Here is a 56,912-nt window from a genome sequence, read left to right as displayed (position 1 = left end):
CAGCACTTAACCTATGTGCTCTTGTTCACTCAGTAGTGTGACAGTGCAGATTTGTTTGTGTCAGATGGGAAGTGGGTGCTGAATGAATTGTCTGTTAGTAAGAGAGGAAACAGATAAATGGCTGGGAGATTTGGCAGTTGTAAAGACTATGTTTAATTTGTCCTTCTGTCATTTGGACTTCTGTTAATCAATGAGCCCCTTCTCAGATGGCCATTGCAAAAAGCTGGTTCTTCAATGGATTTATCTAACTTTACCACGTGATAGCAGCTTTAACTTTCGTGTTCCGGGGATATTAAGCTCAGGTTGCTAGAAAGTGGTAGAGTGACGTCAATTCTTTGAGGAAGATGCTTTCGCATTCCAAGTGAACATCTCAGTGACTAACATAACAAGAGCACCAACCTAGTTTTTACAACCGCCAAATGGTTTAAGTGGGGCATGTAACTACCTAACACTCAGTTCTGTGAACTGTAATAAATGCTGAAATCCGTTCCTTCCTACGTTGCCACTTTCACATCTTCACGTCCTCCTTCGTTCACTGGTGACGGAAAATGCGCACCAAATGAAGCCCGACAGCCGCTGTGCAACAGAAAATGTAAACACTAGCACGTGCTTCCGGGTTGAATTTATTTGCTTTCTCTTTGCATTTTGTAGTGTTAAAATTACTACACACAAAGCTAAGCTAGGTCGAACTTTAAAATTAAGCCAACAAATGAAAATAAAGCGCACACAAGCAGGTTACCATGAACAAATCGCAACTGTGTTTCAGCAGGATGTACACATGACGCGCACGCGCAGTTCGTCGTCTTCATTGCGTTGACGTTGTTTCACGGAAATATGTAGGTATCCTTGAAGGGTTTTAAATTTCAAAAATGCGTGATTCAAGTTGTCATTGATGCGAATTTCTGTAACACTCTGTATTCATAACACGTCTTTAATTCGGTACTAAGAAATTGTTGGTATCTTACGATACAGCGGAATTATTGGCACAAATTGCCGACAAAATCCCGCAGCATGCTGCTGTGTTGAGAGTTGTCTGTTTTTGGAAACGAAAGTTCGCAACCCCGAAACACATGTACGACGATTACTTCTAATGAATCCTTAACGTTTTATTTCCACAACACCAAGGAAACGAGATGAAAAATGCTACAACTAAGTACAGTGAACAAAAGTGATGATTTTATCTTCCTTATGACCTAATTTCTAATGATCTACGATAAAAACAGGGGTGTTTTTACCCTGAGGTTAGCTCCGGTTTGGAGTTCATTCTGATATAAACTTAAAGTGTGGTGACCCTAATTGTGAAAAATTAGAGCTATGGCACGAGGCCTACATGTAGAGAAGTAAAATCTGAATTATTAGATTCAGGCTATGTGTATTCAGAACTGCTGGCAACAGGCACTTCAATCTCATAAGGCTGCAGCAAGCAGATGGTGAGGTAAAAGATAACATGGGATTCCAGACGTGTGGTAGCAGGCCTCAACTTTTAAGACCTGCTGTCTCCCATAGTGCATACACTGTGAAGACTTTGCTCACAAAGTGCCTTCACAACAGCTCATGGCAAACTCCTCAAACTGCATGCTCCGTGCGGTGTGAGGGGTTTGTTTTCTGAGAAAAAGGCGTCAAATAACATGGGAGTGAAAACTATGATCCAAGGGGGTGAAAACAGAAAATGCATTGCTTATCTGATTGGGTGCCAGAACATCTACGATTCTTAATTTTTGAAATCCTCATTACATGACCCATATTAACTAATTGTCAAATACAACTGGGGTGAAGCCCAGACTTATTTATGTGTTTTTGGGATAGTTGCTTAACACCACATTCAAGAATGTTTGGCAAGTTACTGACAAAGTTTCTGATTCACCACAATTAATGTGGTTTAAATATTGCGCACAACACATGCTGTAATTCTTCACCCTTTTCACATATTTGCAAGCTGTTTAATCAAGTATATTCTGAAGCCATTATTTTTTGTAGACTGATAAATTTACACATTTTGTGACACCCTGAAAATTGGCTAATCCAAAAAATGTAGTTTAGTCTCTGAAATGAATTTTAAAATGTGCATAGATGGCATTGAAAGTTGCTCTTTCATATAAACTAAAAAGGTTGAGGAATTAGAGTATTCTTATTAAACCATAATAATTCATTCTTCTTACCACGTGACGTGCTGTGATGAGCATATTCAACCTTTTACAGAGCTCTTAAGCAACCTTCCACATGAAAACTTAAAAGGGATACAAGTTGTAAAAATTCTGATTGCGCCCCGCATAAAGTTTTACATCCTATAAATCTTGTCAGCACTGGTTACATAAATGCATTCTAGTTGCCTAGCAGTTTGTTTTTATTTTGGTGTAGGCTTAAAAAGACAGATGTAGCCCGTTTGTGTATAATAAAGCTAAGAATGTTGATCATTGAAACTGCTGGAAGTAGCCAATTATTGTGACATACTGCTAGCTTTTTTGCATTGTAATTTTTTTTTCAGTTGTAGTATTATTTTTGCTCCTGTGAACTTCAGATATTGTTAAACATTATCTGTTTAAAACTGTCTTTTTTTAAAATATCTTGTACAGGTTTATGTATTCAGTAACAGTGCTGATGGACATATATAAATGACATTAATAAGGAGGCGAAAAGCAGTTTAATTCAGCAATGAATAATTTCCAATTTTGTGTTTGGTTACTTTCAGAAAGTTGTTGGTGTTGAGGCATGATGTCGTGAACTGTGGAACTATAAAGTGGATAAAGTGGAAACTTTGATAGTAGATATCATGTGGACAGGGATTGGTCTAGCCATATTGGCAGTGACCATATGTTTTTCAGGGAGGTAAGACGTGCATTCATAGTTAGTCCATTGTTATGGTGAATGTTACATTGCCATGGATGTTACGTTGCCATGGACATTACGTTGCCGTGGACATTATGTTACCATGCATGTTACCTTTGCGACTGCTTTGTAAAACAAGACCCAATCAAATAAATTTATTCATAAATAAACTATAACAGGCTGTATTAATGTTGGCTAACATGTGTACAATATTGTACTGTCTCACTGGAGCACCATGCCTATGACACTGGACACAAGACAGGACACCAAGCACGACACCAAATATGACATCAGACCTGATGTCCCACCCATTCAGGGTCTGCTCGTGAACTGATATTGGGCACATCAGTACCTACATGTAACTAGCCTATTTTCTGTTGAGCACTAAATTAGGAAGTGCATGTACATGCATAGGGATGTACTAATACCAAAATTCCCAGTCTGCCAGTTTGAATTCTTCTAAAATTCAGGACAGATAATTGCAATGTTAAAAGTAGAATATTACATTTCTTTACCAGCCTTTTGGAAAAGTATGAGTATGTTGTTCATTAGATGGTCTAACCATGTGAGGAAAAAGCAGGTCAGTATTCCTGCTAGAATTACATATACAGGGTGGAGGAAAAGTCTGGATCCATAGGCAGTTGTGCTTTACGCTTACAAACCAAGGACATGACAAGCACTAAAAGATAGCATCACACAAGAAATTGCAACCATAAGAGTGAATAACTCTGTGCTTCGAAATGTGCAAGGATCATGTGTGTCCCGAGTAAGAAAAAGTTTGGGGGAAGGAAGGTGGAAGTCAGTTCGAACACTTATTGTAAACTGTAAATTGTTGTATAGTAAATTTGCCTATGGGTCCAGACTTTTGCTCCACCCTGTATATTGGCTAAAATGAGCACACCAGGTATCCCAAATTTTACAAGAAATGGAGCAGTCTGACTCTTAACTTTGAAGTAAAGACCTTAAAAAGTGACAGAAGGATTATTTTTTATTTTGGAGATTTTTTTTCTAACTGTGTAAAATGGCTTTAAAACTTCTGATTCTACAGTGGTCCACAGTGACCCAGAGAGTATTGTCAGTGACCCAGAGGGTATCCACAGGGTGACCCAGTGGGTATCGTAACGTCCATATGTTTTACTTGAAATTGTTTAGATCTATGTATGTATGGGTTTTGAAAAATGGAATCTAGTAGACTGTGTGTTGTGTGTAAGTGGCAAAAGCCTGATGTCACTGCTCCGGGTATGGTCTATACAGGCAACGTAGTATCCACAAACATGATGTCACTGCTCCAGGTATGGTCTATACAGGCAGCTGTAGGATCCAGAAACCTGATGTCACTGGTCCAGGTATGGTCTATACAGGCAACTGTAGGATCGAAAAACCTGATGTCACTGCTCCGGGTATGGTCTATACAGGCAACTGTAGGATCGAAAAACCTGATGTCACTGCTCAAGGTATGGTCTATGCAGGCAACTGTAGGATCCAAAAACCTGATGTCACTGGTCCAGGTATGGTCTATACAGGCAACTGTAGGATCCAGAAACCTGATGTCACTGGTCCAGGTTTGGTCTATACAGGCAACTGTAGGATCCAAAAACCTGATGTCACTGCTCAAGGTATGGTCTATACAGGCATCTGTAGGATCCAGAAACCTGATGTCACTGGTTCAGGTATGGTCTAGAAAGGTAACTGTAGGATCCAGAAACCTGAGGTCACTGGTTCAGGTAGGATCCAGAAACCTTAGATCACTGCTCCAGATATGGTCTAGAAAGGCAGCTGTAGGATCCAGAAACCTGATATCACTGCTCCAGGTATGGTCTAGAAATTCAACTGTAGGATCCAAATATCTGATGTCACTGGTCCAGGTATGGTCTAGAAAGGCAGCTGTAGGATCCAGAAACCTGATATCACTGCTCCAGGTATGGTCTAGAAAGGCAACTGTAGGATCCATAAACCTGTTGGCACTGGTTCAGGTATGGTCTAGAAACGCAACTGTAGGATCCAAAAACCTGTTGTCACTGGTTCAGGTATGGTCTAGAAAGGCAACTGTAGGATCCAAAAATCTAATATCACTGGTTCCAGTATAGTCTAGAAAGGCATCTGTAGGATCCATAAACCTGAGATCACTGCTCCAGGTATAGTCTAGAAAGGCAACTGTAGGATCCAAAAACCTGTTGTCACTACTCCAGATATTGTATAGAAAGGCAACTGGAGGATTCTAAAACCTTATGTCACTTTTTCCAGTATAGTCTAGTAAGGCAACTGTAGGATCCAAAGACCTGATGTCACTGGTTCCAATATAGTCTAGAATGGGAACTCTAGAATCCAAAGTTTCAAATGCATTTTAAAAAAAAATCAAAAAAATCTTTAAAAGTAAATCAGACTGTTTTGATAAATAGTGTTTTAATCATCTTGCATCTGATATATTTACATAACCTTATTGTTTCCTTTGCCCCTTACAATTTACAAGAAGGATTGAGTGATATGGATCAAAATATTGTTATCCATTAATTGGTCTCCTAAACAAGCCACAGTGGCTTTTCAGATGGTATTAAATGTATTCGTTGCATTGAAACTCTACATTACAAGATGTGTTCCCATTCGCAGTAACTTGTAGCAAATACAGGGAGAAAACTCAAAATGCCTGGAAGTAGAAAGTGTTCATTTAAATTGTTGCTGTTTTATTAGCTGTAGAAACAGCTTGAGCCTACAGCTGTAAAGGGTGCTGCTCACAAAAGTCTCCTCCTGCCTTCAGTCTCCTGTACCTCTGCTGAAGGAGCTTACGAATCTGATAGAGATGGCTACATAATTCAGAATGACCAATGGAAATGTCTCTGTCATTAAGAGGTGTTATTCTTGCATATCAGGAACTTAATTCAATACATGCCTAATTTTAGCAGATTCGTTGATGGGGATCAAGTTTTGGGAGATTTTTGTGGGCCATCATCGATCCCAGATATTGCTGAAGTAGTTTTTATTTCACAAGAGCTGCAAGACTCGGAATTCAACTTCTTTGACTCTTTGTGAGTTAATGGTGAAGGTGCACATCCACTTTGAACAATGAAAATGTGTTCTTGTTTGCAAACGTATCTTGGTTATGCAAGCGTGGTTTACGCCACTTTTCACTTGTATGAGAAACCCAGGTCTCTTTCAAAAGAACATGGAATCTGTAGATTTGAACGGTCTGTGGTGGAAAGAGTATGTTCGTGACTGGGCATCAGTTTTGCTGTGTTAATGCAAATGTGGCTAAATGAAATGCAGTGTGAATGGTACATTGTAACAAGGCTGTGAAGGCATGTTTTGAAAGTGTTCTAGAACTGTTCAGAAGTAAAAGTTTTTGCCATGTTTCATGTTTCACCTGATGTTATGTTACAAAGTATTTAGTACTAAAGACTTTTTATCGACCATTAAGTGTTGATCTAAATCGTAAATCTTTTGAACCATGTTGTAAGTTTTGATCTGTAAGCCATCTTTCATATAATTCCAAAATTCATCCCTATGCTTCACAAAGATGGGAGGCTTCCTTGGCCTAGTGGTTGGTATGCTAGCCCTGCAGGTTTAAATAAGATCATTCCACCTGTGTGATCACTGGGAGTTCCAAGTCCAGCTCATCCTGACTACCTCACCAGTCAGGTGTGCGAAGGTCTTCCAGCAAGCTGTGGATGGTCAGGCTTAGCCTGGCTGTTGTATTCTTCAGTATGGCATACCAATCAAATAAATAAATAAATAAATATGTTCAAACTGAAGTACATGCGTGTTGGTGATTAATTTCTTCTGTTGTTATAGAAGAGATATGTTTCAGACTTAATTCTGCCTGTTTCAGCTTTTCTCAGGATATTGATGACATCATCCAGTTTGATGACGATGAAGATAGGGATACTCAGAACCCTTTAGATGAGCAAGATGATAATGTTATTCACCTTGGAGAACTCCAAAAAGTGGTGAGATACAGAAAATGAGTTTTGCCACGTACCTGCAGAGGAGTTTCCTGGTTTCCAGTTTATGTATATTCCCAACTTAATCTGAAGACATATATTTCTATGTAAAATATATCTGTTTTACATGCAAATATATGACAGTGGCTAGAGCATCCACCTTGAAGTCAGGAGACCTGGGATCAAATCCGGGTCAAGTCATACCAAAGACTTTAGAAATAATACTTGTTGATGCCTCGCTTGGTGCTGAGCATTTAGAGGTCGGAGCAAGGAAGCATGACCAGTTGGCCCGGGGTCAGTACAATGTGACTGGGTGGGGTTTCATGTCTGGTGTCGTGTAAAAACGTGTAAATATGCATCCATATCCGTATAAGTTTTCCTGAACTTAAAGTTTAAAAGGCAGACCCATTTGTTTTTTTTGATGCTGCTTAACTGAGATATCACGAAGTATGAAAAATTGTGCACATTATGGCTATTTCCATGGGCCCATGCTATTTCTATAACACAAGAACGAACCTATTTCCTCTGACGTCACTTGGGGTTTATTTTGCCTTTTAGCCTTATGAGTGTTGGATGTGAGTGTGGGGTATGAGTGATGCGATATTGAGTTTCCTGTTTCTCTAATCTGGTGTATTCCATGGCCTCATAAGAAGTCTGGATTAAAGATGATTTTCAGAGTTACCAGAACTAAATACATGTAGATGTGGTTGTTTAGGCATTTTTCCTCCAAAATAACTTACATTATATAATATATTATTTGTTGTCTTTTCTTTTTCATATTGGTTTTTCATTTTTGCCAGAATATGTCTTCCCACATTATACATGTTTATGAGACACTTTTCTTTTCCTTGTGCATGTACGAGTTTAAAAATTTGAGTGAGCATTGAGAGTTTTTTTTTACATTTGACAGAAATGGAAAGAGTCACTAAGGAAGTATGATCAAAACAAAGATGGTAAACTGTCTGGAGATGAACTCCTGGTGGCCTATCCTGAGATACAGTCTCTAATGGAAAGCGATGTAAGTCACCAATCATGTCAGTGTGATGACAGGTTCAATCCCAGCTTCCGGCCGTACGTGGGAAGGTCTGGCAGCAACCTGCGGAATGTTGTGGGTTTCCCCCGGGCTCTGCCCGCTTTCCACCTACCATTATGCTGGCGGCCGTCGAATAAGTGAAATATTCTTGAGTACGGCGTAAAACACCAATCAAACAAACAAAGAAATCAAACCCAGCTCTGGCTGCTGCTTCTGGACTTTTGAGTCAGGAGATTTAGTTAATCGTCAAGGTGCAGTTGTTCCCTGAAAGCTAGAATTTTTGTCAAGTATGTTTTTCTGGAGGGGAAATTTAAGCAATCAGTAAATGTTTTTCAGTGAGAAAGAAAAAAAATACTTCTTAAAGACAGAGAAGTTAACAAGGAAGAGTAAGGAAAGTAAATGAAGATAAATTGAGTTTCCGATTTCACACTGTTAAAAAGAAATTGTTAATAAATGAGCCTCTACCTGCATCTGAGCAAACATAGCAAATATCCAATAATTGTGCTCGTGCTTTTTTTGTGTTTTTTTTTGATACCAAAGAACCAAACAGGTGAAATTTGACTTAATACCAGGGCCCTGTTGTTCAAAACTGGTTTAATACTTAATGTCAGATTTAACTTAAAGCCAAGTGTTCAGTTTTATACTTTATAGTCTTTAAAAAAAAATTGCGTACAGGTTTGTTAAATTTGAACTAAAACTGCTGCTCTTATACTTTGACTTTAAAGAACTGCATTGTCTGCTGAGTTTGGCTAGAATTTTATATGCCTTAATACCAGAATTAACCAATACACTTTCGAACAACTGGGCCCAGGTGTTGGCAGTGACACAAACGATAAGAGTTTATGTGTTACCATTCAAAGAGTCGTATAACTTTTTCGTACTTTAGAACCATAGTACATGTAGGAGTCTTACATTTATGGAAAAGGAAAATGTAGTAGTTGAACTGTAACATCATATATTATTATGAAACATGTCCTATGTATGTGAAATTTTTTGGAGTAGGGCGTAAAACACCAGTCAAATAACTACATAAATGTAATAAAACATCCAATAACATCAGTGAAATAATTAGAGAGGCTATACCTGAGATTTTTGTCAAAAATCTGTATTCTCTATTAACACAAATCACATTTTGTGTAATAACTAACAATAGCACAACATATTTGCCGGTCAGTAAATATCAGACTTGTATCTATGCTATTTATAGAGTAAAACTGATCCTGAAGTTCGAAAAAGTTATAACGCGATTCGCTTTTTGGAGGAGCTGAAGTACCAACTGTGAACAGTAACAGTGCACAGACAACACTGTTATAATGGGTTATTCTAAAACAAAAGCTTCTCCCGCCATAATGCTGGCCGCAGTGGAAGAAGTGAAATATTCTAGAGTACAGCGTAAAACTCCAATCAAATAAATAAATAAATGAATAAAATAGTTTCAAAATCCAAATGGATTTGCGCTGATCGCTTTGTTGCCCAAAATCTGCGGTATAGCCTGTTTAAGTAAATTCTTTTTATGTCCTTAGCATCGTGATCAGTGCAATATTCGTTTTGTTTCAGGACAACGATCCGTTGTGGTGGTTTACCCCAAATACCGGCATGGTGGTTGCCGTGGTGATCGGTATTGTCACTCTTGGCTGTGCTCTCTTCAAAATGAGACACTGGATGTCTTCACAAGATGAGGAAAGATGTAAGTATGTTGAATAAGTTGAAGTCAAAGCTCAACTGAGGTACATCGATTTTTCTACTGAGATACATCGATTTGCCTACTGAGATACATCGATTTGCATACTGATTTCATTTCAGTCAATCGCCGAGAATGTTGCTTGCGTCTTTCCAACATTATTGAAAACTGTTCGCTTTGTTCGTATCTATTCTAATCTTGTACGTAATATACTGTGCTAATTCTTGGGTTTGTGTTGAACGTTGATTTGGGAATTGGCTTTATTCTCCAGGAACGTCCGTTTTAATTGACGGCTGGTATACGAATGTTTGGTTTGACGGCTGGTATACGAATGTCTGGTTTGACGACTGGTATACGAATGTCTGGTTTGACGGCTAGTATACGAATGTCTGGTTTGACGGCAGGTATACGAAGGTCTGGTTTAACGGCTGGTATACGAATGTTTGGTTTGACGGCTAGTGTACGAATGTCTGGTTTGACGGCTAGTATACGAATGTCTGGTTTGACGGCTAGTATACGAATGTCTGCTTTGACGGCTAGTATACGAATGTCTGGTTTGACGCCTAGAATCAGATTGTTGAAATTTTGAATGATTTATTGAAGAGGGAGTTTTGAAGTTTCCCCTTCATTCTGCCCGGTTTTCGTCCCCTTCATTTTGTCCAGTTTCCTTCCCGGTAAAGATGTTTGTTATATAATTGAAAAATTGTTAAGTATATGCATGGCATTGAACATTATGTATGATAAATTAAGACTATTGACCAGCTGGCCAACAAACTGCGGATAGTTGTTGGTTTTCCTCGGGCACTGTTCCGTTTCCTCCCACCATAATGCTGGCCGCTGTTGGATAAGTGAAGCATTCTTCATTACGGCGTAAACTGCCAGTCAGGTAAATTTTATCTCTTGTCTCATAATCCATAGTACCTTGGTGAGAAGTCAGTAGTGAACGGCACTCTTGGGTTTGGTTGGCAAAGTCTTATGTTTGTTGAAGACAACATGTCCTCCACCAATATGGCCGATGTGGCGTTAAGCCATAATCACTCATTCCACCAACATGGGGTTGGTAAGTAACTTGTTAAAGGTTGTTGGCTTCAGCTGGGCACCACAGTTTCCTTGACATCCGTAAAACTTATTGTAGCTCATATCCCATAAGTGAATTTTTTTTAGTATGGCGTTGAACAACAATCGAATTAGTAAATAAATGATTAATAAAACCAATCCTCCTTCCATTCTTCAGCTACGCAGCACGAGATGAACAGGCAAGAGTGGTTAAACAGGCTTGAAGGTAACCGAAGAAATCCTCAGCGAAGAAGTGATGGGGGAGACGGAAGCGGGGACCAAGACTTAGGTGAAAGTAGTGACGAAAACGAAAGGCAGCATCGTATGGAAATGTCATGTTCAAGCTCTCCTAAAGATTCCTCATTGACAGAGGAGTTCTCTGATTCGGCCACGGGAATGCCGGAGGACGAAAACTCCAGCAAACTCCAGAAGCGGAAACCGGAAGTGACGCGCGATATTGTCACTTCCAAAATGGCGCGTTATCAGCAGTTGTCGGCCGTGCGGCGTCACCCAGGTAACCAGTCCCCGAAAGCTGAGACTCGCGTTTTTCAGCAGCTTTTACCAGATGAGGACGACGTCGACGAAATGTCAGGCGACGAAATTGTGGGGAAAACTCGCAAACGACGCCAAAAAGACACCGGTTTGCCTGCAGATTTGCAAGAAAAGGTTGCTCGTGATGGTGATGATGCTACGAGTGAATGTGAACGTGGAAATAAATTTGAAGAGGAAGTTTCTACGGATAAAATAGACAAAAGTTCGACAGAAAAGAATGACGAGATTCCTGCGGGAATGAAGGACAGAGTTTCCTTAGAGGTGAAGAAAACGGGGGATTGTAAGGATATGAACGAAAGTATTCGAACTGAGGAAAAAGAAGACAGCGACTTTGAAGAACTTTATTTGGTTTCGTCACCGTTAAAGGAAAAATCAGGCGGTGTTTCAACAGAGGTATTGGACGATTCTTCTGAACCAAAGACAGTTTCGTCTGAGTCCAGTGGCTTTTTGTCAGAGTCGAAGGATTTTTCTGGTAAATCTAAGACTGAGTCTCAGTGATCGTGACTGGACATTTGTTTGTTGCAACATTGTGTTCATCAAGCTTTGAGGAAAAAATCATGAAAACAGAAAAAAAGTGAAAATCTGACAGAAAACGTAAAAAAATTATTACAAAATTGTGACATTTTAGTGTAATTTATGTAGTGTTTAGAGTTGTGTCGAATCTAAGTGAAGAACCATTCGTTTTCATTTTCTGTAAAATGTTCATAATTTTATTTCGCATGTCTCATTTGAAATTTTTGACTAATAAACACAATGTTTGTACTCTTCAAAAGTCTGAATCGATCACTCAGCTCTGATATTTTAGTTATGGATGTGAAATTTTAATTTAGATCTCTATAGTCTTCCATGTTGGTCAGAATTATGCGAATACGCTCTGGAATTGAAGAGGTTTGTCAAGTACCTGGCCAAGGGCGTTGGTTTGCTCGCTCCATCTGGTTTGCTCCACACAAGAAACTTTCGTAAACATGAATGAAATAAATGTGCAAATTATAATCACAAGATAAGATACTTGGAACCACTTGTCAGTGGTACACATGTGTCTTTAGGAAAGAAGTTTTTCAGGTATATAGTATATCGGATGAAGGTTTACTCTGGGCAATGCGACCCGCTGCACCCATGCATAAGGGGGGAAAAATCATCCTGACTGAATACCTTGTTAAAATGCAGTTCTGTTAAGTCTTACGCTCCGTGATGTAGTCTTTCATGTTCAAGAGGAGACAGGAGTTTGAAATGACAACCTTAAGATTGAAACTTGAAGCAGCTGTGTCAGATGCGAAGAGCGTTGTAATAGGAGAGCTTCATAAACCTGTGCAGGTACCCAACCAAATCTTACAGTATGTCCAGCGTCAGATGTGCTTAAAGCAGATTGATACAGAAAACCCTACAGAGTTTGGTTACTACACAGTTGGAAAAAGCCAGGTGATAAGGAGGCAACGCTAAACGGTTTGAAGACCAATGGAAAGGGCTTTGTTGCGATCAAGCATTAAAATGTAAACACAAAAGCGTTTGTTTCCTATACAATTTGAAAAAAGACTTTGTCTCAATCGAGCAGCAAAAGAGACAACGCCAATAGGGTTTGAAGAACATACAATTTGAAAAAGGTTTTTCGCTGTCAAGCATTAAATCTGGCAATACTAACAGGTTTGATGACGATACAATTTGAAAATTGTTTGTCGCGGTGAAGCATTAAATTGGGCAATACTGAAGGGTTTGATGGCGATACAATTTGAAAAAGGCGTTGTCTCGGCTATACATGAATGCAGAGAAATCGTATGCAGTTTGAAAAACGCTTCAAAACAGTGAACACTAAAAGTGTTTTATGACTATACAATTTGAAAAAAAAAACCTTGTCGTGGCCAAACATTATTTAATCAGACAACGCTAAAGCGATTGATTAGCATAACATTTAAAAAAAAGGCCTTGTCGCGGTCAAACATTAAAGCAGGCAACACTGAAAGGGTTTCTTGACGATGGAATTTGAAGAAAGCCTTGTGGTCGCCAAGTGTTAAAACTGGCAACGGGAAAAGGGCTCATTGAAATTGCAATCTGAAGAAAGCCTTGTCGCGGCCAATCATTATAACAGACACTAGGGTTTGTTAACAGTACATTGTGAAGAAGGCCTTTTCGCAGCCAGGTTTTAAAGCAGGCAACGCTGTAGGGTTTGTTGACAGTGCAATTTGAAAAAGGCCAAGCATTTATGTAGATAAGACCAAATGTTTATTTGATTGCATAATATTTCAGCCTGAGTGTAATCACATAGTACGATGCATGAAAGCTTGTCGTGTATTAGAATATTCGGAAACCTCCGTGGCCGTGGCAGTGGTTAGCACGGCAACGCTGCGGAATGACCGAGGAGCCTCTTACTAATGCAATCGCTGTGAGTTCAAGTCGAGCTCATGCTTCCTCTTGCTAGGGAGGTCTTCCAGCAATCTGCGGATGGTCGTGGGTTTCCCCAGTGCTCCGCCCAGTTTCCTCCCACCCTAATGATGACCGCCATCATGTATGTGAAATATTCTTGAGTACGGCGTAAAACACCAGTCAAATAAATAAATAAAATACTGTGCTGACATACTAGTATGTGAAGGAGCCTGGTACAGCAGCACCCGATGGTATTTATTTATTTATTTGATTGGTGTTTTACGCCGTCCTCAAGCATATTTCACTTATACGACGGCGGCCAGCATTATGGTGGGTGGAAACCGGGAAACCCACGACCATCCGCAGGTTGCTGCCAGACCTTCCCACTTACGGCCGGAGAGGAAGCCAGCATGAGCTGGACTTGAACTCACAGCGACGGCATTGGTGAGAGGCTCCTGGGTCATTACGCTGCGCTAGCGCGCTAACCGACTGAGCCACGGAGGCCCCCACCCGATGGTAGATCAAGAGTTAATATTTGCTCGTCTGGCCGATGTTGACAGCAGTTGACATTGTGTGTGGTCGAGAAGGCATGGCAGCAGGTATGTTAGGATATTAGCGATACCCAGTCTGCGTCTCTCACAACAGAACTGTGTTTAGGACTGTACTCAGTCGTTGGAGGGTGTTGAGACCTGAGATAATGACATTTCAAACTTCAGTTAACCCGATAGTGCCAGCAGTGTTAGGGGATGGGATCAGTACGTTGGCTGTTGTAATCTCGAATGAAGAAACGTTTGACAAGCATCAAAATATACATTTCTTCGTAGAGGTATCAGCATCTCTTTCTGTACTGAAACAGAGATGCAGCAGCTAGATGTTCAAAGGGCTGTGATGCAGAGAAGACTAGACAGAATTTGCAGTTACATTTACATATAAATACCTTGAATCTAGGCGACAAAACAAACATTCGTATACAAGCCGTCGGCCAAGAATGAACGTCCCAGTGCAATAATCCCTAGGCCAATGTACCCAAAACGACTTTTGCTCAACACAAACCACCAAAGAACTAAGAAAGTATATGAAGTATGAAATCGGAGTCATGCAAAGAAAACAGTGTACAGTTTTCAACGATGATGGAACGACGTAATAAATGCTCGAGGCAGATGAAGTTCATTGCGACATTCCTTGATAAGCGGGAATAGGTTTTAACAACACGTTCGAGGCTGGAGACACAATACAAAAATGTAGAAAGTTGCGAAAGGGTCATTTGTGGTTTCAATCTATGTGACTTTTGTATGTAACTTTTATGTTTTCTTTTTACTCAACAGACTTTGTGTTAAAACTATCAGATTATTTTATTGTGTATAAGTGTACATATCGTATATTAGTATTATGCTACAAAAACCGAATATATTCTAGCATCACTCAAGCAACAGACTTTCTGTTGAAATTAAGAGATTCTCTTATTGAGTGTACGCGCACATATACCGTCTTATAACACGGTACTATGCTATTAAAACCGAATCTACTCCATTACCACTCATGCAACTGAACAGACTTTCTGTTAGAACCAACAAGTTATTTTACTGAGTGTACGCGTACATATACAGCCCAGTAATACAATATTATGCTTTAATAACAGACTATTCTAGCATCGCTCATGCATCAGACTTTCTGTTACCGGACCGGATAGCACAGTTGGTAGAGCGTCCGCTTCGGGATCCAGGATCAATCCTTGATCGAGTAACACCTAAGACTTTAAAAGAGGAAGTTGTAACTTCCTCACTTGGCGTTCAGCATGAAGGGGATAGTGCGGGAAGCAGCACTAGATAAAAGAGCGGTGGAAACCCGTCCTGCTGCAAGGAGGCACATTACACGTACATGCACCCTAAGGATTCCTTCATTGTCATATGACTGAAAAATTGTGGAGTACGACGTTAAACCCCAAGCACTCACTCACTCACTCACTCAGACTTTCTGTTAAAATTAAGGTATTAATTTTTTGAGTGTATACGTGCATTTTTTTTTTGTACACGCTGGCGGCTTCCTTGTGGTGTATTGCGACACAAACATTCCTGTCGCTCGTCAGACCATCTCCGGGTCATTCTAGGGACGTGTACACGTAGGCTATATGTATCTTCACCACACGATTCCCGTCATTCGGGAATTAATTAATTCATTAATTGATAAGCGATTCTTAGAGTTTACTGTAGTTTTAATCACAGAATATTGTCCCAGCGGAGCTTGTCTAACGATACAAACGGTAAGTTCTCATTTCAGTACTTTTTGTTGCTTCAAGGGGTTTATAAGAGTAATGCATTGGGATGCTGAGATAGTCGGAAGCATCGTAGCGTTGTTGTCGTAACGAACAGTTTGACGTACATGTTTACAGCTAGGTATTTACGGCTTATGATCCGTCACGCTAGAACAAACACACATTTCATGTGTGTGAAATGTAGTTTATGTGCTCTGGGCCATAGAGTTACCGTACCCGCACCTCCAACTTCTTATTCGATGTACATTCAATCTCAGGAGACGGGTAACCAGAGCGCAAGAAACCAGCCCCGTCTACAATAACAATTGAATGGTAGTTGTCCCCCAATGATGTGTGTATTTTGGATAAGATATTTTACATGCAGTTTAATTTTCCTTTGTATGTATTTATTTCGTTTTGATTATGACGTCAGAATCGAAGTAAATAAATAAATAAACTTCTCGAGAGTGTTGGTAATTGTAAACTACTTGATCAAGCTGCGTAAGTCCGTCTGATTGTTACTACATATACAAACTGAAAATCTTCTCCAGGTGTTCGTTGCATGGTCTTCAGCGACCTGCGGAAGGTCGTGGGTTTCCCCTGGGATTTGTAGGCTTTCCTCCCGGCATAATGCTGGCTGTCGTGATATAAGTGAAATATCCCCGAGTACAGGATTAACATGAATCAAATAAAAAAATAAATAAATACAAAATAAAAAGAATGAGCCCAAGGAGAAAGCCTTGGGGATACGCCTGCACATGCTTAACGTTGGGCGGCAGCACCTCATGCGGCGTTATACACAGCAAATTACTATTAAAGACTTTGCGGTATTTATTTATTTATTTATTTGATTGGTGTTTTACGCCGTGCTCAACAGTATTCCTTGCGGTATTTACCTTTCCAATCTTACAAGCTGTATAACATAATGAAACACGAACTGTATAGAGAGTACACACACAATCCACAACAGCCACGGCAGTGTGATAATTGGCAAATGGTCACACGTGATCATATGCGATAATTGGCAAATGGTCACGCCTGATAATGTGTGATAATTGACAAATGGTCACACGTGATAACGTGTGATTATTGGCAAATGGTCACACGTGATAATGTGTGATAGTTGACAAATGGTCACACGTGATAATGTGTGATAATTGGCAATTGTCACACGTAAACCATGAAATACGGCCTCTTGTCAATTTACCTCAGTTACGGTTTTATTAACCCAACTCTTAATTTGGGAAAAATATGCTAGACAACTGAAACACCGTTTATATATCCGTATACATTTATATTTGGTACTATCATTATCATTTTATTTATCGTAGAATATTTAGTAGGAGTACAATTATCATATTCTCAACTCTTCTCTCCTCAGGGGACCAGGATAAAATGACTACTTCTGGGGCGGGAATTAAGCCATCTGTTGTCATAGAAACGCTGTCTCATATATTGGAATGTTCTGTCGTAAGTATCGTCGTCATATAACTGAAAAATTGCTCAGTACGACGTTAAACTCTAAGCACTGACTCACTCTATCGTAAGTATAATTAATCCATTGTATGAAGGGGCTAATGAGATTATGTAAGTCTGATGGAAAATAGATCGATTGTCTGCTATCCCTAAAAGAGTGAAAACCATATGAGCGTTATGCTTGGTACAATAGAAGGAGGCTTATCTTGCTATTCCGTTGAAATTTTCCATTTTGTTTGGGTTGGGTTTTAAATAAATGGGCCTTCTGTATATGGGGTAGTAAAATAAATATACGATCTAAGATTTTGGCCATGATTAAGTGGCACATTTTACCTGAGTCTCTATCTTAGAAAGGTGTTATAAAATGTGTTTAAAAATTAGCCCCTATCTTAGAAAGATGTTTTAAAGTGTGTTTAAAACGTGGTCTTAATCTTAGAAAGGTGTTATAAAATGTGTTTAAAAAGTAGTCTCTATCTTAGAAAGATGTTTTAAAGTGTGTTTAAAACGTAGTCTTAATCTTAGAAAGATGGTTTAAAGTGTGTTTAAAACGTAGTCTCTATCTTAGAAAGATGTTATAAAGTGTGTTTAAATAGTAGTCTCTATCTTAGAAAGATGTTTTAAAATGTGTTTAAAAAGTAGTCTCTATTTTAGAAAGATGTTTTAAAATGTGTTTAAAAAGTAGTCTCTATTTTAGAAAGATGTTTTTAAGTGTGTTTAAAAAGTAGTCTCTATCTTAGAAAGGTGTTTTAAAGTGTGTTTAAAAAGTAGTCTCTATCTTAGGAAGATGTTTTAAAGTGTGTTTAAAAAGTAGTCTCTATCTTAGAAAGGTGTTTTAAAATGTGTTTAAAAAGTAGTCTCTATATTAGAAAGATGTTTTAAAATGTGTTTAAAAAGTAGTCTCTGTTTTAGGAAGATGTTTTAAAATGTGTTTAAAAAGTAGTCTCTATATTAGAAAGGTGTTTTAAAGTGTGTTTAAAAAGTAGTCTCTATCTTAGAAAGGTGTTTTAAAGTGTGTTTAAAAAGTAGTCTCTATCTTAGAAAGGTGTTTTGAAGTGTGTTTAAAAAGTAGTCTCTATTTTAGAAAGGTGTTTTAAAGTGTGTTTAAAAAGTAGTCTCTATATTAGAAAGGTGTTTTAAAGTGTGTTTAAAAAGTAGTCTCTAGTTTAGAAAGGTGTTATAACGTGTGTTTAAAAAGTAGTCTATCTTAGAAAGATGTTTTAAAGTGTGTTTAAAAAGTAGTCTCTATATTAGAAAGGTGTTTTAAAGTGTTCTTAGAAAGTAGTCCCTATCATAGAAAGGTGTTTTAAAGTGTGTTTAAAATGTTGGATGATATCGTACTGGAAGATGCAAGATTGGGCATCAGAAGTAATAGGGGAATCTCCGTGGCCGTGGGTTTCCTCCCAGGACTCTGCCCTGTTTACTCACACCATAATGTTGGCTTACGTCGTATAAGTCAGATATTCTTGAGTACGGCGTAAAACACCAATCAAATAAATAACCTAAAGTAACATTTTTAAGGCAATTTACCATAGATAAAAATATGTATTACTTCGAATTTTTTTACATTTTATATATGACTTCATAAGATATATTTGCATTAAAAATCTTTCGATTAAATTTTATGACGTGTTTCTATGCATGTGTATTTAAACTATCTATTTTATTGACACAGTATGTAGTATACTCCGCGTCATAATACATGAATTACATTGCAGTTTTATATATTGCAGATAGTTTCAGAAGTGTCAAGGCCAACATACACATCTGTGAACAGAACATTGAAAATACCAGGCGATACCCTTCCAGTCACCAAGGACGATATCGTTCACCGTGTTCCTGAGACCCTCAAGACCATGGTAGTTCGCCAGCTTGACAAGGTCGCATTTGCAACGGTATGCTTTCAGCGAAGCGAAGAAAAATGGCATCAGCACAAGGATGGTTTTTTGAGAGAATTATGTGCTTTCGCCTCAAGCTACTTTATTGACCTCATTGTAGTGGAGATCGTTAAAGGTGGGTCAGTTTTTGCCTTAATATTTAATAATTGAGTGATTTATTTAGTTGATGGGGAGTCTCCGTGGCTGAGGTGGTTAGCGTGCTGCCGCGGCGCAATGATCCAAGAGCCTCTCACCTCTGCATGAGTTCTACCCAGCTCATGCTGGCTTTCCCTCCGGCAGTATTCGTAGGAATGTCTGCAGTAACCTGCGGATCGTCGTGGGTTTGCCCGGGCTCTGTCCGGTTTCCTCCCACCGTAATGCTGGTCGCCGTCGTATAAGTGAAATATTCTTGAATAGGGCATAAAACACGAATCAAATAAATAAATACATAAATAAATAAACAAATATTTTGTTGGTCTTATGTACGCTACGGTCCCGGGCCCGTGTTATCAATCAAACTTAGTCATAATTTTCAAGTGCTTAAAAAGCCAAATTGAGAAAGGGAAACTACTCAAATTGTGGTAAGTACATTATTCTGCAGTGACGAATCAGTGCACAAATTTTAATCTTTCTAGAGCAAAGCATTTTATTTGTGGTTGTGTTTGAATTTTAGACTTAATGTTTTTAGACGTTTGACAAATACAGGCCCAAATCCAAAGTGGAGGATAAGTTTGAAATCAAGCCAGGATTCAATGGTTTTTGTTTAACACAGGTGACTATTTTAGAAAAAGAATGCAAATCCGTGCAGATTGGACAAAATATCAAGTTGAATATTTAGTTTTTGTTTCATTCAATTTTTTTTCATTCAAGTCCGCTCGCTGGTGGGACACACAAGCAAAATAAAATTGATGTCGCCTCCCCTCGTGGCTACCTGGGTTCCATCTCAATCGTTGCAGATTTGTACTTGTATAGTTTTACAAAGATCATTAGAAATCTAAGACAGAATTGTTATTTACCATTTAATTTTCATGGAAATGTTGAAACTCAAGATACACAAATAAATTGGTATTTCAGATTTTTCAGTTTTCCACTATTTATGAAACTAGTGTTTATGATTTTGTAGTTTTCAATACCATTTGAGAAATTCTAACTCTAACTGTTAATTATGCAAATCAGAAGAGGATTCTGGGTTTGATGAAGACCTTTGGAGTGGTTACTTTGGTGGGTCGTCAAACGTAAGTATAACTTAAGTGCATGTACTTATCATTTATGATTTAAGAGTTATGACTTACAGCTCAAAAGTTATGACTTACAGCTCAAGAGTTATGACTTGCAACGTAAGAGTTATGACTTACAACTTAAGATTTATCCCCTACAACTAAAGATTTATCACTTACAGATATACGACTTACAATTTAAGTTTTATGACTTAACAACTAAATACGTTTTTTTGTGATTTTCAGGTTTTTCAAGTCTTTCTCATCATGTATTAAACATTTCATCAGCAGTGAAAACTGCCACAGATACTCCACATTTTCCGTAAATTAGATGGTTTTTAACATATATTTTTATCCATACTTCGACATTGATAAAAGATTTGTTATGCATACCAGCAATTAAAATTAGAGTGGCCTTATGACTTTGTGACTTTTGACGTATTTGAGATATATGGGTAGTCCAATAGGTAGTTTTTCTGATGACCTGCACACCTTGCTCCTAGTAAGCCTTGTGTATGTGACCGTCATATACGTGGAATATGCGCGGCCTTCGTGGCATAGTGTAGCACAATGACCCAGGAGCCTGTCACTTCACACCCAGCTCTTCCTGGCTGCCTGTCCGGTCGTGCGTGGGAAGGCTTATCAGCAACATGCGGATGGTCGTGCTTTTCCGAAGGGCTGTGCCTAGTTTTCCTTCCACCATAATGCGGGCCGCCGTTGTATAAGTGAAATATTCTTGAGTGCGGCGTAAAACACCGATCAAATAAATGAATAAATAAATATTTGTATGTGTACCTCTTGTTTGTATTTCAGGAGACTGCCAAAGTGCTGTCATGTATTGCGGGGCGGGCAACAAACGGAGTCTTCATCTCAGAGAATTTGTTAACTCGTCTTTTGCAACACAACAACAACAACAAGTTGCTGAGAAGTCTTCTGCAAGCTGCGGGAAGACAACTGAAAGCTGTGTCACGGTAAGTGGTGAGGATTTGCTCTTATGATTTTAAACTTAATATTTAAAAGCCATTTAGTGCTGGTTCCAAAGATGTTGTTTTTTTTACATTTTATAAACAGTGAAAAAAAAAGAAAAATTACAAATTAAGATTTACGGTTGACTTTGTGCACCATATTGATTAAGCTAACGCACACTGGCGTCACAGATTCTTTTTACCTGCGTTTAGCAATTTCTGTTCTGTTGAGGTCTTGCAACAGCCCCCCCCCCCATGTGGCTTGGATTTGGCCAATGGTATCATTGAAAAAAGATTGAGTATGGTATCAGATTTTGATCAGTTAATTATACGAACATTTAAACACCGAGCAAGGAAACGCCAAAACAAATTAAACTTTTCTGATTTCAGAGTGGATGATGTCATTGCGCAAGAAGGGGTTACTTTGCAAGCCTTGGAAATTCTTGTGGAAAATGTTAGTTTAAACTTTGTTTGTTAACCAGTCAGATTTCAACGATTATGATGTGCTAGAGATCTGGGCCCAGTTGATCACACGTGTATAAAAGTTAAGCCAGGCTTAAATATTAATACCAGTCTGATCCTATAAAAAGTATTAAAAATGACACTTTAGTCTCAACTAACGTTAATACTGGGCTTAATACACTTTTGAACAAATTTGCCCAGGAATGTTGTCAAATCTGCTACACATCATCAGTAAGAAGGTAAGTGATCACCTGCAAATATTATGCTAAGCACTGTTTGCGTAGCCGAAATCTCTTAGCGCGCTCGTAGGCGGCTTCTTAAAAGTAAAGAAAATGTAAACATGGAGTAAGCTTGAGTAGAAGGCAGGGTTTGTAGTTGGATTTAAAAGCCTTGGAAAGTGTGGTGGACATAACAAAAAAATCACATAGAGATCAGACGAAACAGTGCGAAAGGTTAGTTGTAAATGTGAATAGTTGTAAATAGTTTTTTCAATTTGTAATTCTTTAGAGAGAAAAAAACACTTAACAATCACTTTTGTACGGTGGGTATTTGGTATCACATCTTGGTATATATTGACTTTGTGTAATAATGTTAAAATGAGGATGTAACACATGATTAATAAATATATTTGCACTAGAATTTGGTCTTTTCAGCTAGAAATGGTTCAATTTGATTTTCATATTTATGTTTTTGTATATTCATAAATATTATCATAATTCAGATTAAAGGCATGTGTTTTGACATCAACAACAAATTTACATTCAAGTAAGTTGATTGTACATGTGTCAGACCCTTACTACAAACGTTATTATGTAAAGACCGTGTTCACCAAGAGGTGGCCCTAAATACCCACCATACAAAAATATTTTCAAATTCCATTTTCGCTTGAAAGAAAAAAAACAAAAAAAAAAATTATGAAAGACCATATTTGCAAATAAGTTTTCATGCCCTCTCGTGTGATTTTGGCAACATTTTTATGTTTTCTTTTCCTTTAAATTTCTAGTCCTTTTAGACGTGGAAAAGCCTTCAGATGGAATGAATGAATGATTATGGCTCAACGTCACATCGGCAATATTTCAGCGCTATTGTGGCGAGCCTTGAACTTGAGACCCATTGTGGCACACATATACTGTGGGCTAGCCGATTCATAAACAGATGTAGTCTCGTATTTATCAAGCAACCTGAGAAATGAGTCATAAATTGCAAGTGATTATCCAAATTCAGATCAAGGAAGACCTGAAATTGTGGTTGGTAAATTGTTCCTCAAAGAATTAGTGTACAAAGTGTAAACTTCCTAGAGCAACACGTTTTAATTGTAGCTGTGTTGGAATTTTTGACTTACGTCTTAAGATGATTGAGCTACGATGACGTCAACACTCTATTGGAGATTTCTGTTTGGAAATTGCTTGATTAACTTCTTTGTTTTTTGTGAATATTTAGCTCATGAGGTCGTTTTATAGTGTTGAATAATTTAATGTGTATAGTGCTTTAAGTGTACATTTGAACAAATCTGGAAGTATGAAATCTATATCTGAAAATACATTTAATTTTCACTTTATTTTCATTAAATGAAGTGAAATGTGTAGTGTTCAAAGGTGGGCTTTTATGACCACATACTGACACTCAAGGTGTGTCTTTAAAACCAGCCGGGGACCTACATGATCTGGTGGTTAGTGTGCCAGCGAGGAACAAAGAACCAGAAGCCTCCCACTAATGAGGTCGCTTTGAGTTCAAGTCCCGCTCATACTGGCTTCCCATGGCCATCTGCTGGTTGAGGGGCAAACCTTCCCACATTCGGCCGTGGATTTCCTCCCAGCGTAATGCTGGCTGCCGTCATATAATTGAAATATTCTGGAGTATATACGGCGCAAAACACCAATCAGTAAATAAATATATCAATTTTATACAATTTTTTGTATAATGTAAGATTCAACACCAATCAAATAAATAAAAGAAACAAAATTGAACTTGTACAATTTTCAGATTAGGAATTTTTAAAGTGTCTGGTGGAGAAAACGTGAAAATCACATAGACTTGAAACAAAAGAGTGCGAAAAGTTAGTTGTAAATGTGGTCTTAGTTGTAAATGTGGGGAGGGGGAGGGGGGGGGGGGCTCCCTCTGTGGCTAAGTTGGTTATCGTGCTAGCGCAGCGCCATGACCCAGGAGTCTCTCACCAATGCGGTCGCTGTGAGTTCAAGTCCAGCTCATGCTGGCTTCCTCTCCGGCCGTACGTGGGAAGGTCTTCCAGCAACTTGCGGAAGGTCGTCGGTTTCCTGAGGGCTGTGCCCGGTTTTCACCCACCATAATGCTGGCCGCCGTCGTATAAGTGAAATATTCTTGAGTACGGCGTAAAACACCAATCAAATAAATAAATAAATAAATTTTTTGATTTTTTTGGCTTTGCGACAATTGACCCGGAACGTCCATCTAGGTTGATAGATGGTATACAAATGTCTGTTTCGACCCATACATCCGTGAATCTCACCATACAGTTCAAACATTTGTCGGTATTTATTAGGTGAAAAGAGCTAAAATAAATTAGTGAAGCCATTTTCATATACTGGTTTATAAATGGTCTTTCTAACTAATGCTTATTTCATATTACTGTTTCTCTTATCTCTGAGGGTTGGAAACTTATAAACTCTGCCCTGACAAAGAAAAAAAAATTGTTTTTTTCAGCCTGCGTGCGGTCATGCTCTCAAATCAGTTCTGGAAGAGGAAGTGAAGGAGGCTGCTGACACATTGGTGAGATATTTTGTGCTTGTCGTTCTCCTTGCAGCGTATGCACCGCTGTCTAAGTTTGCTTTACCTGACGACCACCAAGCACTAGCATTTTTTTGTTTTAGCATTTGGCCTCGGGATCACGAAGGTATCTTAGACTTAAGTCAAAATTCCAATCATTAGACTTGGCAAGCTCCTTTCTGTCCTTTCTTTTAGGTGAAATTTGTTTTACAATAACTTATCCAGAATTTATTCAGAGGTGAAGCAATATTTTGATCTTGTTAGATAAAAAATAACAATTTGAAAGTGATTTGAAATTTTGACTCAAGTCTAACATCGCTTCCTGATCCCGGGGCTTGGTCTGGTGCTGTTTTTGATTTGTAACAGTTTGTTCAGTGTTCAGGTTCAGTCATATTGTCAGGGTACATCCTCTCCGGCCGTACGTGGGAAGATCTTCCAGCAACCTGCGGATGGTCGTGGGTTTCCCCCGGGGTCTGCCCGGTTTCCACCCACCATAATGCTGGCCGCCTTCGTATAAGTGAAATATTCTTGAGTACGGCGTTAAACACCAATCAGATAAGTAAATAAATAGATAAATAAATAAATAATTGGGACGTCGTAAAACGCCCTTCCCGCCTGTATCAAGACGGTTCAGTGGCGTGAACTCTTGTGTTCTTTCTTTTATTTTCTCACGTTAATTTATGTATGTGTGCACATAAAACAGATATGAAGTACACCAGCACTGCAACGGCACAAAAGAAAATGTCGTGTTCTACTGCGATTAGGGATCTTCTGTGTAGCTCGTCGTCAAGTCTCCCATTAAAGATGTAAAGCATAAAGAGTAAGACCAGAGCAGCGACGTAAGTTTGATAGCTGGCAAATGGTCATACGTAACCGGCCTCAATTTAACCTCATACGTAACCGGTGTCAATTTACCTCATGCAGTTAGGGTTTCTTCTAACTGTTCATGTAAATGCATAAATAACAACAATTTACCCCCCACCCCCACCCCCCAGCACCGTGAATTAAGCAGAATAAGGTAAAATATGCAGTGATGTTAATTGCAATTTATTAGACGTCTCTGGTCTAGAATTAATTGCCTGCAGGCCTAGAAGTGGGTTGGCACACTATCTTAAACAATGCCTCACTCGCTTCTTGTCTTATTCTCTTATTTTCAGGGAAACTTCTTTGAGAACAAGTCAATCTTTGGGTCGTTGTTATCAATAACGACTGCCGGAGCAAGCCTCCGAGACCCTAATCTAAAGAACTCGCCGGCTGCTATCCCGTTCCTACAGATCCGAGGCTTCCCAAGGGTGACAGAATCAGATGTGAAGCAGTTAGAGGTCAGTATAATAACAGTTCTCTATTTCAGACTAAGTAATCTACATTACAAATTAACGGAAAGAGAAAAAGAATTAAAGATGCACAATGTAACAGGTATAATTATACAGTCCGGTATTACTTCTGAAGATAAGACTTCTTTTGCCAGTAGGCAAAGAGGCCGTAATGAATAAGTCAGATGTTTGCAATGTACATAAAACCATATTGTTAAAATGTTCAAGACTACTTTTATCTCATCGAAGGGGCGTATATGCCACAGTAGTAGCCCTACAGCTACGTCTGTAATAGAATGTTCCCGGCTTCCGACCACTATAATACTGTCGTCGTCATATGACTGAAAAATTGTTGAGTACGACGTTAAACCCCAAGCACTCACTCACTATAATACTGGCTACCGCCATACATGTGTAATTGAAATTTTCTTTAGTAAGAAAATGAACTCCAGTAAAATAAATATATAAATAAATCTGTACTAGAAAAAGATTATTGTACATAACATTTATCTCAACCTAAGAATTCTGACCCATCTGCCAAATGCGTACTACAGAGAGATTTAGAGACGTCGACTGTATATATTGGACCGTATATTCAATGAATTTTTCACGCGACCCAACACTGTTGTCGAAGGGTAACGTCGTGGCTTTGACCAGGGTTGTGCGGGAGGAAATTTGTACCACATACAGTTCAAACGTATGAAAAAAGAAAAAAAACTATATGACGTCATCAGCATGAAGGCGCGCAATCTGTATATTCCGTACGTTTGGTGCGTGTGCGCTTTATATGTTTATAGAAAAGGAAAAAGAAATTCTTCAAGTGACGTGACTGAAGGGGTGTGTCCCTACACGTGGGCGGCAATTTGCGACTTGAAAATATCAATAAACAAAGTTTCGGACGAAAACGTAGAGAAGTTTATATAACTTGTCAGCGATTTTATGATAGAAGCCCCCTGAACACTTTATTTATTTAGTTGACTGATGTTTAACGCCGTACTCAAGAATATTCCTTCTTGAGTGCGGTTCCCTGATCACCAGGAAACCCGGCACATGAATAACATGAGGTAAAGTCTTACTAACATCAAGGAAATGGAATCCGTGGAAGTAAATACGGCTAGTATTTTATTTTTTACATTACTTTACTTTGTAACATGATGCATGGGCCTGTATAGAATAGCGGGTATAGCGTGCTGGCACAGCACATTGACCCAGGATCTCACCAATGCGATTGCAGCGAATTCCAGCTCATTCTGGCTTCCTCTCTAATTGGATGTGGTAAGGTCTGCCAGCAACCTGTGGATGGTCTAGAGTTTCCCTCGGGCTCTGTCAGGTTTCAACATACCTTAGCGCTGACCGCCGTCGTGAAATTGAAATATGATTGAGTACGGTTTGTAAATTTTGCTGTGCAGTTTACTGCAAAAAGCTGGGTGTCATGTCTGGTGTCTTTGGCATAGTTTACCAGTGAACTATAGCCAGAACAGTACCTACATATTCTTGTAAATGTATCAACATTATAACAGAGTTTCAGGCAGTAAGGGTGAATATCGTTCATGAAAGGAAACTTTTGAAAATTTTCGAAATTGAAATTATTTTTCAATTGCCGTCACAGCAGATAGCCATGATTGCTTCAGCTTGATAAGATGTCTGAGTATACTAAACATATACATGTATATTGTTCAAAATCTGAAGATAAACTTGAGAAAAGATTTTTCAGTATTTTGAACTCGAATAAGAAATCTTTGTAATTAGTTGCTCCACAAGATTCGTAGTTTGCCATGTTCAGATCACCCAGATAATGCACAGCAGACAGGAGTCCACTGTTTGAGAACCAGGTGCCGCAGGCTGCGATTTGGACCTTTGGTGTAGTTTGTATTCGAGCCTGCAGTTGAGTTTTCGGGTGAATTTCAGTGTTTTTCTTCTGATATATAGGGGCTTTGTACATTTAAATAGATTACAGGAGGTTATAGTATGATAATATCCTAATTCAGTTTTGCTTCTCCTTCTGCCCCTCCCCTCCTCCCCCCTCCCCCCTTCACAAAAGAAACACTGCATTGATTTCACGAAAAGCGTACTGAAAGTAGATATTCAGCAATAAATATATTTGTATACATAGATGTAATAAATACGTAATATGGATTAGATTTAACATTTCAAATATTAATAATCTTACTTCTTTCAATTTTTCTTTGCGCAATCTTCAAGTCTGTTATCCAAGAGGCTTTTCACCGATGCCAAAATATCATCTTCAAAGCTGTCAAGAAAGTGCTGACTGCAAAAGTTTCTCGAGAAACTGGACTGTCCTGGTTAGCAGCTGTGATCATATTTAATGATATGCGAACCAGCTGGTCACCAGACCCCGATGCTCAAAATGGGATTTGCTGCTCTGACGGTGGGTAAACCGATCAAATGGTATCAATTTGATTTCAGAATTAGATGATTTGATTGGGCGAATATTTTAAGTGTCTCTAAATTTCGTATTGCTAGTTCGACTGGAAATGCATGAAGAAACCTAATATTCATCGCCTGAAAGTTTTTTTCTCATTTTTTTCATATCTGTTTTCCTTTTGCTTATATCCGTGGCCTAATCTTCGTTTTTTAGTTCCTTTTCAAAGCTTCTTTAAGTCTGTTAAGTATTGAAACAAAAGGGAAGTGTGACAGAAAGCTTGTGTCTGATTATAACAGTGACTAATATTTTATCCGGTAGGTTATATGCTGAACTTCTGCTCAGTCTTGATTGAGTTGTTCTTGCCGGCCATATACTCGAGTGATCTCCTGGCGAAAGTTGATATGACCTACCCGGCCAGTGAAGCGTGTCGCCTGAATTTGGACTTTGAAACATGTCTGGCTGGAGGACAGATTGGTAAGAAGCAGCATGAAATTCATGCCAGGTGACATCACGCATTAGAGCGGATTTTGCATATTCTTAGATAAACGTGTCAGTCCTAGTTCATTTAAATTAAACGTTGAGATCTATTTTCAACAATTTTTTATTACAAGAAATTGTTGAAAATAGATCCCAACGTTTAATGTAGTTGAACTAGTGTCAGTCCTAGCATTTCGAAGAAAATTCACATTGAGAAGGGGGATTTTGTATTATGTGAACTGTGTCTTTAAGAAGCCCAGCACAATGTTGAAATTCACAGTAGTTTTAGAAATTTTGCTGAAACCAAATATGCATAATGTTTCAAGTAAATAAACCTTCCTGTACTTTGTTAGAAAACCGGTCTTGTATTTCTTCAATCTTCTCACGTGTTTACCTTTTCATGCTTTATACGTATTTTGAGATCATTTCTCCACACAAACTGAGAAATGTTTTCTGGGAAGCCCTGATGCAGGAAAAATCACCAAACATAAAGACTTCACCACAGAGTTGTAAAAGTTTTTTGAACTTTCGTCCTTTAGGTGTGGCTAGCAGGTCTGGAAAATGTACATGTACATAGTACATGTATATAAATTTGAAACCAAATTGAAAAGTTTTCTAATCATTTGGGAAACAATTGTAGTATGTTGTCTCGTCTGAGACTACATCAACATGTACAGTCTTTTGAAAAGGTTGTTGTTGGAAATTAGTTTTGCGATTATGGATTAATTTACTTCTTTGACTTGTGTTTTACGTCATACGCAAAAATATTTCACTTATATGATGATGGTTAGCACTATGAGGGTAGTGAACCGGGCAGAGCACGGGGAAACCCTTGACCATCCACAGATTGCTGCCATACTTTAACTGACGGGAGGGGAAGCCAGTCTGAGCATGCACAGCATCCGCATGGTGGCCCTGGGTCATTGCTCTTGCGCTGGCACCCTATCTCTCGGGCCAAGGAGGCCCTCGGCTTCGATTATTGACTTGGAAAACCCTTCATGGTGTAGGGTAGGATATACATGTATACAGACCTATGTTCTAATTTGAAACACATCGATCAGAAATATGTAAAATGTTTTGTAGATAATATCTTAATTTTCTGATTGTTGTGTGAATTATGTTTTCAGTGCCACAAGGCTGCATTGAAAAGGAGATTGGGCTGTTACCCTTGACGCTTCAAGGTCGTTTCAACTTTCTAACAGAATGTTACCATTTGACACAGCGTGCTCTGAGCATTGGAGTTATCACCACTATATCACACTACAACAAACTACACAGGTATTTGGAGTTATCACCATTATATCGCACTACAACAAACTGCACAGGTATTTGGAGTTATCACCATTATATCACACTACAACAAACTACACAGGTATTTGGAGTTATCACCATTATATCACACTACAACAAACTACACAGGTATTTGGAGTTATCACCACTATATCACACTACAACAAACTACACAGGTATTTGGAGTTGTCACCAGTATATTGCACTACAACAAACTACACAGGTATTTGGAGTTATCACCAGTATATCACACTACAACAAACTACACAGGTATTTGGAGTTATCACCACTATATCACACTACAACAAACTACACAGGTATTTGGAGTTCTCACCACTATATCACACTACAACAAACTACACAGGTATTTGGAGTTATCACCACTGTATATCGCACTAAAACACACTACACAGGTATTTGGATTTATTACCAGTATATTGCACTGCAACACACTGCACAGGTATTTGGAGTTATCACCAGTATATCACACTACAACAAACTACACAGGTATTTGGAGTTATCACCACTATATCACACTACATCAAACTACACAGGTATTTGGAGTTATCACCACTATATCACACTACAACAAACTACACAGGTATTTGGAGTTATCACCACTATATCACACTACAACAAACTACACAGGTATTTGGAGTTATCACCACTGTATATCGCACTAAAACACACTACACAGGTATTTGGATTTATTACCAGTATATTGCACTGCAACACACTACACAGGTATTTGGAGTTATCACCAGTATATTGCACTACAACAAACTACACAGGTATTTGGAGTTATCACCAGTATATCGCACTAAAACACACTACACAGGTATTTGGAGTTATCACCAGTATATTGCACTGCAACAAACTGTACAGGTATTTGGAGTTATCACCAGTATATTGCACTGCAACAAACTACACAGGTATTTGGAGTTATCACCAGTATATTGCACTACAACAAACTACACAGGTATTTGGAGTTATCACCAGTATAGTGCACTACAACAAACTACACAGGTATTTGGAGTTATCACCATTATATCACACTACAACAAACTACACAGGTATTTGGAGTTATCACCACTATATCACACTACAACAAACTACACAGGTATTTGGAGTTATCACCATTATATCACACTACAACAAACTACACAGGTATTTGGAGTTATCACCAGTATAGTGCACTACAACAAACTACACAGGTATTTGGAGTTGTCACCAGTATATTGCACTACAACAAATTGACACATATTTTGGATTATCATCAGTATATCCCACTACACCAAACTACACAGGTATTTGGAGTTATCACCAGTATATCACACTACAACAAACTGCAGAGGTATTTGGAGTTATCACCACTGTATCACTCTTCAAAAACTAAACAGGTATTTGGAGTTATCACCACTATATTGCACTTCAACAAACTACACAGGTATTTGGAGTTATCACCAGTATATCGCACTACAGTAAACTGACAGGTATTTGAAGATTTCCTTGGACTGTTCAATGTAAAGAGAACATAAAAATTACAGTTCAGATGAAAGAGTTGAAAAAGTTAGTTATATACATCTGTATACATGTGTGTATTTTTCTTTGTATTTGAAAATGATTTTGTATGGTGGGTACTTGGGACCACCATGTGGTATATATTGTCTTGCATAATAATGTTCTTTTAAAATGAGGATGTAAACGCATGTTTTCAGGCAACAAATGAGTTCAACCTGAATTTATAATACCAAGACAATATACACCATATGAAATGCTTTCAAACACCCTTTTCTCCTGAAAAAATATAAAGGCCATTTGTGTGAATAACTTTTCACGCTCTGTCATCTAATTTGTGCATCATGTTTCTGCTTTCTTATCCTTCAGTTCCGCAGGTTTTTTGGTAGCAATAAACTATCAATGACATTTGTGTGGCAGTTTGCGCTGTTTGACATTCGTTGAAGACTGCTTGTCGCCCAACAATTTGTTGTGCATATCTGTACATAGTATGTGGGATTTATTTGATTGGTGTTTTACGCCATATTCAAGAATATTTCACTTATACGATGGCGGCCAGCATTATGGTGGGTGGAAAACAGGCAGAGCCCAGGGGAAACCTATGACTATCCACAGGTTGCTGAAATACCTTCCAATGTACGGCCAGAGAGGAAGCCAGAATGGGCTGGACTTGAACTCACAGCGACTGCATTGGTGAGAGGCTCCTGGGTCATTACACTTATCATGTGGGAAAGTTTTCCATTAAGTTGCCAAGGGTTAGTGGTTTACTTTGGTTTCCAGCACCCATAAAACACCCATAAAGGCTATTGTATATGTGGTACTCTTTTTCAGTCAATCAGTCAATGAAAAAGTCAATCTGTATGGTGTAAACTAAATGCGGAAGTAACCAAGTACATGATTGTATGTACATTACAGACAGTTCAGTCAGTCTCTGGAGCAAGTTCAAGGAACACCTCAAGAAGAAATCGTGAAGAATGCTCGTGTTGTAAGTTTAAATGAAACTTCTGATCTTGATTATATCCCTGTAAACATACTCCTTGTTATGTTAACATAGTTAACATAGTGTTAACATATGTTAACTATGTTAACATAACATATGTTAACATATGTTAACATAGTTAACATAGTGTTAAGTGAACCATGCCAGAATGTCTACTAAAGATAAAGAAAACATAAAACTGATACAAAGTTCAGATGAAGCAATGCAAAGAGTTAGCTGTAACTGTGGTTTTCAATATTGTTTTCTATTTTCCTTTAAAGAGAAAAAACACTTGAAAATAATTTTTGTTGTGTGAGTACTGGGTACATATTGTTTTTTCATAAGATTGTTATAAATAAAGATGTATCACATGTTTAAGAAATGTATTTGTGATTGCATTTGATCTTTTCAGCTAAAAATGTGTTCAACCTGGATTTTGATCATATTTATATTTATAACATATTCATAAATATTATCACAATACGGATTACATAAACGTTTTTGAAACAGTGTAAACAACAGATTTACATTCACATAAATTTATTAGACATGCATGGCATTATTATTATGCAAAGACAATATATACCAATAGTTGGTCCCAAATATCCACCATACAAAAATATTTTCTAATATCCTATGTTCTCTTGGAAGAAAAAATGAAAAACAAAATATTAAATAAGTTTATTGTATTTTGTCATCTTATTTTGGCCTTATTTTTATATTTTATAATTAAACATGGTACATGTGCCCTAATTTCCCAAACTTTTCACGTAAGAATTAGCAACTTTCTGTTACAGCTGCTGACCCTCATGTGGGATGCTAGTCTGATGGACCCAGAACTGGTCAGGAAGGTGTCACAGTTTTACATATGTCAGTCAAAACTACTGCTCCAACTGATTGACAACTCAGGAAAGGTGAGACCACACCCACTTACCTTAAAGTTAATACTGATTGACATCGTTCAATCAGAATTGTAGTCACACTTATACAAGCATTTTTTGACGGTGTGACATTTTTTTTTATCATGGGTCATGTAATTTAAAACTATTGCTTAATCTAATTGTCAAACTGACAGGTGATGTGGCAAAATAGTGAGCTTGTTAAACTGATTGTCAAACTGACAGGTGATGTGGCCAAGTAGTGAGCTTGTTAAACTGTTTGTCAAACTGACAGGTGATGTGGCCAAGTAGTGAGCTTGTTAAACTGATTGTCAAACTGACAGGTGATGTGACCAAGTAGTGAGCTTGTTAAACTGATTGTCAAACTGACAGGTGATGTGGCGAAATAGTGAGCTTGTTAAACTGATTGTCAAACTGACAGGTCATGTGGCCAAGTAGTGAGCTTGTTAAACTGATTGTCAAACTGACAGGTGATGTGACCAAGTAGTGAGCTTGTTAAACTGATTGTCAAACTGACAGGTGATGTGGCCAGGTGGTGAGCATGGGGCCTTTGACAAGTGCGTTTGCTGTCATATAAGTGAAATATTCTTGAGTATGGCACAAAATCAACTAAATAAATAATTACAACATGAATCAAATCTGATGAAAGTTCAGGATGTACTTGAATTCTAGGAAAAGACTGATAGTACTCAAATTTTATGCAAAGTCAGGTCATGCTCAAATTGTATGATAGGTCATGTCATACTCAGTCATACTCAAAATCACAAGAAAGATCAGAACATACTCAAATTGTATAAAAGGTCAGGTCAATCTCAAATCTTATGAAAGGTCATCAAACTCAAATTATATGAAAGGTCAGGTCATACTCAAATTATATGAAAGGTCAGGTCATACTCAGTCATACTCAAAATCATAAGAAAGATCAGAACATACTCAAATTGTATAAAAGGTCAGGTCAATCTCAAATCTTATGAAAGGTCAGATCATACTCTAATTGTATGAAAGGCCAGATCATTCTCAAATTGTTGGAAAGATCAGATCATTCTCAAATTGTTGGAAAGATCAGATCATTCTCAAATTGTTGGAAAGGTCAGATCATTCTCAAATTGTATGAAAGGTCAGGTCATTCTCAAATTGTCTGATAGGCCAGGTCATACTCAAATTGTATGATAAATCAGGTCATTCTCAACTCTGTAAGTGTCTTTTCATTTGTGGGACATTAGCTTTCTTTTGCCACTGAATACCTGTGCATTTTACAGTATTTAATGACCATTCGCTTATTTTTAAAGGGAGTCAACACTCGGAGGATCCAAAAGAAAAACCTGTCGAACATTCCGGAGTTTTGTGTGAGGGACATGGCCATTTGGTTTCGATTCGTTGCTCAGCATGTGCTCTATGTACATAAAGACACATTGAGTGGCATTTCGGTGAGTCTAAGGACATGTGTTAAAGGGGCGGGCTCCTTATCAGCTTTCTGTCAAATTACCCTATTTCTTCTAAATTTTGAAACACCTGGTCTGCTCATTTTAACCAAATATATATGTAACTGTAGTAGGAATATTGAGCCTCTTTTTGCCTTTTTCTCAAAATAAACAAAATACTCATATCTTTACTTTTCCATAAGCCTGGTAAAGAAATGTAATATTCTGTTTTCAACACTAGAAATATCTGTGCCAAATTTGAGAAGAATCATTTACATCATGATAACATGTATATGTTTCATGAATTTTCTGTCCCTAATCCAGTTTCATCTAACTTTTTTATTCTACGTATTGCACGTGCCGGAGAATCAATTAACCTTAAGGCCACACTACATATTATTCATTTTTTTTGTTTTACGGGCAGAACAAATCTTTGTTCAGTGTTGAAGGAGAATATATTTATTTATTTGATTGGTGTTTTACGCTGTACTCAAGAATATTTCACTTATACCAAGGTGGCCAGCATTATGGTGGGAGGAAAACGGGCAGAGCCCGGGGGAAACCCACAACCATCTGCAGGTTGCTGCGAGACCTTTCCACGTACGGCTGGAGAAAGGAGGATATAAGAATGTAGCTGATTTCATCGAAATTGTGGGATATTTGGATCGTGCCAACAAATATTTCTCATAAAGACATGTTTTCTTGTTCAAGGTTTTCTGAACAAGAAAAGTCGGACAAAAGGTGGATTTTTCACTTATGCTTTTATTCCAGTTTGGAATTTTTTTAGTGTCAGTTCGCCAGTATAACACTAAATAAAATGGCCCAATTCAAGAAAAAAAAATGTATACAGATTTAAGAAATGCTATTCTCTATTAAGAACAAGAACTGCATGCACAATAAGTACAACAACAACAGAACAGCGCTCCAAATAGAACTGCTCACTGCAGTGCTAGCTTTCATCGTTTCTTTGCAGCTGTCTCCGTTTGTGGATTGTTGTGTCGCACTGTTGTCGGAGCCAGAACTGATGCCTGGCCCCGTGTCTGCCAGCAAAGTCGTCTCTGCTCTGCTGGCGTTTGTCAACACATCAAAAAGACAACAAATGAGGTCAGCTGGAAAATTTGTCCTAATTATATATGCGTATAAGCTACATGTTGATTGGTTGATGAAGATGACAACAGTCTCACAAGATCTGGATAGCCTGTTTCTGAGGTGAAATCTGTGACTCTCTCATTTTGTTGCTAAAAAAAGTTGAATCTTAACTGATATGGTGTGCAGGGGTGGGACAGTTGTCAGTAACTTGCCAAAGGTCGGTGGTTTATCCGGCGTGCTAAAGTGTCAACCCATAAAGCAGACTACTATTGTATGTAAAGTGAAAAATGCTTGATTTATTTATTTATTTGATTGGTGTTTTACGCCGTACTCAAGAATATTTCACTTATATGACGGCGGCCAGCATTAAGTTGGGAGGAAACCAGGCAGAGCCCGGGGAAACCCACAACCATTCACCTGCAGGTTTCTGGCAGACCTTCCCACTTCCGGCCGGAGAGGAAAAATGCTTGAGTATGGTTGGTTTAACTGAAATAACATAAATTATATCATATATGTAAGATTTGAAACGAAAAGTGTGTGTTATTCATATATATATAAACATATATATATTAAAATAAATATATATTTTTTATTTTAAGTCCGGGAGTGCTGGGGAGGCCCATTCTGTCTGACCTTGCCCTTATGGTCCACACCTGTCCGTCAGTCCAGGAGGAGCTAGGTCCCGCCCTTATCCGAACATATGTCAGCGTCGATGTCGTTGAGGGGCTGGATGTTGATCGAGATGAATTTGACAAATATTCTGCCAGGTAAGTTTCTTGGTCACTTACCAGTGTAGAATTACAGGTTTACCTGGTGACAGACCTATTCTGTCAGTTCCTCACAGATCAGTTTTCAGGAAGTCTTTTGTTTCAAAACAGTTCATAGTATAGAAATGCAACTTTGTCGGGATGTTTTCGATCAAGTTACTTTGAACTTCGGGCTTTTTGAACCATTCATTTTCGACATATTATGCCCGTTTTTTTTTTTGCTGTTTTGAACTATGACATACCTGTAGCTGCTCTGTTTTCTTCTGTCCATGAAATGGTCCAAAGAAATAAAGTAAAAGATACTCTGAGAAGTCATTAGCCACTGCCAATTATAAATGTACCAATTCCTCCACTACAGACAAAGAAAGAATAGTCTTTATTACTGTCAGAGGTGAAGAGTTGTTAAAGAAATTCTTAGATCAGCAACTGTACCAAACTGTAAAGCGTTGGTTCTTAGCCCATATAGGCCTGTATTTAAATTACTACGATGCTTTTTTTTTTCCATTTCAGGGCAGAAATCAGCTATCTGGTTAAAGAATTATGGGAAAGAATAGACTCAAGAACATCCATTTTGAACCTGAGTGATTCCAAACTTTTCCAGGTAAAACAAATAATAATTAACTGAACACAGTTTTGTGAGTGACAAAATTTGCATTCTTCATGCGTGGCAAAATGCATATCTATTATGGTGGGTGTAGTGGTATGAAAACATTGTTTCTGTGACTCAAAACTAAAGAGTTTTGTGTGAGGGACATGGCCGTTTGGTTTCGATTCATTGCTCGTATATGTGGTTTATTTACCTAGAGACACATTGAGTGGCATTTCCATGATATTTCAGAGGCAGCAGAGATTTGGCAGCATGAACTTGTCCTGATGCAAGAAGACACAGTATATATATATATATATATATATATATATATATATATATATATATATATATATATATATATACCTGACGACTGCTTTTTATCATATGACTGAAAAATGGTTTCATTTAAACTTTTTGCTGTCGACATTACAGGATTTCCTGGGGTCTATACTGGACACACTGCTCTACATGCTTCACGACAGCCTTGCCCGGGTGGCTAATGTGAGGAAGCTGGAGGTCACCAGAGACAACGGTATGGAAACTTGTCACAGATATGTATTATTTTTCATGTGGGTGTGAAAACAAAAATTTAAATTAAATGTGATTGGTCATCAGTTGTTGAAGATTGAATGAGTGAGCAATTGAGCTATTCATAGTGTGTGTTCCAAATAAACTTCACTAAAGAATAATACACTATACAATGGAGAACTTGCTGTTTCTGGTTCTGTTGACCAAATTATTCTTCTGGTTCTGTTGACCAAATTATTCTTCTGGTTCTGTTGACCAAATTATTCTTCTGGTTCTGTTGACCTAATCATTCTTCTGGTTCATTTATCCAAATCATTTTTCCTGGTTCTGTTGACCAAATCTTTCCAGACTTCAAATTCTGTAGACCAAATCATTCTTTTGATTCTGTAAACCAAACCATTTTGGTTCTGTAGACCAAACCATTTGTCTGGTTCTGTTGACCAAATCATACTGGACTTCCGATTCTGTAGACCAAAGCATTCTGGTTCTGTGGTCCAAATTATTCTTCCGGCATTGTTGACCAAATAATTCTCATGGTTTTGTTGTCACAGTCCTGATCGTTCTTCCAGTTTTATTGACCAAATCATTTGCCTGGTTCTGAGGCAAATAAATGTCAAAATGGGCAACTTAGTCATGGGAAAAATGTTAGTGTTCTTGAAAAGTCCTTCGAAAATAAAGATGATGGTTGGTTACAAGGAATGTTAGTATTCTTGAAAAACGCTTCCAAAATGAAGATGATGGTTGGTTACAAGGAATGTTAGTATTCTTGAAAAACGCTTCCAAAATGAAGATGATGGTTGGTTACAAGGAATGTTAGTATTCTTGAAAAGCGCTTCCAAAATGAAGATGATGGTTGGTTACAAGGAATGTTAGTATTCTTGAAAAGCGCTTCCAAAATGAAGATGATGGTTGGTTACAAGGAATGTTAGTATTCTTGAAAAGCGCTTCCAAAATGAAGATGATGGTTGGTTACAAGGAATGTTAGTATTCTTGAAAAGCGCTTCCAAAATGAAGATGATGGCTGGTTACAAGGAATGTTAGTATTCTTGAAAAACGCTTCCAAAATGAAGATGATGGCTGGTTACAAGGAATGTTAGTATTCTTGAAAAACGCTTCCAAAATGAAGATGATGGTTGGTTACAAGGAATGTTAGTATTCTTGAAAAGCGCTTCCAAAATGAAGATGATGGTTGGTTACAAGGAATGTTAGTATTCTTGAAAAGCGCTTCCAAAATGAAGATGATGGTTGGTTACAAGGAATGTTAGTATTCTTGAAAAACGCTTCCAAAATGAAGATGATGGTTGGTTACAAGAAATGTGAGGGTTCTTGAAAAGTGCTTCCAAGGCATATGAAAAACAAAAAGTGAGAGAGAAAATTTCATTTTCTTGAGGCTTGTGTACTGTTTTCTTAATGACCCTACTATTTCCTGAATATTTTCCACCAATGATCAGAAGTTTTTTTGAAATGACATCAGTAATGTAATTTACCGGGAAAGCAGGACAGGTTTATTGCCTCCCCCCCCTCCCAAAAGTCAGTCAGTTTGGGAAAGTCAGACCACCAAACTGTTCTCACAGATACATGCACAAAAATACCCTGGATCAGGCCCTGAGCAATAGAAATCAGTGTTTCATGAAACACTAATCAAACAAATAAGTTATTGTAGAAGATGCTATGAATCATGCAGCCATGCTGTAATTTAGTCAATTAGTTATGGCTTTTGATCTTTTACCTTTACTTTAGAGGAAGAGTGGAGCAGATTATCCTTTGTAGAGAGAGTGGAAAAGGAAAAAATCCTGAAGGCCGAGGAAATTGCAGCCAAGAACTTCATGCTGATGGTCTGTGAGATTTTTATCTTATGAACACAAAATCTTCATTAAATCAAACCAGACACTGCACATATCGCTAGGACTTTAATTCTAGCTCAGCTCACTACCTTGATATGACAGTTACGTAAAAGTTTTCCTATCAGAACTGATTTTATTGATTGATTTGATTGGTGTTTTACGCCGTATTCAAGAATATTTCACTTATACGACGGCGGTCAGTATTATGGTGGGTGGAAACTGGGCAGAGTCTGGGGGAAACCAACGACCATCCGCTGGTTGCTGACAGACCTTCCCACGTATGGCCAGAGAGGAAGCCAGCATGCCCTGTCAGAACTATGCTATTAATGTAAACAAACAACTTTTAATGTGTCCACTAGGTGTAATGAATGAATGATTATGGCTTAACGCCACATCGGCAATATTTCAGCCATACCGTGGCGACGTAATGAAAGGTCTTAGACACATTGCTAGCCAACTTGGGGAGTTAGTCTAAAGTTCTGTAGAAGTGTTTTGACATCATGTTGTGATATGACAGCAAGCCAGCATCACCCTGTTTCTGCCGATTTTGTCTCCATTCATAGAGGGTTTGGAAAGTGGCTGTGTTGTCAGATTTTACCTGTCATCAGCCGTGTGTTAGCATTGTTAGTACACGTTAATGAATATTGACTTTTTGTGTTAAAGAACATTGATTTTTTGTGTTAAAGAACATTGACATTTTGTGTTAAATAACATTGACTTGTGTGTCAGTCATGTAAATGAACATTGGCCTAATTTAAATGTTAATTAAGAACATTTACTTTGTATGTTAAAGAACATTATAACCTTGTGTGTTAAATAACATTGACTTTCATCTTAATTAATTAGGTTTGTTTGGCTGCATGTTTAAGGACAAATTTGTATTTTCCAGGCTAATCAGACCTTGGATTTTGTTGATTTGCTGACAAAAGCGGAAAAAGTGTCTGCTTGTTTTACCAGAATTCCTCTGGCCACCAGATCAGCCAGCGCGGTAAGTGACACACAAGTGACGTGAAATGTATTCTTGAGTACGACGTAGAAGACCATCCAAAATAAATAAATAAATCTAGCCAGTTGAATTTCACTGATCTTGATCTGATTTCTCACGATCAAATGCAATCTATAACATATTGCTCCTTAATTCGTACACCAAAAACATACGTAAACAATGACAAGAAATGAAATAAGAAATGCAAGAAAACAGTGTGACTTCGTTGATAGAAAATGAAGTTATGAAGATCTACCTGAAATTTTTCTCCTTAAATTTAAATTTGTTGCCCCAGTAAATATATTTCAAAATATTGAAATATCTCTTACCCTAATAAGGTGTACTAGAAGGATACTTGAGGTGCATCAGAGGTGTACCATTGAGATGTAGCATATCTGAACTGAGGTGTGTCTGAGGTGTATCTGAGATATTGCCAATTATGCAGATTAGTATTTCAAGAACACCTAGAGTACACCTCAGTGGAGGTGTACCCTCTACATGTTAGGTAAAAAATATGATGTGTATAAAGTATTATTAGAAACAAAGAGTGGAGATGGATTGTTTATGGTTTTCTGACATAACATGACTGGGCTCATCACCATGAGCCCAGTGACGTAGGTGTTGTTCAATATTTCTGTACAAAATTTACAAGCGGTAGCAGTGATGTAAAGTGAAAGGTATGCCGGTTCAGGGCAGCCATCTTGGAATAATGAGAGGCAAACTTTACAAGGTGTAGGCCTTCCTGAGGAACATTATTTACTTTTTGTAACTTCCAGAATTTCTAAGGTGTACCTTAGGAACATCTTCTAAGTGTTGATTTTTTTCAAAGTTCCTGAGGTACATATGAGCTATAGGCACATGGCTGGAGTATACTTGAGGCACAGTACACCTCAGATAATATAGGTGGGGTGTACACCTCATCTACCCCTCACACTAATGTGCACAAGGTGTAGACCCCATATATACCTTTTGGCCCCGATAGCACAGTTGGTAGCTTGTCTACTTCACAGGGTGGAAGATAGAGAGTCAGTCCTGGATCGGGTCACACGTGAGGCCTTAAAAGAGGAAGTTGTAACTTCCTCACTTGGCGTTCAGCATGGAGGGATAGTACAATCGATTGGTTGACCTGTATCAGTAGAATGGCTCAGGCGGGGAAGTGTGCACGTACTTGCCTTCTGTCAGTCGCCTCAATAAAGCAGCTCTAGATAAAGGAGCAGTGGAAATACGTTTTGCAACAGGGAGGCACATTACATACACTCCTTCGTGGTCATTTGACTAAAAAGTTGTTAAGTACGAGGTTAAACCTCAAGGACTCACTCACTCACTCACACACCTCATGTCTGTAATGAATATATATTCTTTAAATCAAAAGTAGCTAGATCAATATCTTGAAAACACTCTTCAAGTTATTTAAATTTACACATATTGGTAGCTGATGTATGTCTGTTATGTTTTTCTTTTAATTATTTTATGCAGATTTCTGGATTTCTGCAATCTTTGTGTGGCACCAAGTCAAAGGAATTCAAAGTGAAGGACATGGCAAAGTAAGAAGATTTTATTGACCTCAATTCTAGTGTCAGCAGTAGATGTAGTCATTTATTTTTGCCCTCATTGCGAATGAATAGGGCGTCTTGAAATGCACCCATCCATCAGTGGGTGTACGTGTTTTCATAGATACACAATCTGATCCGCGTAAGATTTCTCAAAATTGTATTGTCATAGTTCATTCAGATGTTGTATGTGCATTTTAGTCCATATGATTGTGATGACTTTAATTTTTGTAGCACAGCATCGTTGATTTTTTAATCAGTTTTACCACTTTTACAGATTTTGAACAGCGGCTAATTTTGTATGCTTTTGACTGTTACACTGTTTTTAAACCATTACTGTCAAATTAAGAATGCACTTTTGTAACACAATGTTGATGTTCCCCAATTTTTTTTCTGGTGGATATTTCCAAAAATTAAGCAGCAGGGAGGAGGCAGTGTGGAGGTGGTGGCTGGATGGGTGGGTGGGTGTGTGGGTGGGTGGATGTGTGGTGGGTTTGCATAACATTTAAGTGGAACATCCCGCTGATATAGTTAAAATGATAGTGGATGAATGGAGTTCATGATCACTGATAACGTTTGTACTTTGCCTTGTATATTTCTATGGTTAATTGTAACATTGAAAGGCAAAGAATGTTGAACTCATAAAACTCCCTCCCACCTGTAACAAGATGGCCCAAATCTACAATGTATAAACACATTTGTTCTTTCCCTTATTACTTTGAAATGGGGAACTCGTAAAGTTCCTTCCTTCTTGTAACAAGATGGTTCAAAGCTTTGAACTCATTTGTTCTTGCCTTTATTGCATCACAATGGGGAGCTCGTAAAATTCTTTCACTCCTGTAACAAGATGGTCCAAGCTACAATGTATAAACACATTCGTTCTTTCCTTTATTACATCACAATGGTGAACTCATTAAGTTCCTTCCCTCTTGTAATGAGATGGTCCAAAGCTTTGAACTCATTTGTTCTTTCCTTTATTACATCACAATGAGGAACCCCTAAAATTCCTTCCCTCCTGTAACAAGACGGTTCAGAACTTTGAACTCATTTGTTCCTTCATTATGTCACAATTATCAGTGTATATGTGCTCATAGAACATATATGAAGCTCACACGCACTGCATCGTCACAAAAGAAAACCATTCGTTGCACTGTGATTTGGAACGTTTGTGTACTTCGTCCTTGATTCTCCCATTTCTTCCCCGAACAAGTAAAATGTCTCTGAAACATGAGATTCTTTGGTGATCTCAAGGTATCCATGACATCACAACCAGATGTTTTGCTTGAAATAGTTTGTTTCCAAGACCCTTCGGCAATTGCATTCTTAATTCTATGCATACATGTATTTACATTAATGTTGAACAGTGAAATCTAGCAGCCTACGCATATGTGTGTTATGTGGCCTATTGTGACATCACTAGTCCTTACGTGGTTGACAGGGTCCTCTGTATAATCCGAGGAATCAAAGAATTTTTCCGCTGTTGAAAAATGAATCAGTGTAACATTTCTCTGAACAGTGTTCAGTGGTTTTTAGGTTTTTGATACTACCTTGATTTCACTCCAGGTACAACTTTGACCCTCAATCGTTGCTCATGAAAATCGTAAATGTGATCTTACGCATTGCGGAACAAGACTCATCAACTAAAGAAGGATTTGTGGTTGCCATGGCAACAGATGCGGATTTCTCTCCTCCAGTCCTAGAGAAGACTTTGTCTGTGATCGCAAGGAAGAATTTAGTGGAAGAGGACTCCCTGAATTCTTTCCAGAAACTGATTGAAACTGTAATTATACTCAATTTACAATAATTTATTGATTTATTTATTTGATTGGGTGTTTTGCACGATACCCAAGAATATTTCACTTATAATATGACGATTAGCATTATGTGGCAAGAAACCAGGCAGAGCCCAGGTGAAACCCACAACCAGCTACAGATTGCTGACAGACCTTAGTCCTACATACGGCCAGAGAGGAACAATTTATGAGAATGGAAAATATGTTAATGGCGATTGCTGTAATCATGTCTACTCAGGATTGCATGTTTTTAAACCATTTGTCAACCATTTAAATAACGATACATGTAGGTATATAAAAAGATTAAAAAACTTTTTCCCTTTTATAAGCACAGCTTCACTTTTATTATCACTTATCAATATAGAATCTAATAATTTTCATGTTCAAATTTTCATCCACTTTTCCTAGGTATAGGTGAAATCCTTTAATAACACAAGCTATATTTATTTATTTATTTGATAGTTGTTTAACTCATACTCAAGAATTTGTTAGTTACATGATGCATGACGATCGGTTTATGACCTGTGGCAAGTTACTGATATACTTTCAGCTCCCACATGCCATGTACACCCATGCACGCAATATTAGTGAAAGACAAGTAGTCTTTTATGAACATTACACTGTATAAACAGCCATACAGGTGTCGTTGAACACTAATTGTCACAACGGCCCCATAAATGGTGAGAGCAAGAGAATGTACAAATTGCCTCTCCAAAGACAGGTTTGAACACCTATTGTGTCCTTGTGATTGAAACTCTTAATCACTAGACCAAGGCTCACTCCCCATTATCAGCTATGGGTAATCCTGTATTTAATCAGTACCATGACTAAATAGGAACTAAAGTTTATGAATTCCCAGTAGGCCTACTATATTTTAGGACAGGGAAGGAGTCAATCATGGCTTGGCTACATCAGATGCATAATTATATATATATATATATATATATATATATATATATATATATATAGGGGCCTCCGTGGCTCAGGTGGTTAGAGCGCTAGCGCAGCGTAATGACAAAGGAGTCTCTCACCAATGCGGTCGCTGTGAGTTCAAGTCCAGCTCATGCTGGCTTTCTCTCCGGCCGTATGTGGGAAGGTCTGTCAGCTACCTGCGGATGGTCGTGGGTTTCTCCCGGGTTCTGCCTGGTTTCCACCCACCATAATGCTGGCCGCCGTTGTATAAGTGAAATAATCTTGAGTACGGCGTAAAACACCAATCAAAAAAAAAATATATATATATATATATATATATATATATGTATATGCCTAAAACATTTTATTCAGTTCCAAATATAATTCAGTAGATTGGTTTGTATATAAAAGTAAAAAGAAAAGGAAAACACTGCTTTGTTCTTATTTCAATTGATCTCATTTGCAGATGAATGCGCTGAATCAAAATTCAAGGGGAGATAACTATGGTGCAAGGGCAGATAACTCTAGCACACAGTGGCAAGATGTTGTGGACCAGTTGAAGATTGACCAGTCAGTGTTATGTGAGGAGTACAAAGCAGCTTTGTCCGATCTCCGATTTGATACTGTGGATCTCCAGGTGAGACAAGCGTTATCGCCCATTCTCAGTCAAACTGTGGCCCCTGAGAACCTCACAGAAAATACTTGTATGTGGCTTATTGACATGTGATGAAAATGTAGACTAAAAATTTCTGAACCTTTTTGCATATGAAAGCGCAACTTTCAGTGCAATGTGTGCAAATTTTTAATTTGACTTTGGAGGCAGAGCTATTGTAGCATTGGTTCGAGCGGTTGATTTTGGGACTTCACAAAATGTATGTATCTTATCAGTCTACACAGAATAATGCCCCCAGAATTTGCTGGAATAAACCCCCTGCAAACATGCAAAAAGGCTGACAGTATTTCCCCACCAGAATAGAGGTATTGGGCAGGGTGGGAATGGGTGTGGGGGGTGATTTTGGGTGGTGGTGATTGTGGCAGTGGGGACTATCATTAAGGTTTACACTTTCTCTGTCCGTTAGTTCATCAGTCGGTAATAAACAGTTGTGTTTTGTTGTAACATTCGTTAACTTGAATCGAATTGAAATTGGGTACAATTTCTTTACCAATTTAAGTTTCAGACCAGGTTGAGTTTGTGGCCATTTTGTCCATTTTCCACTTAATCATGGCAGATTTTGGCTGGTTGTGGACTTTTGTTTCATAACATTTATCGTATTAAATTGAATGACTTCACTTTGATGAAACTTAGTACAGTATAAACTCCAGTGTGAGTCATTTTTACACTAATTGGGATGGAAAATATGGCTGTTAAATGTATTTAAATTTAATTTAAATGTGTTAAATGTTCTATTTTTTTTTTGTTTCCAGGAAAGTCACTGTTTCAATGGAAACACACAAGCTCTGGACCCAAGGTAAAAGAAATCTTTGCTATTTTAACTTGGACTAAAGTAATCCTTAATCCTGTCATCAGAATAAGTTCTGTTTTAACGTTCACATTTTTGACTACAATTTTACGTCTGGTTTGGAGCGGTGGGTAGCTGAGAAAATTTATAGTGCTGCCACGTTACCAGTTTTAACCAATCAAACATTGGTTGTTTCTATAATCTGTCAAGGCACTTGTTTCGATGTGAAACAAGAATATTAGAATTAGTGTATGGAGTTACCAGGCACATGAAAAAAACTAAAAAGAATAAACAAAAGCAGCATGGGATCAGGAAAAGTGTCATGTGGGGTGCTGATTTACATCTGATTTGCAGGTCTGCGAAAATCAAAGCTTTGATGAAGGAAATGAAGCAGCTTCGTAACAGTTTACCTGTGCACCCAGATGCGGCGATATTTGTTCGACAGGTACGTACACAAACGCAGACATTAATTCACACAGCAAAATGTCTGCGTCGTCTGTTTTCAGGTTATTCACAGCATGACAAATCTAGGTTTATGGTCCAAAGTGGGCCATTTTGTTGGCTGTTTGTTTGGGCTATGTCCATATCTTCCGTGAAAAGAGTGAAAAAATTTGCAATTCTGCAAACAGCTGTTTGAAAGCATTTGCCTTGTTTCATCAACATGATTTAAATTTGATTCAGCGATTTAGTCAGTTATTACAGTCATTAAGCCAATTATTTCAGTCAGTCAGTTATTTCAGCCAACCAGCCAGTTATTTCAGCCAGTCAGTTATTTCAGCCATTCGGTCAATCATTTCAGCCAGTCAGTTGTTTCAGCCATTCAGCTAATTATTTCAGCCAGTCAGTTATTACAGCCATTCAACCAATTATTTCTGCCAGTCAAGTATTTCAGCCATTCAGCCTATCATTTCAGTCAGTCAGCTATTTTAGCCATTCAGCTAATTATTTCTGCCAGTCAGTTATTACAGCCATTCAGCCAATTATTTCAGCCAGTCAGTTATTTTAGCCATTCAGCCAATCATTTCAGCCAGTCAGTTATTTCGGCCATTCAACCAAACATTTCAACCAGTCAGCTGTTTCAGCCATTCAGTTAATTATTTCAGCCAGTCAGTTATTACAGCCATTCAGCCAGTTATTTCAGCCAGTCATTTATTTCAGCCATTCAGCCAATTATTTCAGCCAGTCAGTTATTTCACCATTTAGCCAATTATTTCAACCAGTCAGTTGTTTCAGCCATTCAGCCAATTATTTATTTAAGCCATTCAGCCAAATATGTCAGTCATTCAGCCAGTTATTTTAGCCAGTCATTTTACCATTTAGCCAATTATTTCAGCCAGTCAGTTGTTTCAGCCATTCAGCCAATTATTTCAGCCAGTCAGTTATTACAGCCATTCAGCCAATTATTTTAGTCAGTCAGTTATTTCAGCCAATCACTGTCTGTTATTCAGCCAATCACTCAGTCAGTTATTTCAGCCAGTCAGTCAGTTTTTTTATTTCAGACAATCATTCAGTCAATCATTTATTCATATTATTTTAACCAATCAGTCACTCAGTTGATTATTTTGTCTTTCAGGATGAAGAGAGGATTGACTTGATGCGTGCCATAATAACAGGACCTGTGGACACACCCTACAGTTTGGGCTGTTTTACTTTCGACATCTACTTCCCAAACAGCTATCCCAACATTCCTCCACTTGTCAAAATAATCACAACAGGCAATGGAACAGTCAGGTGGGGAAATATTACACTTGTTTGAGTTATGAAAATAGAATGAGGGAGCAAAGTGACAAGGCATTGTACCTTTATACATGTAACTTCAGAGCTATAGGGCTCCATTCCACTCTTTTAACTAGCTGTGTGTTTCGTGAATGACGGCCATCAGAGCTTGTTTCTTGTTCCCCACCACAAAAGTGGTGAAGAGACAAAGAGATGCTCTCCACCTTGCCATCCATCCATCTGTCACATCTGTTCTTGTGACATGAGTAAGACGTGCTGAACTGTTTTCAATCAAGCAAGTTTAATAGTCTCCTTCCTTGCGCAGTGGCTTGATGTCGGCAAAGGTACAGTTTGGATTGATTTTTGTCTGTAACCATGGTAACCAAGTATGATGCTGTCATCCATCTTGGATTTCCTGGCAGTCACATCTTTCTGTTTAAGATGTTAGGACGTCACGAGAATGGCAGTTAGTGTCATAACATATGGGTGGAAACTTGTTGCATACAGAGTTTTGGGGAATTGTTAAACATAGATCATTATCTTGTTCACAAAAATTAAGCTTTTGGCGTTGATTTTCATTGACACATACATCATTGTATATATGTTGAACATGCTGGCTTCCTATCTGGCCGTTCGTGGGAAGGTTTTCAGTAACCTGCGTATGGTTGTGGGTTTCCGCGGGCTTTGCCTTTTTTGCACCCACTATAATGCTGGCCGTCATCATACAAGTGAAGTATTCTTGAGTAAGGCAAAATCATGAATCATGTCACATGAGAATTTTGTCATATGTGATTGACATAAATTGAAATTTGTCTTATATCCAGTAATTGGCCCCTGACTACTGACTATTTTTGGCATTTAACTTTTATGTGCAAATTATGCATTTATTTCGAGAGTATGTTAATTAATTAAGCCAGTAGTTGTTTTTCCTTTCGATAATGATAGTCCTATTCATTTTTGACCAATCAGGTTCAACCCCAATCTTTACTCCGACGGGAAGGTTTGTCTAAGCTTACTGGGAACATGGCATGCCGGAGACGCCAGTGAGAAATGGAGCGCCACAAAATCATCACTATATCAGGTGAGTGAATGGCCGACCCGTGTCCTAAAACTTCATCCGTGATTGTGTGGTTCACTTGAAGGTATGTGAACTGCGTGGTTGAAACCTCAGCTTACAGGTAGTTGAAACCTTATCCAGGAGGTGTGGTTCACTGGAAGTAAGGTTGTGACTGAGTGTGAATCATGTGTCTGATTGAAACCTCAGCTTACAGGTAATTGAAACCTTATCCAGGAGGTGTGGTTCACTGAAAGTAAGGTTGTGACTGAGTGTGAACTGTGTGTCTGATTGAAACCTCAGCTTACAGGTAGTTGAAACCTTATCCAGGAGGTGTGGTTCACTGGAAGTAAGGTTGTGACTGAGTGTGAACTGTGTGTCTGATTGAAACCTGAGCTTACAGGTAGTTGAATCCTTCTCCAGGAGGTGTGGTTGACTGGAAGTAAGGTTGTGACTGAGTGTGAACTGTGTGTCTGATTGAAGCCTCAGCTTACAGGTGGTTGAAACCTTATCCAGGAGGTGTGGTTCACTGGAAGTAAGGTTGTGACTGAGTGTGAACTGTGTGTTTGATTGAAACCTGAGCTTACAGGTAGTTGAAACCTTATCCAGGAGGTGTGGTTGACTGGAAGTAAGATTGTGACTGAGTGTGAACCTTGTGTCTGATTGAAACCTCAGCTTACAGGTTGTTGAAACCTTATCCAGGAGGTGTGGTTCACTGGAAGTAAGGTTGTGACTGAGTGTGAACTGTGTGTCTGATTGAAACCTCAGCTTACAGGTAGTTGAAACCTTATCCAGGAGGTGTGGTTCACTGGAAGTAAGGTTGTGACTGAGTGCGAACCTCTGTCATGTCTGTGTGTTTGATAACTATTTTTAATATTAATGAGAGAGAGCTGTCCAACATCTGAGGTTATCAGTAAACATTTTTAAACCTTGTGCCCTGTCATGTCTGTGTGTTTGATAGCTATTATTCATATTAATGAGAGAGAGCTGTCCAACATCTCAGGTTATCAGTAAACGTTTTTAAACCATGTGCTCTGTCATATCTGTGTGTTGCTATATTCAATGCCAATCACTATGTCTGCAAGGAAGTTCTGGAGAACAATTTCAGAAATTGACTCACCTTGTTTCTCATTAATTCAGTCATTCAGTTGGTTACTATCTCTAATGGCTGATCTAATTGTTATGTATAAATTTCGTAAAGTTATTACAAAACAATGTCTCAAATTGACCCCCCTTGTTGTTCCTCATGATTTTAGGTGTTGGTTTCTATCCAGTCACTAATCCTAATTCCTCACCCTATGTTTAATGAGCCTGGGTACGAAGGCCTAAAGGAGACCAAGGAAGGACAGGTATGTTGTTGTTGTAATCACTGTAACGGTTATACTTAAGTCTGCCTCATGGGGTACTTAATAACGACAAGAAATTAATTCATGACCATGGTGACTCATATCCCGGATTTCTGCTTGGTTCATGTTGGTTCGCTTAAATTTCTTGCCTGGTTCATCCCATAGCTGCCTTTATGTAAAGTATGTATGTGTTTTGTTCATTCTTCATGAAAGGCTATTTTGGGATTTGAACCAGTGACCTGTGGTGGAATATGAACAGTCAATGTTGAAGCCACCTGATTGTTGTTTTTAGTATCTGGTTTATAATTTGCCATTAAATGGTATGATGTTCATTTATGAGGTGATACCTTCTCTTTATGGCATGGTGTCCCTTTATAACATGATGTGGGTGGGGGGTGGGGGAGGTGGGGGGTGGCCTTGGTGCTTGGTGGCTCAGTTGATTAGCATGCGTAATGACCTAGGAGCCCCTCACCATTGCGGTCACTGTGAGTTCAAGTCCAGCTCATGCTGGCTTCTTCTCTAGCCATACAAGGGAAGGTCTGTCAGCAGCATGCAGATGGATGTGTGTTTTCCCCTGGGCTCTGCCCATTTTCCTCCCACCATAATGCTGGCCGCCATGGTATAAGTGAAATATTCTTGAGTACGGCGTTAAACACCAGTAAATAACAGGACATGACTTTCTGGGATCCTTAAGATTCTTGCTTATATGTAAATGTACACGTATTTTTTTGACATGGTAGACTATCGGGTTAAACAACCTGTAGTAATACATTAAGTCATGTATTAAATTGAATAGAACTTATGTTTCCCATACAGTCATGTCCATGTACATGCATACACACATATAATTCTGTTCATCGCCTTTTCAGTCTAGAAGCAAGACCTACAACAACAACATTCGTCTGTGGACCGTACGCCATGCTATGCTGGGTCAGCTTCGTTCTCCACCGGCAGGTCAGTTACAACAACAACATGGTATATTTGGTGCAGATGTCGAAATTGAGGAGATTGTGTTCATTCAAAATTGACGACTGAATGAAAGATTGATTGACATTTGACAACTGAATGAAAGATTGATTGACATTTGACAACTGAATGAAAGATTGATTGACATTTGACAACTGAATGAAAGATTTTTGACAACTGAATGAAAGATTGATTGACATTTGACAACTGAATGAAAGATTGATTGACATTTGACAACTGAATGAAAGATTGATTGACATTGACGACTGAATGAAAGATTGATTGACATTGACAACTGAATGAAAGATTGATTGACATTGACAACTGAATGAAAGATTGATTGACATTTGACAACTGAATGAAAGATTGATTGACATTGACGACTGAATGAAAGATTGATTGACATTGACAACTGAATGAAAGATTGATTGACATTGAAAACTGAATGAAAGATTGATTGACATTTGACAACTGAATGAAAGATTGATTGACATTGACAACTGAATGAAAGATTGATTGACATTGACAACTGAATGAAGATTGATTAGGGCTTAATGCCACATAGACAGTTTCAGTTGTGTTGTTGCAAGAACATTTCGACTGGAGGAATGGCCACATACCAAACCAGAACAAACATAACAAATAGGATAAAAAAGGCTTTAGAATTAGGTCAAAACAAAATCTGTTAAATTTCAAAAAGTGACAGTATTTGATTTCAGGGACACTATTTCCAGCAATATTATCAAATAATTGAAATGTAGAGATCACGGTGCAGAATTCATCTCACCCTCTTCACCCCACCCTGTTCACCCCACACCCGCTTGCATGCCTAGCTGCCCACCCTCCTGCACCAGGATCTATTTGATCCCATACTGTGCAAAACAGGAGTCATCAATTATGCTCCCACTTGAGAGCAAAATTAAGGTTTGAAAGAGAGAGGCATACTCTGTTCATAAAAAGGATGAGTTCTGGGTTGGTCGGTTTTATAACTAGCTTGGCTTTGATGGCTGAAGTCCTGTTCTTTTCACCGACTTAGTAAGATTCATCAAGGTGCATGTATTTCTTCCCCAAACCACAGTAAGATTCATCAAGGTGCATGCATTTGTTCTCCAAACGACAATAAGATTCATCAAGGTGCAAGTATTTGTTCCCCAAACCACAAGATTCATCAAGTTGCATGTATTTCTTCCCCAAACCTCAATAAGATTCATCAAGGCGCATGTATTTGTTCCCCCAAACTACAAGATTCATCAAGGTGCATGCATTTGTTTCCCAAACTACAATAAGATTCATCAAGGTACATGCATTTGTTCCGCAAACTACAACAAGATTCATCAAGGTGCATGTATTTGTTCCCCAAACCACAGTAAAATTCATCAAGGTGCATGTATTTGTTCCCCAAACCACAATAAGATTCATCAAGGTGCAAGTATTTGTTCCCCAAACCACAATATTCATCAAGTTGCATGTATTTCTTCCCCAAACCACAATAAGATTCATCAAGGCGCATGTATTTGTTCCCCCAAACTACAAGATTCATCAAGGTGCATGCATTTGTTTCCCAAACTACAACAAGATTCATCAAGGTGCATGTATTTGTTCCCAAAACCACAGTAAAATTCTTCAAGGTGCATGTATTTGTTCCCCAAACCACAATAAGATTCATCAAGGTGCATGTATTTGTTCCCCCAAACTACAAGATTCATCAAGGTGCTTGCATTTGTTCCCCAAACTACAATAAGATTCATCAAGGTACATGCATTTGTTCCCCAAACTACAACAAGATTCATCAAGGTGCATATATTTGTTCCCCAAACCACAGTAAAATTCATCAAGGTGCATGTATTTGTTCCCCAAACCACAATAAGATTCATCAAGGTGCATGTATTTGTTCCCCCAAACTACAAGATTCATCAAGGTGCTTGCATTTGTTCCCCAAACTACAATAAGATTCATCAAGGTACATGCATTTGTTCCCCAAACTACAACAAGATTCATCAAGGTGCATGTATGTCTTCCCCAAACCACTGTAAAATTCATCAAGGTGCATGTATTTGTTCCCCAAACCACAACAAAATTCATCAAGGTGCATGTATTTTTTCCCCAAACCACAATAAGATTCATCATGTATTTGTACTACAACAACATTTACGGAGTAAGCTTTAAAATACCATCCATGAAATGGCATATGCAGTCAAAAAATTAAAGCAGGTAATTTGCAAAATGTTGTGTTTGTTAAAACCACTTATCCACTGCCAGTCATGTACATGTGTGTCAGATGTGGTAAAGTTTGTCAGTAACTTGCCAAAGGTGGTTGGTTTACCCCGAGCACTCCCATTTCCTCCACCATAAAATTGACTATCATGTTATATATTATAAACTGAAAAATTTTCTTTAGTATGGCATTAAACAACAATTAAATATAATAAAACAAATAAATATATTAAGTTATTTATTTATTTATTGATTTTATTGGTGTTTTACTCAAGAATATTTCACTTATATGCTGGCGACCACCATTAAGATGTGAGAAATCCAGGCACAGCCCGGTGGAAACCTACGACCATCCGCAGCTTGCTAGTAGACCTTCCTATGTACAATATATTAAGTGAAATACTTTCTTCAGTGCAATGTTAAACCTCAGTTAAGTATGAATAAATAGATAAACTTTACATTTTTATTTTCATTTTCAGGTTTTGAAGACTTGATTCGTAAGCACTTTACTATTCAGAAGAATGCCATTCTCAAGCTGTGCTCCGATTGGCTGAGAGAATGTGACGATGAAGAAGAGGAAAGACGTCTGCGCTCAGTCGTCAACAGTCTACGAGAAGAGTTGGAGAAACTCAGTGATACTTAAGTGTCGAACTTAAAAATGTCTAAATTGTACATTAAACTTTGGCATGTATAATTCAGAGGACATGGAGGCTAATTTTATGCTGTCTGTGTTCAAAAAGAAGTGTAAAAATAGCTTAAAAGTGTAAAAATGAGGCAGTCAAGCAATTGAAAGACATTTGAAAACTGTATTTGAAAATACTTTTATTTGTTTTGCTACATTTTTTCCCTGGATTACATGCAGTCAGTTGTCTTGGTTATCTTAGACATATGTCAAAACTTTAATCATTAAATTTGGTACTTTCCTTTATGTTGTTTTAGCTGAAATTTGTTGTACAATAACTTACCCAGAATTTCGTCAAGCAATATTTTGATCTGGTTACATAAGAAATAACAATTTTAAAGTAATTTGAAATTTTGAGTCTAAGCAAGACTAAGATTGCTCCATGATCCTGGGGAGTGGTGATTAAGTCCTGTATTATTCTGATCTAACATGACAATACATGAATATATTTGAAGAAGGTTTATTTGTGTACAAGAAGAATGTGTGTGTAGTGTAATAACTGGTTTAGAGTGAATCCTGTGATACAGTGTGTTATCCTGATAAAGAGATGGTGTAAGACTGTCATAGCCTGGTGTTGAACCCCTGACATACAGTATAGTATGAAACCGACGATAGAAAGATGGTGTGAAACCCCTGACAGAGATGGTGTAAAACTTGTAATGTAATGACTGAAATGGCATGAAAAATTTTCCATTGGTTGAGGATGCTTTGGAGATCTGAGGTTTTCATAGGCATTTATGTAGATTATCTACATGTACATTTCAATTTTTAAAAAATTAATTTGAGGTGAATGGTGGTGAATCCGGCCCGTTCTTACAACGGTGGATAGAGATGGAGGAAACTTTAGTGCCCAAAGTAAACGGCTGACTTCTGTGAGGTAACTGATCAACTTTTATACATGATGCACGTTTCTCCCCCTGCAAGTTGTGTTCGGAACAGTGGTGACTACAAGCTGTTTGCAAAACTGTTCATCAAAATGGCAGTGTGAGGGTTAATGGTCATACAATCACATTGGTCGAACAGTGCAGGCATAGAAATGGTGGAGATTTTTTCTTCGAGACTTTCTTCGAGTATTGTATCAATGCCATGTGTCTCTGACAAATTGATTAAATTTATTGTATTTTGGTGTTTTTATTATTACGCACTGAAGAACATTTCACTTATATGGCGGTGGCCATCATGATGGTGGGTGGATACCATGCAGAGCCCATTGGAAATGGCGGCCATATGTTAGAAATTGATTGAAAGACAAGCATATTCAACCACATGGTTACTCATGAAACTCATCAAAGTCAGTCAAATCAAATCGTTAAAAAATGAAGAGATGCAATTCAGGAGTCGTGTTTGGAAGACATGCAACATTAAGGTTGAGGAAGAGGGGATAATGGGGTAAGATTTTAAATATAGTGTGCGTATAATCATGAAAACTACCATTAATTTGTATTCAGATTATTTGTTTCTTTCATTTTACAGGTTTTAAATTGTGAAAATAGTTGTTTAAGTATTTTCATTGGATGTTGGGTGGGGGTGGGGGTGGGGTGTTGGTAAGATCCAATCTTCCAGTTGTTTTGCGGGAAACTGGATAATTTGACGTTTTTAATGGACGCCACTTCTTTGTTATGAAATCAGAACTGCGGAATTATTTGAAAAGAATTTTTTGGGGTAAAAAATTCTGTATTCACTATGAATCAAATCAAACTTTCCATCTTCATCAAAAATAGCTCACATCATTACCTTTCGGTAAATGCCAGTCTCATTTTTGCGTTATAGTTGTTGTGTGAAAGTGTTATCGTGCAAGACCTGCTTTATAAATTTTTTGGAACTTTCTTACCGACTTCATGAACAGTAACACATACACAGACGAGACTGACATTTAGAGAAAGTTAAGTACTTGGACTATTCCAAAATATAATAATTGAAAGGAAAATTTTTATGGGATTTGGACTGATGGATTTTGATGACCCCAAAACTTACAGTAAAGCCTATATTATATTAATTTACAATGTACCCAGTATGTTATCGTGCTTTAGCTTATGAAAACCACGTAGTGCTGTATTTTATTCCGAGAGAGATAGGTAATAGGTGCTACTTTTAAATAAGAATCTCAAAAATTTGAATGCATATATTGCATTTATTATTAGTTTTAAAAATGATTTTATGTGAAAAATAACACATCTACATTTGCTTCCATGTACTTACTGGCTGGCCTAGAGCTATAGTGCTGATATCATTGTACATGTATGGATAAATGGATGTGTCACCAGAGTTATGAGAAATGAAAAATGTGAAACTATAAGTTTATAAAATATGTTGGTATGAGATGTCAGAATGTAAAAAATTAATTGAATAAATATTATTAATTATTAAAAGTTAGCAAATACTTTTTGTATTGCTGCATTTGTTGTGAAATGTACCCCGACAGAGATGGTAGACGTGAAATGCTTTATATGGTATGAAACCCTGGACAGATGATAAACCCCTGACACAGTGTGAAACCCCTGACACTGTGTGAAAACCCCGACACCGTGAAACTCCTGACAGAGATGGTAGACGTGAAATGCTTTATATGGTATGAAACCCTGGACAGATGATAAACCCCTGACACAGTGTGAAACCCCTGACACTGTGTGAAAACCCTGACACCGTGAAACTCCTGACAGAGATGGTAGAAGTGAAACGCTTTATATGGCATGAAACCCTGGAGAG

General features: G+C 38.1%; 1 protein-coding gene across 1 annotated transcript; it reads left to right on the top strand.

The window, feature by feature from the left end:
- Positions 1 to 818: 818 nt before the first annotated feature.
- On the top strand, positions 819 to 55,776 carry LOC135464377 (uncharacterized). Its single transcript, XM_064741802.1, has 35 exons — positions 819 to 836; positions 2,690 to 2,826; positions 6,650 to 6,767; positions 7,672 to 7,779; positions 9,352 to 9,481; positions 10,710 to 11,555; positions 17,074 to 17,162; positions 18,899 to 19,178; positions 20,219 to 20,277; positions 21,073 to 21,230; positions 21,615 to 21,678; positions 24,366 to 24,431; positions 25,586 to 25,750; positions 27,944 to 28,130; positions 28,446 to 28,601; positions 29,732 to 29,882; positions 32,328 to 32,397; positions 33,189 to 33,305; positions 34,580 to 34,717; positions 35,685 to 35,815; positions 36,400 to 36,567; positions 37,078 to 37,168; positions 37,589 to 37,688; positions 39,425 to 39,519; positions 40,418 to 40,516; positions 41,990 to 42,057; positions 43,627 to 43,843; positions 45,235 to 45,405; positions 46,194 to 46,237; positions 46,583 to 46,673; positions 47,802 to 47,959; positions 48,914 to 49,025; positions 50,255 to 50,347; positions 51,214 to 51,298; positions 54,004 to 55,776. Exons 2-35 carry the CDS (start codon positions 2,771 to 2,773, stop codon positions 54,165 to 54,167), a joined length of 4,845 nt encoding a protein of 1,614 aa, XP_064597872.1. The 5' UTR covers positions 819 to 836; positions 2,690 to 2,770; the 3' UTR covers positions 54,168 to 55,776.
- Positions 55,777 to 56,912: the final 1,136 nt, after the last annotated feature.

This window comes from Liolophura sinensis, chromosome 4 (genome assembly GCF_032854445.1).
Source record: "Liolophura sinensis isolate JHLJ2023 chromosome 4, CUHK_Ljap_v2, whole genome shotgun sequence".
Taxonomy (NCBI): Eukaryota; Metazoa; Mollusca; class Polyplacophora; order Chitonida; family Chitonidae; genus Liolophura; species Liolophura sinensis.
Note: the sequence above shows the minus strand (reverse complement) of the source record. Positions and strands in the feature narration are given on the sequence as shown.

What these genes read in the sequence shown, in the direction of transcription:
- LOC135464377 (XM_064741802.1), top strand. Translation starts at nt 2,771, where the DNA reads ATGTGGACAGGGATTGGTCTAGCCATATTGGCAGTGACCATATGTTTT. An exon ending in CACTACAACAAACTACACAG is followed by an intron (nt 29,883 to 32,327) that starts GTATTTGGAGTT and finishes TGTACATTACAG; the next exon opens with ACAGTTCAGTCAGTCTCTGG. An exon ending in GCTTCGTTCTCCACCGGCAG is followed by an intron (nt 51,299 to 54,003) that starts GTCAGTTACAAC and finishes TTTCATTTTCAG; the next exon opens with GTTTTGAAGACTTGATTCGT.